Genomic DNA, 72,089 nt, shown 5'->3' with positions numbered 1-72,089 from the left:
TTTGTAGCAGTCTACATCACAACAAACGTTACAACTATATGCACATCTATGGTTCCGCATATCCTTAAACCCCGAGTGACAGAAATGACAGACATAACCACATCCCAAAAATCCTGTGATGTTTTTAATACCGTAATAATGATGGTTATGCAAAAACAAGTACAACGTTTTTTCATGCGGTATCTTGCTGGTTTGAAAGAAAGAGAATGCGGCTTTATCGCTAGTTTTGTACACAATTACAATTTTACACTGTAAATGTGCCTCAAATTTACTCACATCGGCAAAGGTGACGGGTGTGTTTTCAGTTAAACCTACAGCGTATTGGAGCTGTTTAGCAATTTTTTCATTTTGAAAATCGCTTTTATCACGATTTAAAAGCTGTGTAACGCATAATGCAAAACACATGTTGTCTTTATTGTAAAAAATATACAAGTGTCGCATCTTCTTCTGTACAACTTCTGAATTGAATATTGTAGCAACTTTCCGTCTACAACCTATACCACCGCGAGGTGGTCGAACTATCTGTACTACCAGTTCAAGCGAATTATCCGTAAATATGTCACGATTACTTTGAATGGTATTTTCGAGCATGGTCAAAAAAGACTGTAAATCGATGGCTCCATTGACTAGTTGAATGTGAGATGACACATTGAGTGTAACGCCTCTAATTTCAACGGTGACATAATCCTTAGGTGAAATCATTTCATTCGCAACTTCTATCACGCTGTTTAAAATCTCTAAAACATAATTATAAAATTCAGCAAAACTGTTGACGTTAGCGATAGAAGAAAAATTCACTCTTCTTATGATCTCTGTGTTATTGAAGTTGTCACGATTAATTATCCTAATATTACTATCTACACCATGACCTATTTGATTGTTTTCAACAGAAGGTGGCGGCGATGCGTTGTCTACGTGATCTAAGGGTACATTTTCACCCGTAGGCGGCGACGCATTGTCTACGTGATCTGAGGGTACATTTTCACCCGTAGGCGGCGACGCATTGTCTACGTGATCTGAGGGTACATTTTGAACTGAAGGTGGCGCACTGTCTACGTGATCTGAGGGTACATTTTCACCAGTGGGCGGCGACGCATTGTCTACATGATCTGAGGGTACATTTTCACCCGTAGGCGGCGACGCATTGTCTACGTGATCTGAGGGTACATTTTGAACTGAAGGTGGCGCACTGTCTACGTGATCTGAGGGTACATTTTCACCAGTGGGCGGCGACGCATTGTCTACTGATGTATCATTTACCATTTCAGGAATGTACTCATGATCAGTTTCGGGATTTTGCAGAACATTAACAGGTTGGTTGATTAAGTTAATGATATTGTCATTTAACAAAATAAGACTTTGATTAAGACCATGAAGCAAATCTTGTTGAGATGCAGGTTCTTGATAGGTTACTGGAGTTGTTGCATTAACGACATTTAGTTCGTTAGATAAGTTAAGACTTTCGTTCAATTGGTTTACAGCTTCTATCAAAAAGGGATTTAACGGCACAGGTTGATCTTGATCATTTAGACTATTCTGCAACGTTAACAGACTCTGATTCAATTCTAAGAACACGTCATGATGAGGCAGCTGTGTTTGTGTCGCTGTTAAATTATCGGTCAACCCCGGATTGGGGCTCTGAATATCGTGTCTAAGTGTCGATCTTAAACCATCATTCAACTCATTGATTGCATCGATTAAAAATGGATTTAACGGCACAGGTAGATCTTGATCATTTAGACTATTCTGCAACGTTAACAGACTCTGATTCAATTCTAAGAACACGTCATGATGAGGCAGCTGTGTTTGTGTCGCTGTTAAACTATCGGTCAAACCCGGATTGGGGCTCTGAATATCGTGTCTAAGTGTCGATCGTAAACTATCATTCAACTCATTGATTGCATCGGTTAAAAAAGTATTCAGGGCTGTGTACGGATCACGTTGTAACAGACTACTTGAAAAAGTCGAAGTTTCACCAAAGCAGAGATCATGTGATGATGTAGGGTCATTTTCAATTCTAATTTTTTTAGCTTCTGAAGAGGGAGAATTACTCGAACGCTTCTGAGCCATTTCTAAAATAATATTGTCTTAACATTTCTTTTATTCACCATAACACAGCAATTTAAGGATTCCAGAGTATTATGCAAGGATTGAACATACTCACTGTAGACATGCTCAAAGTTTTCAGTTATTCTATCCCTTAGCTGAAAAAATCCTGAAGAGAGTGTCTCCAATGTTGGAATTTTCTTCAAGGGGGGTTGATTGTAGTTTCTTACTCCTTCAATGACGGTATCTAAATAGAATACAGATTACAGAAAAATGTGTGGAGGATTGTTTTACACTCTTAAGGGTTGATTGAAAAGAGAATGCTAACGACCTTACCCAAAAAAATCTGAACTATCGGAGTCAGACGTTGTTCCGGTGTCTTCTGAACATGTCACACATACAAAATAATGGATAATTAAATACTTAAAATATCATATAAGGTTAATGAAAGATTTACAACATACATATTTTCATGGTGTAACTTACCCGTAGTTTGTAAAACTGGTCTGAGCTGTGGGGGTTACTACAGCTATCGACTTTTGGATAGACCCCGGATGTTCCCCGTTCTTAGGCCTAGCACGTGCGTTGTAGAAGGCTCGTCGCGGGAAATAATCTCAATACAACTGTCTAAAAATGAATAAACGATGAATTAAATAAATAAATATAACATTTAGAATATAATGTAATATATGATAAAACAATCGACTGAAGAAAAAAAAAAATACAGATCTAAGAGTCAGAATGAAATTACCCTGGAAGGGCCGCGATTGTTTGACCCCGGATGTTCCCCCGTTCTTAGGCCTAGCACGTGCGTTGTAGAAGACTCGTCGCCGGCAAATAATCTCAATACAACTGTCTAAAAATAAATAAAGATAACATTTAGATTATAATGTAATATATGATAAAACAATCGACTGAAGAAAAAACACAGATCAAAGAGTCAGAATGAAATTACCCTGGAAGGGTCGCGTTTGTTTGATATGTTTTCACAGACAATTGCGTCAGATAGGCTGGCCTTGTTCTGTAATTAAAACAGACTTTACGTATAAACCCAACTACAACTAGTTATAATATCAAACGATAAGCATTCTAATACTTATAAATTTACAATAAAGTTAATAATAAACTCTTACCTATTGAAAAGGCCGTGCTCTCAATGCTTAGAAGATCGTAGATGTTCTGTTCCGTTGTGAAAAATCCAAAGACGCGAAGTCATAGCCAAATTTTCGGAAAATTCTCACTTTTTACCTACACGTGTGGGCGTGTCCGCTCAGGCGTTTGCTCCTTTTTTCTCACGCGTGTTTCCGCTCAGGTGCACGTTTCCGCTCAGGATGCGCGTGTGTGACGTTATAGATAGCACCCCCATTGACTAACGATCAGACTGAGAGATGCTCCTAACACAAAGGAGGGTGTCATAATCTTGATTTGAAAACCATCCGGCCTTAGAGGAGGGGTAAGCTATCGCAAAACACCCCCCCGGATCAACTTTTCTTCTCACGCGCGTTTGGTCAGGATGCGCGTGTGTGACATTATAGATAGCACCCCCATTGACTAACGATCAGACTGAGAGATGCTCCTAACACAAAGGAGGGTGTCATAATCTTGATTTGAAAACCATCCGGCCTTAGGGGAGGGGTGACCTATCGCAAAACACCCCCCGGATCAAACACGAGTTTTAAGTACCTATCTCTATCTATTCAATCAAACATATTTACTTGTTTACAATACTGCTTCCTCTGATGGGGTTAAAACAAACCCTTTAAAAAAAAAAAAATAAATAAGTCCTTGTTTACAACACTGCTTCCTCTGAGGGTCATAAAACACCATTTAAAAAAAAAGAACATAGGTCCTTGTCACCTGTCTACGGGAACAAGCCAAAAACATAGGTCCTTGTTTTTACAACACTGCTTCCTCTGAGGGGTCATAAAACCCCATTTTTTAAAAAACAAAATATAAGAACATAGCTCCTTGTTTTAATTACTTGTCACCTGTCTATGGGAACAAGCCAAAAACATAGGTCCTTGTTTTTACAACACTGCTTCCTCTGAGGGGTCATAAAACCCCATTTTTTTTAAAAAAAAGAACATAGCTCCTTATTTTAATTACTTGTCACCTGTCTATGGGAACCAAGCACTGAAATGAGAGGGGGTGGTGGTGGGAGGTCTTGACTTGACTTGGAGTCAAGACATGTCTACCACACCAAAAGGTATAACCTTTAACCTTTAATAATTTCATATCACTAATAACAGATGTCATAACAGCTGACATTGCAGCTGCCAGGGGTAATAAAACTGTCACCTTGATGGAATATGACCTTTAAATCTCTCTCTGCCAACCCATCGCAGGGCACACACACACTCTCATTCACTCACACACTCACACACTACGGACAATTTTCCAGAGATGCCAATCAACCTACCATGCATGTCTTTGGACCGGGGGAGGAAACCGGAGTACCCGGAGGAAACCCCCAAGGCACAGGGAGAACATGCAAATTCCACACACACAAGGCGGAGGCGGGAATCGAACCCCCAACCCGGGAGGTGTGAGGCAAACGTGATAACCACTAAGCCACCGTAAACCTCCAGCCCCCAAATTATAACTGGTTGCCTAATAGTAAAAACAAACATTTACTGTTTCGCTACAAATAAGTGCTAAGAAGAATTATTTATGCTTTATGACATTTGATGATTTTACAACAAAAAGAGAAAATGGGTGTAGTCTGGGAACATATAACTAACATTTCTCCATCTCTCCGCATGTCCATTAATCCATCCATCCATCCATCCGTCCATCCATCCAGCTGCATGTTCTTCATCACCCTGTCATTTCTTTGTTCTTTTCTCTTCTGTTCAAAATATATCTGTTTGATTGTTTCTGTCTATTTACTTCTGACCCACTATTTCCATCCATCAGTCTGTTCATTCATCCATCCATCAATCCAAATTTCTAATCATCCAATCACCCATCCATAATTCCATCTATTCATTCATCCAAAGGTCCATCCTCATATCATATCAGGGAGTTTTTCCTTGCCACCGTCACCTCTGGCTTGCTCATTAGCGATAGGGATAGATGTTAGAGATATATAGTAAACTTCATTTTAAACTTTAAAATGTTTTTTCTTCTGTTGCTATGCTTCTGTAAAGCTGCTTTGAGACAATGTGAATTGTTAAAACCGCTATACAAATAAATGTAATTGAATTGAATAAACGTACAGAGTATTCTAACCAGGGATGGATCGCACACCACTCACCCTTATATATCCTCTATCGCTCACCTTGAAGTGTCTTTGAGAAATGCTTTAGTTAAGGTCACACAGGAGCTTCACCCCTGGACTAACTTCCTGATCAGCAACTCCAACACCAAGCTGCCATGTGGATAGATCAGCCAAATATTAATGCACTTCCAGGTCAAGGTCACTCTTTTTCTACCATGTATAACTTTCTGTTCTGCTGGAAAATTCTGTTTGATTTGTTTCTGTCTTCTTGCAGATTTGTATCATGTATTTTATTATTTCTCTCTTATAGTGATTTGAATTGTCACTAAATAAATTATAATTATAATTATAAATCAAAAGTAAATACATTTCTCAAATACAAAAAATAATCACCGAATTATGAGAAGTGTTTGTGGTTCATTCAGAATTTCACATCATCAACATTTCTCTGTATATATTTAGACTAATTGAGTCACTTCCGTGTCAAAGGACACTTCTGGGAGTTAGGGTTTTTAAACCACACGACCACAAGCTTCAGCACAAAGCATTGTTTGTTTTCATTGTGTTTCTGACTGATTTTCTGTGTTTTTGCTGATTTTGTCTTTAAATAAATCTGCTAATGGATCCCACTCCTAGAATATTAGTATCTGTGGTTGTATAGTGCTAGAATAGTGTACAGTACCATATTTAGATCCTGGAACACCAGCACACCATCCCAGGTGTTCTCCCCACACCCAAGGTTTGGTAATCAACAATCTAAGGGAAAGAGACAGGCATGGGTTTGGGGCACAGGCTTCAGGGAAGTTAGCCACTGTTTACATGGTATAGGGAAGAGGGAGGTCAGAAAGGAAGAAAGAAAGCACAAAAGCTTTACAGAAAAGAGGAAGAGAGGCTGATCTCGCTGTTCCAGGATGCGGTCACTCTGATGCAATAGCATCTACTTCAGATCCAGAATATTCCAGCCAGTTGGCAACCAGCAGCTACATTAGTTTCCATGGCAGTGCAGTGTAGAGTATTCTGTTGTTTACAGCTGTAGGGGAATGTAAGTCTGCATTTGTATAGTACTTCCTGTATATCTTGAGTGACAGATGTATCGTCCAATCAGCAGTAAGTCTTCCATTCACAAACTATACCTACCTTTTCCAGTTTGTCTGAAATGTCATTGTGTTTTGTTTTTGTCTTTATTTTGTTTTCTAATATGTTATTTGATTTTCTGAATGTTCAGTGTGTATTCTAATTTGTTATTGTGTTTTTTTTTTTTTTTTATAGTGTAGTATAGTTTTAGTTTATGGTATTTTCTACAATGGTGGTAGGATGTAATAATTGGAGTACCTATAGTGGTGTAGTGTAAGTAGTGGAGAACATTTACAATATTTAGCAGATTCCCTTATCCACACCAACTGACATTAATCTCATTTATACAGCTGAACAGAGGGTTAGAGTTACTGACCTCGCTCAAGGGTCCAGCAGTTGCAGCAAGGTGGTGCTGGGATTTGAACTCATAACATTCTGATCAGAAGTCCAATTACTTCACCAAGGACACTTTTGTTTCTGTTATTTATTTATAATTCCAGTGCATCTATCAGCTTCATATCTACCGACATTTGACTTTGTGCTTATACATATGAACAAAAACAATGCATTCATGAGTACAAAGATTTACACAATACTTTACAACAATATCCATTGTAGGTATGATGCTTTGACTACACAATAGTAATATTTTAATAAAGAGATGTTGATATGAGATAAACACACACACATACACTGCCTGTAAAAAAAAAAGAAGCACTTTTAGAAGGCTATAATTATTAGGTTGCATCAAACAAAGAAAACAAGAGATTTGAAATTAATAGAACTAGGGCAATGGATATGTGTCATGTGGTCTGATGAATCCAGCTTGACCCTATTACAGAGCGATGGGCATTGAATGAAATCTTAGTGTGCAACTTTTTGGCTGGGAAGGTTCTAGTAACATTTCTCACCTTTATTTTTTTTACATTTATAGTCAATTCTAGATGGAGACAGTCAACATACAAACAGCAGTGAACCCCAAGAAGTATCAGATGACATAACTTTATTTTTATATAGCGCCTTCAAAGTAGCTTCTCAAGGCGCTTTACATAAAAAGCAAATAAGAATACAACACACACAAAGTAAAACAAGTAATACATACATATAAATACACACACACACACACACACACACACACACACACACACACACACACACACACACAAATAAAGTAGTCAAGAAAATGCTACCAAAAAAAAGGAGTTTTTTAAAGAGATTTACTGTAAAAGTACTAAAGTTCGGTGTGTCTCTGATGTGAGGAGGGAGTGCATTCCAAAGTCTAGGAGCATACAACGAAAAAGCCCAATCCCCTACAGAACACAGCTGTGTCTGTGGGACCATCAATAGTCCTGCTTGGGAGGAGTGTCAGTAATGCTTGGGTGTGTATAAAGTTAAAAGTGCAGACAGATACAGTACCAGGGGTCAAGACCATGCAGTGCCTTGTATGTAAGCATGAGGACTTTAAAATCTACTCGGAAGCCAGTGCAAGGACTTGAGAATTGGTGTAATGTGCTCGTTTTCCTGACTTTAGTCAGGATCCTAGCAGCTGAATTTTGCACACATTGCAGTTTATTAAGTGTGGATTTAAGAATCCCAACCAGAAGTGCATTGGCGTGGGGTGAAGTCTAGTGATATTTCTGAGATGAAAAAATTTGTTTTTTACAGTGTGCCGAACGTGAGGTTCAAAAGACACTGAAAGACAAAAGACATTGAAACTGTTTTTTTCTAGGTTCTGCGATGACTTAAAGGCATTTGGTGTCTTAGATGCTCTCCAGAGATACTGTACCCTCTGCAAATGATGTGTCTTTTTGTGAAACATGAGAAGGCTTTAACAGCAGCTGATCTGGAGAGCAATCAATTTCAACACGAGAGCCACACTCTTGCTTTTTGGCAAGTTCCCTGAGAGATTTTGTGCTTTTATTGTTTGCTTTTTTGCAATTCTGAAGTAAAAAGATGGATTGCAGTTTCTGTTCAGACCATTTTGCATATTTATTTTTTCTGTAACATGATATATGAAAAATTCAACATCATAAGCAAATGTTCAGTTCAAATGTTGCTGGGTATTAACCTTTATTAAATTAGTTTCTTGGTAGTTTTATAGGAACAGTTTTGTTTAGTATTGTAACACCTTGATGTGTAAATGTTTCTTAGGCCTTTTGTAATGGCTGAATAAAGCCCTGCAAATAAATAGTTTGTTGTTTCTATTTTGAACATGTTCATTCATTGTCTTCAGAGACTTTGTCCGTAAATGATAAACATGAAGCCCAATATAGTCAGCGTTAAATGAGTGAAATGTCTGATCCTTGAAAATCAATGGATAACTTGCCACAAACCTGGGGAAGAGATGCATCTGTAAGAACTCTACATGCAATCATTTACGAACACCACTTTCACATTAAAGGAATTCAGCTGGTAGTTATTGCCATATCCTCTCCCCTGTACAGTCCTGACCTTATTCCAATTAATGCAATTAATATTTTGCAAATAAATAACATCTGACTTCAGCTGTGTGATGGGGGTGTACAATATTGAGAATAATCTTTTTTTAAGCTAAGGTTATGCCCTTATTTGAAGCAAGTTACAAGCTGTGACAAAAAGTTCTATTCCATGATTTCTGTCATCAGTCAAAGGATTTATCCTGTTGTTTTTGATATTGAGAGTGTGGCATTTGTACAAGATGTAGTTGTCTTTAGTTTTGAGGAAGACATTTAACATTCCAAATGTGCAGAGTTGCAGCGGAGACCTATTCTCCTTCGTCCTCAAGTTGGTGTGGTTCCACCCGGTTATGAATTCATCAACAGATGTGAAGTGGGTCTGTGCTATTTAAAAGTCCAACATTGTCCATAAAGAGGAAAAGGTCTTTAAAGTATGCTGACACAACCCTGTTCAATTCTCCCCACAGTCTTTCAATTTTCTGGTTGTGAACACAACCCCCAACCATGAAACTACCCCTGTTTCCACAATGATTCTCAATCATAAATTGTGCAATATTGATGTTCTCTCCACCAGAATCACCCCTGACATGATGCGGGAGTCCATCAATTGACCGCATCCTCGAAAAGTTGCAGAGCAGTTGCAGCTCTGTTGTACAACATGTCAGGTAGGTAATGCAGCGACTTTATCCATCCACTCCACCATGAAAACCAAATCACCATGGATTTAACTTGTGATTTGTGTCAGTATGCCTGGAATGAGAAGAATTTTTTTCTGTGAATTTAGGTCAACTTTTAAACCAACTTGCATAGACACTATGACAAACTTTATGCATTTAATTAATTGTTTTCTTTTTGGGGTTTTCTTTTCTTGTTTATTGTAAAACAAGTCTTTTTAATGACGTTAAAATTAAATGAATGTTATAAATCTCCAGAGATCTTTTTCTTTGGAGACCAGAATTTAACTAAGGAAATTGGTAAGAGCCTTCCATTGGATAAATACTGCAGTGGTTAATGTGGTTGAGGTAGCAAAAAGTTATATAACCATAACTGATGCATTGAGTAATTTCTCATTTCTTAAGACATATCCTGTGGTCAAGGCAAATATGTTACTCTGTTTCAGAAGGGTCAAACAATTGGCCTTAGAAGAACGAATACGGAGACTGCTGAAACTACTAAAATTTAGAACTATAATTTAGATTATAAGAACTGTAAAACACATTATTAAAACCTGAAACATCATCTCTGAGTAATTATTGTCAGAAAAACATCCTAAATGAGCATGATGGGTGATCACTTACACACTTAGTGAAATCAAATTGTTTACAAAAAAAAAAAAAAAAAACAACCACAGTAGAACTCATGGCTATGTTTAATTATGAAAGTAAGAGCATTTCCACACATAAGGTGAAGCGAGCTCAAGGGATTTAATTAAACAACATAACTGTGCAGCCTTAAGAACCAATTATTAGTGAAATTAATATGGGGAAAAGGCCTCAATTTGCTGGGGAGCATAAAGGATGGACTGTAGAGCAGTGGAGAAGGTCATGTGGTCTGATAAGCCCAGATTTCCCATGTTACGAGCGATTGGTGCATCAGGACAAAAAGAGAGGCAAATGAAGTGATGCATTCGTCATGCCTAACACTGTGTTATGATCTGGGGTTGCTTCAGATAGTCAGGTCTAGGTTCAGCAACCTTATATGCACAAAAATAAGGTCAACTGACTACCTGAATATAATGAATTACCAGGGTTTTAAAACAAGAGACTTTTTCTTCCCTGATGGCACAGGCATATTCCAAAATGATGATTCCAGGATTCATCTGGCTTAAATTGTGAAATTGTGGTTCAGGGAGCACGAGACATAATTGTCAAACATGAATTGGCCACCACAGAGCCCAAACCGTAACCATATTGAGAAACTTTTTTTCTCCATCAATACATGATCTTGGAGAGAAATTATTGCGCCTCTGAGTAGAAATAGAAGTTGTGAAATTGCATAAGCTTATCAAAATGATGCCATTGTGATTGCATGACATAATCAAAACAAAATGTGGTCAAATGAAACATTAAAGCGTATGATTTTTTTTTTTTGGCTAGACAGTGTATATTTAATTCACATTACCTGATCATTTTAATGCACACTTTTTCCCAAAATATTTTTCACAAGGTTTGGGGTTTTAACCCAGACAAACAGAACAGATGGGCAAATGGAGTTTGCTTTTTTAGGCACAAGCAAGGGGTATTTATTTTGCTTGCTTGTTCGTTTGTTGTTTTCTGTTTTAAATCAATTGTAAAAATGTAATGTTAATTTCCAATATTTACCAGACTTGGTTAGGAACAGAGACATTGGAGACCCACCGCTTAATTGCCCTTTGGCCTCTTAATGCTCTTCCCACCGCATCTATTATTCTTAAACGCTCTCGAACCCACCACCGCTGGACTCTGATTGCTCATGCTCTCAAGCTACCAGACATATAGATCTCTCCTGACCCAGGGGTTTGCTTAAGATCCTCAGCAATAAGACAATCAAGATCTGTGTTTGAAACTCCCATAGTCCACTTAACCCAGTTGTGTCCTGTGGTTTTAAAGTGTTTGAATGTTCACAGACAGTATTCGAGATATGGCCATCCAGCTAAAGCCCAAGACATGCATGTGAATCAGCTGACCTGCTGATATTTTGTACCTTAAATGAGAGAAAATAATCAACAGAATATGGATAAAGCATGCATTTTAAAAATAAAACCTGAAAAGAAATGCAGTGTTATTAGGTGTTTTAATAGACTACCTTTATGTCATCAATTCTTACATCAATTGATTTCCCTATAAAATTGTTTCCATAGAGTGTCCATAGAGTTGTTTCCAAAATCTCACTTGAACGTAAATTCCTTCAAGATTGACGTGCAAATTTCTTTCTGCATTGTTTGTTTGAATATGATTACTCATAGCCATAAGGAACATAGCAATAATAGAAATATGATCCAAGAAGGACTTTTCTTTCAATATATTCAGACTTTTCACCCAATTCTCTCGTAATAATGTCCTAAACGGCATGCCATTACATATATATATATATATATATATATATATATATATATATATATATATATATATATATATATATATATACACAAAATTCCGCTTCTTCCTGGATGACGTCACACACCTGGTTAAAAAAGTAACTGTCAAATCCAGAACAGTGTAAGTTTAATACAGAAGTATAAGAAGTATACAGAAGTATGGTTTTATATACAACTTAAAGTCTAAAAAAGTTTTTAAATTTGAATAAAATGAAGACTAAAATCACATGGGCCAATATTTTATTCAATATAGAACATAGATAACATAACAAATGTTTAAACTGAGAAATTTTAGACTTTTAAACACGAAATGAGATAATTTCAAATTTTAAGCATGCTAAAAGTCACAAAATAGTTGGTATGGTAAAAAGATTGAGCTTTATTGGATGTTCGTGATCTTCGGACCCTCAGACGACACTGAATCACTCATCGACATGTTGATTAACACTGAATCACTCATTGACAAAGCTCTAACATGCACAAAGGAAGCCGTATGTGAACATGGTCCAGAAGCGTGTCATGTCCTGTTGGTCGAAGCACATTGAAAATGGACTGTTTCAAAGTGGAAAAGTGAACAGACGTTATTTCGGTAAAAAGATTGTGGAATACTTTAAAAACAATGTTCCTCAGCATCAAATTGCAAAGGGTTTGTAAATCTTATCTACAAGGCAGAGCATGGGTCACCGTACTTAGCCGTATGTCACGTCACTATCATCAAAAGATTCAGAGAAACTGGAGAAATCTCTCTGTGTGCAGTCCATGGGTCTCATTTAAAATTTTGTGCAAAGGTTGTGATCTATAAAAAACAAACTTGATGGGAAAATGTGCGCACCTTTAAGCAAACTTTGAGACGTGCGTCCGCACATTCTGGAGACAAAGGGAATTGGCGACACAGATGGTGAGGTCAAGAACTGAAGTTAGATTGTAGAAAATTAATGTGAGAAGAACGATTATAAGAATTATTCATTCATTCATTCATTTTCTACCGCTTTATCCGAACTTCTCGGGTCACGGGGAGCCTGTGCCTATCTCAGGCGTCATCGGGCATCAAGGCAGGATACACCCTGGACGGAGTGCCAACCCATCGCAGGGCACACACACACTCTCATTCACTCACGCATTCACACACTACGGGCAATTTTCCAGAGATGCCAATTAACCTACCATGCATGTCTTTGGACTGGGGGAGGAAACCGGAGTACCCGGAGGAAACCCCCGAGGCACGAGGAGAACATGCAAACTCCGCACACACAAGGCGGAGGCGGGAATCGAACCTGGAGGTGTGAGGCGAACGTGCTACCCACTAAGCCACCGTGCCCATTATAAGAATTAATGACTTTTAATTTTCACTCCATTTCATACGTTATATCCACATTATCATAAAGATTAAATCCAAGTGTTGTTTGTGCCGATTGTTTTAGGCTATATACATCTAGTAAAATCCAAACATAATTCAAAATGTATTAAAAATAATAATTATAATAATCAGCGCTACTCCATCCAGGGAGTATCCTGCCTTGATGCCCAATGACACCTGAGGATAGGCACAGGCTCCCCGTGACCCGAGAAGTTCAGATAAGCGGTAGAAGATGAATGAATGAATAATCAGCGCTGCCTTACAGTCACATTGTCCACAACGGGAGCGCAGGAGGAGATGGCGTGTCTACATGTCATACAGAATAGCATGAAAAACCCTTTTATTAGAGAACTGCAGAGCACAGTGTAAAAACAAAACATTTTACTTAATGTACATATATTATAAAATGTCAAAGTCTGCAAATACAGTCATGAAGCACAATCACTACTCATCATCGGTCCTATTACGGTGTTCATTACAAAACCGTCATGAAGAAGCATGTGTTCACTATAACATTTTTGTCTTAAATTTTCTTAAATTAAATTAAAATGCAATTTGCAGCAAGGTCTGGTTTCCCAAATGTAATAGGCGCAATTGACTGCGCTCATGTTGCTATAAGGGCACCATCTGAAAATGAATTTGCTTATGTTAACAGAAAGCATGTGCATTCTATTAATGTGCAAATCATATGTGACTCCAACATGATCCTCACAAACATTGTGGCATGATGGCGTGGTTCAACACATGGTTCCTTTATCTTTATCTATGTTATATATGTTCTATTGTGAATACAATATTGGCTCAAGTGATTTAAAAATCTTTTATTTTTCATTTTATTCAAATTTGAAAAATGTCCGAACTGTTTCCGAATTCAGGTTGTGTATGACCTGTTAATTATGTTTTATATAAACATAGATATATGGTATATACAATGGTGTACTGTTAGCATTATTTGTTTGAGGGTTTGATGCAAAAACAATGACATAAAGCAACCTATCTGAGTCATGAACAGAAAATAGAAATGACATCAACACAACACAACTTTGTGACAATAATGAGATTAGTGTCATGCGATGTTATCAATTTCCAGGTTTACATCATGTTTCTGAGCTCGGTTTGTTTGATATAATAATAATAATAATAATAATAATAATAATAATAATAATAATAATAATAATAATAATAATAATAATAATGAAAGGAAAGTGTGTGAAAATGCATGTAGGACATATAAAAACATGACCTTAACCCTAACCTTCCTGTTTAACTCTCTCACACAGCTCTTCCTCTGTAGTTTCCATTCTTCATGAACAAAGCCAGGATTTTTCTACTTGGGAATTTTCCAGTTGTGTCTAATAATTTTAATGTGATGCCACTTGGCGAAGTATTATAAAACTGACATTTTTTTTTAAGATTATTGTAGACTGTTAAATAATGCTAATGGAGTGTGTATAGTGAAAGAGTGGAATGGTATTGTGCACACATAAAAAATTGAGTAGTGTGAGATGTGTTTGGTTACAAAGTGTTAAATATTATGTTCTTCTCTGGTTTAGGTGAAAACCACAAGCAGGTTTCCTGTATTAGATGCTTTTTTTAATCTCTCAGTGAAATTGGAATTTTTTTGTGACCTAACACCCCCCCCCCCTTACCAGCTATATAAACTGAAGAGGGAGGTGATATCTGCACTAATACCATGCTCCTGACCATCAATATCTTCATCATTCTCTTCAACATCATCATCAGCAGTCATGATCTCTCATTCTCTCCTGCTGGTTCTCACCTGCCTTCAGTCCTTCACAAGGGCCCAGAGTAAGATATTATTATTATTATTATTATTATTATTATTATTATTATTATTATTATTATTATTATTATTATTATTATTATTATTATCAGTAGTAGTATTAAACCCCTGGTTTATACTGATGCTGAATTTACTAAAAAGCTGATCAGGTTTCTGTAAATAAGCAGCATTAATAAACCACTGTGTGTTTGTCACAATGTTACAGTAAAATACTGAGTGATGTGGTGGTGTGATGAAGCAGAGTTACTGTTACACTGTAAAGATAAGGACTGTTCTGTAACAGAATGTCCACAAGTGTTTTGTTCTCTTATACACAACAATATTTCAATATTTCAAAAGTTATTTATTTATTTATTTGTTTGTTTATTTATTTATTTATTTATTTATTTATTTATTTATTTATTGTCTTAAAGAAATATGTTATGTAGGTTTAAAGTTACATTTAATGTCGGTGAAACATGTTAGTTCCTGTTGTTGATTCTACAATCATAAATAGTTCGTTTGGACTCATTTTCCTATTCCTATTTAATAAAATGACAAAAAATCAATTAATGTTACATTAATGTCTCCCTAGTGAAAATCTCACATTTTAATCAGTTTATGTGTCCCATCTGCTGTACACGTCCTTGTAAACAAGCTGTTACTATAGAAACAAATAAGTACATTAATATAAACCTGCACTACAGTCAGAGCTTCTGTTATAGAAAATTAATCAACACCTTCTGACCAATCAGAGTCCAGAACTCAACTGTGACATAATACAGTTTAATAACTACAATAATCTCCATCTGATACTAGATATAAAATAGTCTAATATTTTCTTATTGAACATTTAATCACAGAACTAAATGTAGAAATGTTTTCACACAGATGCAGATGGACCAGATCAGTGCTGTACCAAGTTTCTGACACAACCACTCCCTGTAAGTATCATTACAGCTTGTAAAGTGACAGAGCTTCAGTGTGCAAAACCTGGAGTCATGTAAGTTTTCAGTCCCTTGTTTATTTTTAATGAATGATACATTTTTGTATTTTCAATTCTATAAATTCTTTATGTTTATGTGTAATAGAACTGAACTTGGTACTGAATCTAACTTATAAATCTTATACTGTATATTAATCTAACTTTATAATATCTTGGACTTTTGGGGCGTGTCAGAGTGTCTGATTTTCTGATTTTATTACAGTTTCACACTGATGTAAATCTTCTCTGTCCTCTACAGCTTTACTCTACAGGACGGTCGTCATGTGTGTGCAGATCCCAGCTTCAAGTGGGTGAAGCATCACATGTACAGAATTGACCAGCGTTTAATAGTCTGAACAAACCTACAGAGAATTTAAATCCTCTTTTCATTAATAAATAATGAATAATTATTTTATGGACTTTTTCCATAATCAGACATTATGATTAAAGCTTTCTGTTATAAACTTAAATATAATCTGATTTTATTTTACAGACTGTTAACATGAATTCATTTACTTTTTATTTACATTTCTCTGTTTTAAAAGAAAATCATGTTGGATGCATTCAAATATTTAACAAGTTTATATAGTGACATTAATATACTGATATATGTAACATACACACACATGACTGATCAGCAGTGTTGTGCTTGTTACTAAAAAAATAGTAACTAGTTACAGTTAATAGTTACTTCATTCAAAAAGTAACTCAATTACGTTATTGATTACTTTCACCAAAAAGTAACAGTTGCTGTTAAAAGTAACTTTTTAGTTAATTTTTTAAAGAACGTTCTTTAATGTTCCTATTAATGCCCTTTTATGCATTATGGTCTATACAAACACAAAACCAGACATCCCAAGTATCCCGGATGTTCCGGGAGTCTCCCGCATATTGATAGCGGCTCCCTGATGCCCGCAAATTAGTTACAATCTCCCGGAATCTAGAGCGAGCGAGCAAGAGCGCGCATGCGCGACAGAGACAAGTATTAGATATCTATGGTATTCAAGTATGTGCTTCAAACCTTGTAGCGCATGGTAGAGAGGGAGGGGGCCAATCCTGATTGGCCTGTTTCGGTAAGTCAACCAATCAATTGTCAGTGTGGGCAGGCTATAGCCCATGTGTTTCGGAATTACTGCCGCACATACATGAATAAACGGAAACACGCCCACAGCGCATCTTCTTCGTGTTTACAGGTTGGCATCCACCAATCCTACAATGCGTCGCTGCTGTAAACACGTTAGTCTGTAGGCTACACTTCAGCCTAAATTAATTAATTAAAGAAAGTAACGAGTAAAACACCATATAGTAACGATAACGCAGTTTGTATAGACCATAAAAGTAACGCGTTACAATTAACGCGTTTCTGCCCAACACTGCTGATCAGTGTGTTTGTTTTTTCTCACATGTATAGCTTCCTGTTCTGCTGCAAAATCGATTTGTTTCTGTCTTCATGCAGTCTTACATCATATATTTCTCTTTCTCTGTTAAAATCATTTTTTTATGTAAAATAATCTGAATAATACTTACTTTTTACAATTCTTGATTTTTTCTTTCTTTCTCTCTTACTAGTGATTTGAATTGTTACAAAATAGTAGAAGAATGAAGGTCAATAAATAATCAGTGTATTGTGAGATGTTTGTTTGTGGTTAATGCACACAGTGGTCAGTATGCTATAGCTGCATTATAACAATCTTCAAAGTACAACCCCAAACAGCCCCATCTGCCCCGGCCCTCGCAAACATATTTAACATAAATTATAACTGGTTGCCTAGTAGTACAAACACACATTTTCTGTTCTTCCACAAATAAGTGCTAAGATGATGTATTTATGCTTTAGGACATTTGATGAGATCTGCATCACTGCCTGGTTTGGTAACAGCACCGCTGGCAACGTAAAGCTCTAAAAAGGGTCGTGCGGCCTGCCAGCCACATTGTTGGAGGTCAGCTTCTCTCCCTCCAGGATATCTACACAAGGCGGTGTATAAGAAAAGCCCGGAGGATCATCAGTGACTCCAGCCAGCCGTCCCACAGACTGCTCTCTCTGCTCCCCTCAGGAAGACGTCTCCGCAGCTTCCGATACTGCACCAGTCGACTGAGGGATAGCTTCTTCCCTCAGGCTATCAGACTAACACAGTCACAACTAATACACCCTACAGCATACTTTTACAATATGGTATGCCACACACTGCACCTTAACTTCGGACTATCCACTGGACTATACACTCACACTGCACTAGACACACTGGACTATACATACACACTGCATTTAATACTATAATCCATCTGTTACCAATACAGTAGATACCATCCGATGCACATCCATGCCACTTCTGTACCTGTACAATCTGTTTTGCACCTTATAGTATTTTATATAATATTTACACATACAATCTGTACCTGCACAATCTGTTTTGACTTAGCGAAACAGCCCAGCTTTTCATGATTTTCGCCTAAATGACATACCCAACTAAAAAGTGGTCATATACTGTACTTTGACACTCAGGGGTGAAGTCAAAGGTGGATTTTATATGAATTTTTTTCTACAGACATGTCTGTGCGTTTTTGTTTTGCTTGTTTATTTGTCTACTGTATAACTTTGTATAAAAAGACTGCATGCTGAATTTAAAAGGCCTATAACATAGGGAACCCCTCTGCCTAGAAACCTAATGTGACAAAAGGCCTGAAACCTGACACCCTGAGGCGTGAGAGTGAGAAAGTTCGAGAATTGCACAATAAAAGATTTGCTCACGCCTCTACTGCGCACCCCTCCCCTACCAGATGTGTCATGTTGCATCTCATTGGAATCGTCTCCTTATTGGCTAAAGAGGTAGGAGAGTCTGATTGGCTCATGAGAGGACTTGTTTGATTCGATAGACTCTGGGCTACAAACATGACACCCAAGTGTAGTTTTATAAGCCTCCAATGAGAAGTGAGACCTGAAAGAATGAACGGGAAGTGAACTATTGTTTACAGTTTTCGGTCAGAAACGTAATTATTGTGAGGCGAGCAAAGGCACTCGTTTTGGATTAAAAGGCTTGGATATTCCATTTTCTTGGACTCTTGGGGATTTATGAGAAATATTTGTTTTGGTAAATATTACCCCAGTGAAGAAAGGGAAGAGTTTAAATTTCATCAAAATTTCAATAAATTTCACATGCTGTTGTGCAAATGGAATAGTCAACAGGTGGAAATTATAAACCTTGCTGTGGCAAGGTTTGCTGTGTCTGTCAGCATAGTGTCCAGAGCATGGAGGCGCTACCAGGAGACAGGCCAGTACATCAGATGCGGAGGAGGCTGTAGGAGGGCAACAACCCAGCAGCATGACCACTACCTCCTCCTTTGTGCAAGGAGGAACAGGAGGAGCACTGCCACAGCCCTGCAAAATTACCTCCAGCAGGCAACTGTGCAAGTGTCTGCTCAAGCAGTCAGAAACAGACTCCACGAGGGTGGTATGAGGGCCCGACTTGCACATAGGGGGGGTTGTGCTTACAACCCAACACCGGGCAGGACGTTTGGCATTTGCCAGAGAACATCAAGATTGGCAAATTCGCCACTGGCGCCATGTGCTTTTTACAGATAAAAGCAGGTTCACACTGAGCACATGTGACAGACATGACAGAGTCTGGAGATGACGTGGAGAAAGTTCTGCTGCCTGCAACATCTTCCAGCATGACCAGTTTGGCAGTGGGTCAGTAATGGTGTGGGGTCGCATTTCTTTGGACCTCCGTGTGCTCACCAGAGGTAGCCTGACTGCCATTAGGTACCGAGATGAGATCCTCAGACCCCTTGTGAGACCATATGCCAGTGCGGTTGTCCTGGCTTCCTCCTAATGCAAGACAATGCTAGACCTCATGTGGCTAGAGTGTGTCAGTAGTTCCTGCAACATGAAGGCACTGTCAGTAGTTCCTGCAACTCGAAGGCACTGATCCCCAGACCTGACTCCAATTCAGCACATCTGAGACATCATGTCCCGCTCCACATTGCACCACAGACTGTCCAGGAGTTGGCAGATGCTTTAGTCCAGGTCTGGGAGGAGATCTTTCAGGAGACCATCTGCCACCTCCTCAGGAGCATGCCCAGGCGTTGTAGGGAGGTCATACAGGCACGTCGAGACCACACACACCACTGAGCCTCATTTTGACTTATTTTAAGGACATTACGTGAAAGTTTGATCAGCCTGTAGTGTGTTTTACCACTTAAATTTTGAGTGTGACTCCAAATCCAGACCTACATGGGTTAATAAATTTGATTTTCATTGATAATTTTTATGTGATTTTATTGTCAGCACATTCAACTATGTAAAGAACAAAGTATTTAATGAGACTATTTCATTCATTCAGATCTAGGATGTGCTGCTTAAGTGTTCCCTTTATTTTTTTGAGCAGTGTGTGTGTATATATACGACCAGGACGAAACCCGCATTGTTCCTCCTGAATCCGAGGTTCGACTATCGGCCGAATTCTCCTCTCCAGTACCCTGGCGTAGACTTTTCCGGGGAGGCTGAGGAGTGTGATCCCCCTGTAGTTGGAACACACCCTCCGGTCCCCCTTCTTAAACAGAGGGACCACCACCCCAGTCTGCCAGTCCAGAGGCACTGTCCCCAACCTCCACACGATGTTGCAGAGGCGTGTCAACCAAGACAGCCCCACAACATCCAGAGACTTGAGGTACTCAGGGCGGATCTCATCCACCCCTGGTGCCTTGCCACTGAGGAGCTTCTCAACTACCTCAGTGACCTCAGATTACGGAATCGAAGAGTCCACATCTGAGCCCCCACCCTCTGCTTCCTCAGTGGAAGACATGTCGGTGGGGTTGAGGAGAACCTCGTAGTATTCCTTGCACCATCCGAGGATGTCCCCAGGAGAAGTCAGCAGATTCCCACTCCCACTGTAAACAGTGTGGGCAGGGCACTGCTTCCCCCTCCTGAGGCGCCGGACGGTTTGCCAGAATTTCTTCGAGGCCAACCGATAGTCCTTCTCCATGGCCTCACCGAACTCCTCCCAGACCCGAGTTTTTGCCTCCGTGACCACCCGGCTGAAGCTCACTTGGCCCTTCGGTACCTATCAGCTGCTTCGGGAGTCCCCCGAGCCAACCAGGCTCGATAGGACTCCTTCTTCAGCTTGACGGCATCCCTTACTTCCAGGGTCCACCACTGGGTTCGGGGATTGCCACCACAACAGGCATCGGAGACCTTATGGCCACAGCTCCGAGTGGCCGCATCGACAATGGAGGTGGAGAACATGGTCCTCTCAGACTCAATGTCTCCATCCTCCCTCGGGATCTGGTTGAAGCTCTGCTGTGGGAGTTGAAGGTCTCTCTGATCAGAGACTCTGTCAAACGTACGTTTGGGTCACAGTACGTTTGGGTCTGCCAAGTCTGTCCAGCTTCTTCCCCCGCCATCGGATCCAACTCACCATCAGGTGGTGATTTATTTAGTTGACAGCTCCGCCCCTCTCTTTACCCGAGTGTCCAAGACATACAGCCGGAGGTCAGATGAAACAACCACAAAGTTGATCATCGACCTCCGACCTAGGGTGTCCTGGTGCCATGTGTACTGATGGACATCCTTATGCTTGAACATGGTGTTCGTTATGGACAAACTGTGAATAGCACAGAAGTCCAATAACAGAACACCACTCGGGTTCAGGTCGGGGGGGGGGGGGTGTTCCTCCCAATCACGCCCCTCCAGGTGTCACTGTCACTGCCCACATGAGCGTTGAAGTCCCCCGGTAGAAAGACTGAGTCCCCGGTCGGAGCACTTTCTAGCACGCCTTCCAGAGACACCAAGAAGGTCGGGTACTCTACACTGCCATTTGGCCCGTAAGCACAAATAACCGTGAGAGACCTATCCCCGACCCGAAGGCACAGGGACCCTCTCGCTCCAGAGTAGTAGAGAGTACATATATATATATATATATATATATATATATATATATATATATATATATATATATATATATATATATATATACTGATCTGCAAATCCCACGCCAACCTGCCAGACGGATCCCTCAGCCAAATATTAATGCACATCCAGGTCAAGGTCACTTTGGGGTCAAGGTCTGGAGTCTTTCTCCCATAAATTTTATTATTTCTCTCTTATAGTGATTTGAATTGTCACATAATAAATTCTAATTATAAATCAAATATAAATATATTAATTTATTTTTAAACAAATAAAAAAATCACTGAATTATGAGATGTGTTTGTGGTTTATGCAGAAGTTCACATTATCAAAATGTGTGTTTTTATTTAGACTAACTGGTACAGAAATATACATATAGATAGAAAAAAAATATTCTAGGAATTAAAGAGAACTAAAAACAGAATGTAGTTTAAATAGATGATAGAATGAGTTTCCTGTGGTGTTTTTCTGTGCAACATACAAATAGCCAAAGAAGAAAATTTACATTTTATTTCTAATTTATTTTAATGGCATGTGATTATTTTTTATGAAAGAGAAAGAGAGAAAAGGAACAAACAGAAGGGTGTAGAGTCTAATGATAATGTGTAAGATTTAATAAACAGTTTTGGCCACAGTTCACAGACAACAATCACCGATCATTATATCACAAACTGTCCGTTTTAGAGAAAATAAAAGAATCGACTTATTTGTGCGCTTCATGAAAAGAAATGAACTGATTTGATTAAAAGACACAGAATTCCCATCATGTGTGTACTCTCTATACTTCCTGAGCAGCAGCACCCTCAAGTGGTGGTTCCATGCAGTAAAAATGATCATGACCGCTGACGCTGTGGTTATGAAAAACTTTGTTGTCTCCTCCACCAGAGGGAGCCATTGCCCGAGTTTTACCCACTTCCATGTCAAAGGACACTTCCTGGATTTAGGGTTTTTAAACCACACGACCATTAACCATTAACCATTTGTTTCTGACTGATTTTCTGTGTTTTTGCTGATTTTGTCTAAATAAATCTGCTAATGGGTCCCACTCCTAGTATATTAGTGTCTGTGGTGGTATAGTGCTAGTATGCTTGTATCTAGAGCGATACAGTGGTAGTCTATTAGCATCTACGTTGCTATTGTGTTAGTATAATAGTATCTCTTGTGATATTGTGCTATTATAGTGTATAGTACCATATTTTATATAACTATAAATATTTATAGTACTTTTGTTTTAACTGGGGTTTTGATCTATGCCGAAGAACTTACTTCTGCTGTTCAAGTGCTGCAAATCATAAGCAGCATGTGGACAGAATGGCTGGAATGTCACTGGGGCCCAACCAACCCAAAAGGAAGCATCATGAATTGGTGTAACCCAAAGTTAAACTCCTCTCTGGAATTACTGTTTCCAAAGCACAGGTTCACAAATTCACCGACTGGCATTTGCAAAGTACCACACAACACATGCAAACATTACTGTGAATAAACTCTCCGTGATATTGTTTAGTGTTTTATCCTGTGCCATGCCATTTGATTATGGGTAGCTGACTAGAGTAACAATTCCAAATAGCTCATATGGGCCAACAATTGGGTAGTTTCTGACTGTGTTTAAACATCTTACATCCCTGGAAACCCTTTTGTCCCCAAAGATTAGTGGATAAGTGAGATGAGGACTAATTTCCACCTCCACTGTATGTTTTTGTCCCTGAAATTGAATACAGAAGGATATTTGTGGATATCCCTGTGTGCATACCTGACCTTCACAAAATGTATAGTGCCTCCCTTTGAAACACATGTTGGTCAATTGATGTTTGGTTACATCCTGAATTTATCAATGTATGCTATACACCACCCTGGAAACTTAATGGTATAAGTTATATCAGGACATACACCGCCCCTTGCGGTGTTGGGGATCAAGACCATGGCCCCCCAAAACCATCAGGTGGCTGTGATCCTGGAACACCAGCACATCAGCCCAGGTCTTATCCCCACTCCCAAGGCTTGGTAATCAGCAATCTAAGGGGGATAGACATGAATGGGAAAGGAAAGGGGGTGGGAATGGGTTTGGTGCACTGGCTTCAGAGAAATTGGCCACTGTTTACATGATATAGGGAAGGGGGAGGGCAGAAAGAAAGAAGGAAAGCACAAACATTTTACAGTAAAGAGGAAGAGTGGCTGAGCTTGCTGCGCCAGCGTGTGGTTACTCTTTTGCTTTATACTTTACTTCAGATCTAGAGTATTCTAGATTCACCAGATAGCACGGACAGCAGGCAGGCAACCCATTATGCGCCGGACCCACCTCACACTTCTGTGGCATGCTCAGAGAGGTCCACAAACACCCCCAGGACTTCCTGTGCTGCCATCTTCATCAGTGTGATGTGGGCCCACAGAGGCTGCTTCAGGAGTACTTGCCATCTTTCCAGGATCTGACACACCAGCCACCCCTCTGCCTGGGCTTGGAGCAGGGCTTGAAAGTGCTGTTCCTGCTGTGTATGCAGCTCAAGGAGGGTTAGTTGTTGTGTTTGGTGATGGATTTCACACACGACTTCTTGTTGTTCAGCTCTCTGTCCCATGGCTCTTGTCTTTACTCCTAATTTATCAAGTCTCCTGCTCTTTGCTTTGCAAAACCAAATTCACCATACAGGTGCAGACCTTTCCCAGGCATTTCTCCTGACTCCACTCACAAACTTACACCTAACCTGGCCTCCACATCCTCAATGGTATCTATGGTAATATATATGATAATATATATATATCACGGAACACACAACACTATTCTTACACATTATTTACTTAAAACACATACTTATTTATAGTTCAATTGCACATTTTTCCACTGTACATACAAACTGTCTATATTATGTATTCGTGTCTATGTCAATACAATTCTGTTACATTGGAGCTTCTGTCATTAAAACAAATTCCTTGTATGTGAAAACGTACATGTAAGTGTTTGCACCCTTCCTGATTTTTTTTATTTTTTACACATGTCACACTGTTAATGTTTCAGATCATCAAACAGATTTAAATATTAGTCAAAGATAACTTAAGTAAACACAACATATAGTTTTTTATGAATGTTTTTATTATTAAAACAAAATCCAAAGCTACATGTTTTCGCTATTTCTGGATAATGGCTCTCACTGTGGTTCACTGGAGTCTTAAAGCTTTAGAAATGGCTTTATAACCTTTTCCAGACTGATAGATCTTACTTACTTTCTCATTTTTTCCTGAATTTCTATAGATCTCGGCATGATGTTTAGCTTTTGAGGATATTTTGGTCTACTTCACTTTGTCAGTCAGGTCTAATTTAAGTGATTTCTTGATTGCAAACAGGTGTGGCATGGATGGGGAGACAAAGACACAAATAGAAACAAGGACGTTGTCATCACGAGATTAAGAATTGGACATACTGCACTAAACTATAATCTCTTTAGAAAAGGAAAGCATGAATCGGGTGAATGTGCGAAGTGTGTGGAATTGGAAACAGTGAGGCACATACTATTTAAGTGTCCTGCATATGAAAGGGACAGATTTCAGTTATATTAGGAATTAGGGTGGATAGGAGGGGACAATATTTCCACTTGTGAGTATGGGCAATCGAGAACTCAAGAATTGTTATTTAAATATCTAAAAGATACAGGAACGATAGATAGATTTTTTTTCTCTCTCTTTCACCTCCCCTCTTCTTTCCTTTCTGTGTTCACTCCACACTCCAGATCAGTAGGTGGCGGTAATGCACCTTTTCGTTGGCCTGCCAAACCACCATAAAACACCACAAGAAGAAGAAGAAGAAGAAGAAGAAGAAGAAGAAGAGACAAAGAAGAACAATCATTGGTTATAGACTGTCCGTTTTAGAGAAAATCATTTGGGAGCCGAAGGAATAAACTCTTACTTCATTCAACTTAGATTCAATTAAAGTAGACTGAATGCTTCCTGAGCAGCAGCGCCCCAAGTGGTGGTTCTATTCAGTAAAAAGGATCATGACAATGTGGATCTGAAAACTCAAGGAAGTTCTCAAAATGGGGACACATTTCAAATGGGCAGTCCCTGTGAATGAACAGTTACTATACAGTAGAAACAATAATGTTTCATGGTAATACATTTCTGTGTGATTTATGTGATAGCGTGCTAATTACTGTAATCTTTGCATTACCACATGACCCCAACACACATGCACACGCACACTCACGTTGACCATGAACCACCTTTTCTCTCTCAGTTGTTCATTCATATTCATTTCAGTACTTTTCTGTTTGCTATCTTGACATATCTGATTTTTTTTCTGACTTTTGAAAAGCTACTTTTTAAAAACTTCATGCTAATAATTAGTTATAATATGGAATAAAAAATCACTATGATTTGTCTTTAATCCAAAAAAACTAACATTCAGCTTTGATAATCATTTATCCAAACTTTTGTAAACAATATATTTTATGTACCTTTCTAACTTAAATAAACCTTTGTGTAACTTTGGAGGCTGTGTCTGTATTGTGTAATGTGGTGTGTTGTTTAACATAAGATCTGAGTTCGGACTTTTTATTGTTTCACTCCAGTAAAACTGCATTCATTTTTATCTATAAAATTTTGTGCATTGATGTAAGTTTAGCTGTGTTAAAGTGTTAAAGTCATTTTAAAGTCGTGTTAAAGTTGTGTTAAAGTCTGCACAGATCTGTCTCACTTTACCCGCAGCTGGATTTCCTGTGCAAGACGTGTGTGGTTTCTCAGTCAAGATAAAACATTTTCACCCTTTAAGCTAAACCACACTCTACAGATCATATCATATTCTGATCATAGGATCTGTGGTGATCTCTGCAAAAAGAGAATTGTGCTCATATCATCATCACCTTCATCATCATCATCATCATCATCATCATCATCATCACCATCACCAGTCAAGTTCTCTCCTGGTTCTTGCATGCCATCAAATCCTCACAATGGCAATGATAATGTTCACTGCCTTTATTCATAGTTTTCTGAACCTAATATTATATTGGTTGTAATGATGCTGAAGATACACACAGCAATATGGATATGTACCTGCCAATGGTCCAAGTTCAGACCCATACACTCTATTCCACTCGTCCAGCTGTACATCCTCAATGGTATCTATGGTAATATATATGATAATATATATATATATATCACGGAACACACAACACTATTCTTACACATTATTTACTTAAAACACATACTTATTTATAGTTCAATTGCACATTTTTCCACTGTACATACAAACTGTCTATATTATGTATTCGTGTCTATGTCAATACAATTCTGTTACATTGGAGCTTCTGTCATTAAAACAAATTCCTTGTATGTGAAAACGTACATGTAAGTGTTTGCACCCTTCCTGATTTTTTTTATTTTTTACACATGTCACACTGTTAATGTTTCAGATCATCAAACAGATTTAAATATTAGTCAAAGATAACTTAAGTAAACACAACATATAGTTTTTTATGAATGTTTTTATTATTAAAACAAAATCCAAAGCTACATGTTTTCGCTATTTCTGGATAATGGCTCTCACTGTGGTTCACTGGAGTCTTAAAGCTTTAGAAATGGCTTTATAACCTTTTCCAGACTGATAGATCTTACTTACTTTCTCATTTTTTCCTGAATTTCTATAGATCTCGGCATGATGTTTAGCTTTTGAGGATATTTTGGTCTACTTCACTTTGTCAGTCAGGTCTAATTTAAGTGATTTCTTGATTGCAAACAGGTGTGGCATGGATGGGGAGACAAAGACACAAATAGAAACAAGGACGTTGTCATCACGAGATTAAGAATTGGACATACTGCACTAAACTATAATCTCTTTAGAAAAGGAAAGCATGAATCGGGTGAATGTGCGAAGTGTGTGGAATTGGAAACAGTGAGGCACATACTATTTAAGTGTCCTGCATATGAAAGGGACAGATTTCAGTTATATTAGGAATTAGGGTGGATAGGAGGGGACAATATTTCCACTTGTGAGTATGGGCAATCGAGAACTCAAGAATTGTTATTTAAATATCTAAAAGATACAGGAACGATAGATAGATTTTTTTTCTCTCTCTTTCACCTCCCCTCTTCTTTCCTTTCTGTGTTCACTCCACACTCCAGATCAGTAGGTGGCGGTAATGCACCTTTTCGTTGGCCTGCCAAACCACCATAAAACACCACAAGAAGAAGAAGAAGAAGAAGAAGAAGAGACAAAGAAGAACAATCATTGGTTATAGACTGTCCGTTTTAGAGAAAATCATTTGGGAGCCGAAGGAATAAACTCTTACTTCATTCAACTTAGATTCAATTAAAGTAGACTGAATGCTTCCTGAGCAGCAGCGCCCCAAGTGGTGGTTCTATTCAGTAAAAAGGATCATGACAATGTGGATCTGAAAACTCAAGGAAGTTCTCAAAATGGGGACACATTTCAAATGGGCAGTCCCTGTGAATGAACAGTTACTATACAGTAGAAACAATAATGTTTCATGGTAATACATTTCTGTGTGATTTATGTGATAGCGTGCTAATTACTGTAATCTTTGCATTACCACATGACCCCAACACACATGCACACGCACACACACGTTGACCATGAACCACCTTTTCTCTCTCAGTTGTTCATTCATATTCATTTCAGTACTTTTCTGTTTGCTATCTTGACATATCTGATTTTTTTTCTGACTTTTGAAAAGCTACTTTTTAAAAACTTCATGCTAATAATTAGTTATAATATGGAATAAAAAATCACTATGATTTGTCTTTAATCCAAAAAAACTAACATTCAGCTTTGATAATCATCCAAACTTTTGTAAACAATATATTTTATGTACCTTTCTAACTTAAATAAACCTTTGTGTAACTTTGGAGGCTGTGTCTGTATTGTGTAATGTGGTGTGTTGTTTAACATAAGATCTGAGTTCGGACTTTTTATTGTTTCACTCCAGTAAAACTGCATTCATTTTTATCTATAAAATTTTGTGCATTGATGTAAGTTTAGCTGTGTTAAAGTGTTAAAGTCATTTTAAAGTCGTGTTAAAGTTGTGTTAAAGTCTGCACAGATCTGTCTCACTTTACCCGCAGCTGGATTTCCTGTGCAAGACGTGTGTGGTTTCTCAGTCAAGATAAAACATTTTCACCCTTTAAGCTAAACCACACTCTACAGATCATATCATATTCTGATCATAGGATCTGTGGTGATCTCTGCAAAAAGAGAATTGTGCTCATATCATCATCACCTTCATCATCATCATCATCATCATCATCATCATCATCATCATCATCATCACCAGTCAAGTTCTCTCCTGGTTCTTGCATGCCATCAAATCCTCACAATGGCAATGATAATGTTCACTGCCTTTATTCATAGTTTTCTGAACCTAATATTATATTGGTTGTAATGATGCTGAAGATACACACAGCAATATGGATATGTACCTGCCAATGGTCCAAGTTCAGACCCATACACTCTATTCCACTCGTGAAGCTGTACATTTCTTTCGGTGAGTCCTGCTGGTTTCAGCAATCTTAGAAAATGACTCAGATGCTGCAAGAGCTGCACATCATAAGTGGCATGTGAACGGACAATCGTGCTCATAAGTGGCTAGTTAGTTCTTTTTGGTTGGTTGGAGCCCCAGTGATTTACTAGCCACTTATTAGCATAATCTGTTCTCATGGAGATGTGGTAGCATGGTGGTTAAGATGTTGGACTGCTGACCAGAAGATTATGAGTTCTAATCCCAGGTCCACCAAGCTATCACTCCTGGGCCCCTGAGCAAGGCCCTGAACCCTTGATTGCTCAGCTGTATAAATGAGATAAATGTCGGTTGCCAAATGTGGTCAACTTTCCTGTTAAGAGGTTTTTGAGTATGGACCATTGTTTTTGTGTGTAATTTACATGAATTACTAAAGTTATCAAGTATAGCCTTGGTTGTAAGAGGTGGATGTTTACCACCACCCCTGGGGGCATCTCTATGTGGTGCTCTGTGAAATTAGTGCAATTAAATAGAGGCAAGAACATGTCACAAAGGCACATATGGCACAAAGTATAGATCATCCGCATCAGATATTTCAGACTCTGAATCAGGACAACCATTTAACCGTTACTCTAGAATGACTGGAAACAGCCATGTTAACACTACAGAAAATCAAAAGCACAAAAATATTTTCAAATCAAAACCTTGATCAAGTACATGATTATCATAATATCTTCTATGAGATACAGAAACCTTTGATGTCCAAAACTGAACACTGACATATAAAATGACAGAAAATTGTCTAGGCTTTCATATAACATACATTGATTATGTTATACATTCATTATGTCGTTATCTTTCCCAATATGATATTTTCATGTTTAAAAAAAGAAAAAAATATGTACTCACATATATCAAATAGATGAATTCAACCATGTTTTTGATGAATTTCTGACAGATGAATAACAAGAAATATGTTCCTTCTTTAAAAATATTTTAAAAAATAGCAAATATCAAAGGTTGCTATGTGGGACATTTTTGACCTATACAGTATGTGTACAATTGGTGTATATATAAAAAAAAAAGAAAGTAAGAAAAGAAAAATAAATATAAGCCATTTAATAACAAGATTTATCTCTGTGTATTGAGATCTAAGAGCTGACATTATAGACAAATCTTATTGACATCTGATAAATTATTTTGTTTTTTATTTTATGACTTTAATGCAGTAGTGTAAGAGGAGTTTGGTTACAAAGTGTTAAACATTCAGTTCTTTCTCACTTAGCTGAAAACCGCAGACGTGTTCAGTAAGAGAGTTTTTTTCTTTTATCTCTTAGTCAAAGTGGAACTTTTCGTCACCATAACACCCAAACCACACTTATTCTCCTCTCACTACATAGACTGAAGAATTAGGTGAGCTCTGCACTAATAACTAAACCTGCTTATCTGACCATCAATATCTTCATATCTTCAGCAGCAGCAGCAGCAGCAGTCATGGTCTCTCGTTCTTTCCTGCTGGTTCTCACCTGCCTTACGGTCCAGAGTAAGATAAAGTTAATTATTATTATTATTATTATTATTATTATTATTATTATTATTATTATTATTATCAGTAGTAATATTAAACCCCTGGTTTATTCTGATGCTGAATTTCCTAAAAAGCTGATCAGGTTTCTGTAAATAAGCAGCATTAATAAACCACTGTGTGTTTGTCACACTGTTACAGTAAAATACTGTAATGTGGTGGTGTGATGAAGCAGAGTTACTGTTACACTGTAAAGATGAGGATTGTTCTGTAACAGAATGTCCACAAGTGTTTTATTATCTTAAACCACAGCAAATTTTCAACAATTACAATATATAGGTCTTAAAGACTGACCTTTCCTACGTTTTGAACATGTCAGTGAGACAAGCTAGTTCCTGTTCACACTCACATTAGACCAACTATAAACATTATTTCCTCACCAGCTGCTCTTTTATCCTCTCTTCAATTTAATAAAACAAAACAAAAATACATCTTGTCATATAACTACAAAGTGTAAACTCCTCTGTCCTGAAGATGTTGGAATGGTGGACAAAGGAAGCCCTGACACTGGAGTCAATAAATAATTGCTATTCTATTTATGTTAAATTTGTCAAATGTGTTAAACATTTTATTTTAAGCTATTTAAATGTCGCATCTGCTCTACACATGGTTGTGAATGGGTGGTTGTTATGGAAACAATAACCTAATTAGAATAAGTACATTAATATAAACCTGTGTTATAGTCATAGCTGCTGTTATATAGAGAATTAATAAACACCTTGTGACCAATCAGAATTAATCAGTCACCTTCTGAACATTCATAAAAAAATAATTAATATTTATTTTGTGCCTCATTTCTGTCAGCGAGCTGGTGGAATGGAACCAAAATTCAGAACATATACAACTCCGAATCACATAGGTTTTAATATAGAAAAAGACAAGGGAAATGTTTAGTAATAGTAGCAAAGGATAATCCAAGAAAGTAACAGTCACAGAGCTAAACAGAAATAACTTATTTATCAGAAAGTATCAGAAAGTAATCATGAGTAATGGATTATTTGTTATTTATTAAACACTTTTTTGGTCTTTTATACAGGAATTGATTATAAACTTTTTATATAAAACCTAGTTCCTGTTCTCACTTACATTAAGATAATGCAGTTTAATAGCTACAATAATCTGCATCTGATACTAGATATAAAATAGTCTAATATTTTCTTATTGAACATTTAATCACAGAACTAATTGTAGAAATGTTTTCACACAGAGGGAGCATCGCAGAGCGTTTCTGATATCTGTTCCAGATATCAGACACAACCAATCCCTGCAAAAGACATTACAGAGTATAAAGAAACAGGTAATCGGTGTCCAAAACCTGCAGTCATGTAAGTGTTCAGTCCCTTTAATTTTTCAATTAATTTTAATTAATAATAAAATGTAGTTTTTTCGTGTATATTTTTTCTTTATAGTTGTGAGTCATAGAATCTAATTGTAATAAAATCAGACACTCTATCATGATTCATGACCTCCAAGATAATATACAGTTTCACACTGATGTAAATCTTCTATCTCCTCTACAGCTTGACCCTGAAAGATGGTCGTCAGGTGTGTGCAGATCCCCAAGAAAAGTGGGTGAAGAACAACATGAACAATAATGACCAGCGTCTGTCTAACAGTCGGAACAAACCTGAAGGTGAGTGAATCTTTGTCCGTAAATAACAAAATTAATATTAATTTTACAGAATATTATTTTGTGCATCATTTACATTTACATTTACAGCATTTGGCAGATGCCCTTATCCAGAGCGACATACATAAGTGCTTAAATCTCTATCATTGGACACATCAATGCTGGTTCACTAGGTTACATACTTACATACCAAGAGTTTAAAACAATGTTCAAAGTTACAATGATATACAATGATTTACAAAGTTACAATGGAAAAGTTTTTTTTTTTTTTTGGTAATAGATGCAAAAGAGACGGAAAGAAGTGCTAGTTGAAGTGTTTCCTGAATAAGTAGGTCTTCAACCGCCGTTTGAAAATACCCAGTGACTCAGCTGTCCTAAGCCCAGGGAAAGTTCATTCCACCACCTTGCTGCTAGAAGAGAGGAGTCTAGTGTTGGAAAAAATTCTTAGTAGAAATAATTAAAATATTATTCCTTACAATACTATAACCAAAGTAAAGTATTAGGCCTTGCAAAATATTACAATTGCTGTCATAAGACATATGTAGGTGATGTTGTAGGCCAAAGATGTTTATTGCAACCAGATTCGGGGCTGTCAGGCCTAGTCAGTCTGAGCACATTTGTAATAACAACTTGTTATGTAGAAGGGAAAATACCATTGTTCCCAGACCTTAGCTCATAAATTGTTATGGAAAATGAAGAACACCATGGTTCTCAGACCTTGGTCCATAGCAATAACATGATATGTAGAATGAAAAAAACAGTGGCTCATAAACTTGTTGTGCAGACTGAAGAAGGCCCAGGTGTTTAGTCTGAGGTCATGAAAAATAAGGGCAGGAAAATCCATAAATGGGCATATGGGTGAAAGGTAATGGGAAATAAGGGGAAATTGGGTCAGTGTATTTAGAAAACATAGGAGATGATTCCGGTAAATAAGGTGATATGGCACCTGGGCTCCTAGGAGCACCAGGGTATATATTGAGAAGATATCTGAGGTTTTTTTGGTTCTTCGGGGGCGAAGGTGTGTGTGTGCGTGTGGGGGCGCGTGCCCGTGTCCGCAGGTCAAGGTGGGTGGTTTTTATTTTTGCAAGGACGTCGCGAGAGTTCTTGTTTTTCTTGATTGATTTTGCATGACATGCTCTTTTTGGGGGTTTTCATTTGTTACTTTGAATTTGGCAATTTGTTACTTTTAATTTGGCAATTTGTTACTTTTAATTTGGCAATTTGATACTTTTAATTTGGCAATTTGATACTTTTAATTTGGCAATTTGATACTTTGAATTTGGCAAATTATAATTTGTTGGCTGATTGACCACAATAAAGAAGTTTGCTCATTCTCATCCAGGTCTGAGGAGTTTTCTCAGTATTTTGTAGTAATTATAGAGTTAACAGTTAAGTTTAACTAAAACAGTCTTTAGTAACCAAAAAGTCTGTGTGGAGATCACCCTGTGATGTGTCGACTTGGAGACCGGCTCTGAGTTCCGACACTAGTAGTATACTTTCCTTTTACCCTGAGAGATGATGGAACCTGTCGAGCAATGCTGGTAGATGGGAGGGTGCGGGCGCAGTGTGAGGAGTGATGAGGGCTTTGAGGTAAGAGGGAGCTGGTCCGTTTTTGGCTTTGTAGGCCAACATCAGTGTTTTAATTCTGATGCATGCAGCTCCCGGAAGCCAGTGGAGGGTTCGCTGCAGTGTGGTGGTATGCGAGAACTTTGGCAGGTTGAACACAAGCCATGCAGCTGCATTTTGGATCATTTGCAGAGGACGAATTCCCTTCATAGGTAGACCTGCCAGCAGTGCATTGCAGTAATTAGTGATGGCCGGTTTGTGAACGAATCGTTTTTTTGAACCGGTTCTTTTTAGTGAACTGGATGAACCAGTTCACAAAATCGGACTGATTCGTTCGCGTTTTGAGTCAGCGCTGATCCAAAAGTTACTAAAGTTACTCACTTTTGGTCATGCCTGACAGTCCCTCCGACTCTAAATAAACTAATATCCCAGAGTATATGTAACTCCTGTTCACTGAACTGAGATATGTTGTGCTGCGAGAACTGTGAGCTCGAGCTGTTGATACTGCGCATGCGTGAAACACTGAACTGATACAGCGAATCATCAGTACAGAACTGAGAACTGTTTCTTTCGAACGTGTCCGAGAACTGATGAGCTGTTCATACAGCGAATCATCAGTACACTGAACTGAGAATTGTCTCTTTCGGACGTGTCTGAGAACCGATGAGCTGTTGATACAGCAAATCATCAGTACACTGAACTGAGAACTGTTTATTTTGGACGGGTTTCTTACAAAACTTTTGGACGGGTTTCTTACAATACTTAAATGTAAGAAACATATTCAACTAAAGTTATGATTACAAAGAACTTTTCAAATGTGTTAAATTGATTAGATTAATATCTGCCGGCAGTGGCGGGATGAAGGAATTTACGTCATGACGTCATTGTGAATTACGTCATTACGTCAGGACGTAAAACAACTGGTAAACTGGGTTATTGAACAGGTTCATTAAAACGAACTGTCCAAAAGAACCAGTTCGCGGAAAAGAACTGAACTTCACATCACTAGCAGTAATCCAGTCTTGAAATGACAAGAGACTGAACAAGTACCTGAGCAGCCTGTATGGACAAAAATGGCTGAATCCTACTAATGTTGTAGAGAAGAAAGTGACATGAGAGGAAAAGGACAGTTGATTGTCCATGGTTACCCCAAGGTTGTGAGCTGTGGCTGAAAAGATCAGATTGTTGTGCAGGGATATAGCAAGATCATGACCTGGGAATGAATCACCTGGGAGGAACAGTAGTTCAGTGTTGCTAGAATTGAGCTTTAACTGATGAGCAGTCATCCATGATGATAATTCTGCCAGACATGCTGAGATCTGATCAGAAGCTGTGGTATCTGAGGGCGGGAAAGAAAAGATAAGTTGTGTATCATCAGCATAGCAGTGGAAAGAGAACCCATGTGATGAAATAACTTTACCAAGAGAGTGAGTATATAGGGAGAAAAGATGAGGACCAAGTACTGAGCCCTGTGGGACACCAGTGGAGAGTCTGCTTGGAGCAGATGTCACTCCCCTCCATGATACAGTACCTGATATGAGCGTCCTTCCAGGTAGGAAGCGAACCATTCCCAAGCTGATCTGCAAATCCCGAGACTCCTGAGGGTGTACAAGAGAGTCTTCTGGTTGGCCACATCAAATCCTGCTAAAAGGTCAAGGAGGATAAGGACGGATGACAGTTTGGCTGATCTAGCAACATGTAGTTTCTCAGAGATGTCCAAAAGGGCTGTCTCTGTGGAATGAGCTGTTATAAACCAGACTGGTTGGGATCTTGGAGGTTGTTCTGTGAGAGATAAACAGAAAGTTGATTATAGACAATGCATTCAAAAAATTTTTAAAGAAACGAGAGACGTGATACCGATCTGTAGTTACTGATGTCTGATGTATCCAGAGCAGGTTTCTTTAGGATGGGAATAACCCTTGCTCTCTTAGTAGTAGTTGGTAGTTGGTACCTGACCAGATGCTATGGATCTATTGATGATAGTAGTAATGAAGGGCAGAAGGTCTTGTGAGATGGTCTGGAGCATAGTGGAAGGGAGTGGATCCAATGGGCAGGTGGTAGGATTGCAAGACTGGATGAGTTGTAAAATTTCTTCTGCTGCTACAGTTGAGAAATGAAACAACGAAGGAGTGGAATCCATACTGTGAGATGCAAGTGCAGTCGGGGCCGAAGTGAAGGTCCGGCAGATTTCCTCAATCTTCTCCTGGTAGAAAGAAGCAAAGTCTTCTGCAGTCAGGGAGGATGAAGAAGGAGGAGCCGGGGGGTTGAGCAGAGAAGAGATGATGTTGTGGAATTTCCGAGGGTCATGTGAGGAAGATTCAAGCTTTTCCTTGTAGAAGGAAGTCTTGGCAGAAGTCACATCTGAGGAGAACTTGGCCAGGAGTGTTCGGTAAGAATCAAGATCTGCATCAATTTGTGATTTCTTCCACGTTCTCTCTGATGATCTTTGCTCTCTCAGATTTCAGACACCTTTCACTGTATTTAATAATAAATAAAATAAATAATATACAAAAAAAATACTTAAAGCAGAATAGGTTACAGTCCATTTTGTGTACTGTTCAGCCTTCATTCTTGGGTTTAGTGGACATAGGGCAGAGAAAGTCCATAGTGGGGAAAGAGATGAGAGGAAAGGATCTGTGGCTGATTCCAAGTGTAGTGAGGAACAAGACTCAGGATCAGGAAGAGAAGAAAGAGTGCCAGAATCTACAGAACAAGGGGAGACAGAGTGAAGGTTGCAAGGTAAGAGTTAGGGGGTGAGAGAGTTTTACTGTAGGAAGGATAGAGAGAGTGATGGTGAAGGATACCATGTGATGATCAGAGATGTGTAGTGGGGTAGCAGTCATGTCTGTAGCTGGAGAAGGACAGGTGAAAACCAGGTCCAGGACATGCCACCTTTGTGTGTGGGGATGTAGATGTTGAGTGTCAGGGTGAATGAGTCAAGAAGAGTCAGGAGGGAAGAAGATTGAAGCTTGTCAGAGGGGAGGTTGAAATCACCAAGCACCATCAGAGGGGAGCTATCAGAAGGGAAAGCACTAAGCAGTGTTTCCACTTCTTCCAGGAAGTCTCTTAGGAGACAAGTAGGGCGTTAGACAACAATGACTCAAAGGTTGATAGGAGAGGTAACAGAAATTGCATTGAATTTAAAAGAGGAGATTGTTAAATGAGACAAGAGGAGAGGTGTAAAGCACCATCTCTTTGACAATAATAAACCTGTACCACCACCCCTGCCCATTTCTTGTGGTGAGTGAGAGAAAGCATAGGCAGAGGATAAAGCAGCTGGTGTAGCAGTGTTCTGTGGGGATATCCAGGTTTCTGTTAGCGCAAGAAAATCAAAGGAATAATGGGAAGTTAAAGCAGAGATAAAAATCTTTCTTTACAACAGACTGGCAATTCCAGAGCCCACCTACCACCACTGTTTTGAGTGGTTTGAGCCCACTTACCACCACTGTTTGAACCCATATGAGAATGGGTTCCCCTTGAGCCTGGTTCCTCTCAAGGTTTCTTCATTATAATCTAAGGGAGTTTTTCCTTGCCACTGCTGCCTGAGTCACCTCAGACTTGCTCAATGGGGATAAATACATACACATTGTGAACTAAATCTATCTAATATTAATCTTGAATTTTGTATTTTATTAATCTTTATATTTTTCTTATAATAACCCTTTGTTCTATGTTTATGTTCTGTAAAGCTGCTTTGAGACAATGTCAATTGTAAAAAGTGCTATACAAATAAACTTGAATTGAATTGAATTGAACTGAACTGTTTGAGACTTACACAACAGAGGAGGGTAGATGAGGTTACTGGGATTGTTTCCTCTGCTCTGTGGATGAGAGAGTCTGTGACTGTAGGAATTGAGTACAGAGATGGGTTTGAGGCACATATCAGCAGTCAACCAAGAGTAAGATTTAAGGTATGATAGAATATATCAAACCACACTAGACACTTATGTTACAATGTGAGATAGAGAGATCCTTACAAACCACCTCATACTTACAAACTTACTCATTATGTTGGGTTTGTAGAAGCCAACATTCTGTTTTCCTATTTAAACTTAGACAAAAATGTATCAAGAGTAACTCCTCCTAGGGCTTTCAAGCCATATGCACCAAATTCAGATATGTTGTAGACCCTGGTCAGACGTTTGTTGCTATTATTTTCTAAGCGATCCAATTACCAGTATTTCCGGTACTGAGTCTCAAAGTGGCCTTTTTTTACCCAGAGAATCCCATTATAAAATTTGGAGTTTTATAACTTGGCAAGTTTTCAAACTATCTATACCAAACTCGGCCAGCTCCTTTAGGGTGATACTCTGAACAAAGTTTTAAATTGGTGTACAGACTGGCCTTTCGGTTGTCTCACAGCCCCGCCCCCAAAATATGCAAAATCAAAACTTTTTACAACATGGACATGTGACATATCAAAACACTCAGCCCAATGTGGGGAACCTCTTCAAGAGTATTTGGATGACATCACATGCTTGTCTCCACTTACCTCCAAATGTTTTGGCACCCGAGCTTTCTGTGTACTTGCTTCTAAATGTAACACTGACCCTTATGTCCACTCGCCTCCAAAAAGCACCGGCTTTTGCGGCCTTTGCGAGTTTGTTGCAACGAACTTTACAAATCTAGTTTAAATTGAGAAACTTCAATTTAAATGAGTAAGCCCTGCCAACTATTCACACCTTAAGGGAGACTGAAACTTCTGATTAATCAGCCGAGAGAACAACAAAGACCAACACTAGACTTGTGAGGTCATGGATTTTCCCGTCTCTGACCATTCTCTCATACAGGTTGACATTTGTGCTGTTTCACCTGCTCCAACGTCTACTGCCCCTCATCGCCATCGCATTATTACCTCATCTACAGTCAATGATTTTGTTGCGGCCTTCTCTGTTTCTGATCTCGCATCTACTGCTGAATTGGCCTGTTTGTCCGGACCGTTTCCTCGCCTCCTTCCATACCATCTGCTCCCAGATAATGGACTCTGTTGTGCCCTATAAGGTAAAGTCAACCAATGGTACATTGGACCCCTGGCTCAATGATACAACTCGGGCCCTCAGATTCCGGTGAAGACAGGCTGAGCACAAATAGAAGAAGGATAGGTTACAGGTGTCATTGGAGATATTTAGAGACAGTCTTGCTACCTATCAGAGTGCACTGAAGGAAGCTAAAGGACAGTACCTTTCTGCTCTCATCAATAGCAATAGCCACCACCCTGAAATTTTATTCAGCACTATCAATTCTGTTAATCCGGTGTCTATCACCTTGAATGACATTTCTATAAACACATGCAATGCATTCAACATTTTTTGGACCAGGTTTTGTCTGTTAGGCAAACCATTACACAAGTCTCTGTTGTTGCCATGTCTACTCGTGCGGCACAGTGTGTGCTAGAGAACTTTGAAGCTGTCCACGAGTTGAAGCCCACCACCTGCCCTCTTGAAGGAAGCTGTTGACATCATAAGTCCTATCCTTGTCCCTTTCATAAACAGCTGTTTTAGGGTGGGTACTGTTCCCACTGCTCTCAAACACGCTATTGTTAGACTGCTGCTCAAGAAACCCAACCTTGACCCCTCCATACTCTCCAACTTCCACCCTAGATCTAACCTGTCATTCCTGTCTACATTGATGGAGAAGCTTGTTTTGTCTCATCTTCAACTGCACGGCATTGGTGATACATTTCAGTCCATTTTCAGGTCGAGACATAGCACAGAATCAGCGTTATTGAGGATCCCTAATGACATTCTTGGAGCCCTGGATGGTAAAAGCTCTGTGGTTTTGGTGTTACTGGACCTAACCGCTGCATTTGACACTGTGGATCATGCCATCATCATCTCTCGTCTTCAACATGTTGTTGGTCTGCAGGGTGCGGTGCTAAATTGGTTCTCATCATATCTCACTAACAGAACCTTTTCAGTAATGCTTAATGATTATTCTTCCTTGGTTGCTCCTCTGTCATCTGGTGTGCCTCAAGGATCTATTCTTGGTCCTATTCTGTTCTCACTCTATATGCTGCCACTTGGTCAACTCATCTCCAATCACAACGTTCCATTTAATTTCTATGCTGACGACCTCCAGATGTATCTTCCTGTGATTGAGTAATTGTTCTGCCTTGGACCCTCTCCATAATTGCCTTCGCGATATCAATGTCTTTCCCAGAACTCCCTTCATCTGAATGAAGAAAAGACACAGAGTACATCCTGTTTAGCCCAGATTCACCCAGCAGCTCTTTTAGCTTTGGTCCTCTAACACCTCAGTTTGCACCTATCATGCATAATCTGGGTGTTATTTTTGACAATAGTACGCACTTCAATAAACAGATCAGTGCAGTAGTGAAGGCGAGCTTTTACCAGCTAAGACTACTCAGCAAGGTCAAATCATTCCTGTCCCAAGTTGACCCTGAAAAAGCTATACATGCATTCATCAGCTCAAGGATTGACTACTGTAATGCTCTCTACAATGGACTAAATCAATCACTTCTCAATCGGCTCCAAATGGTACAAAACGCGGCAGCACGTCTTCTCTCCAACACCTCCAAACGCTCACACATCACCCCTGTCCTCCTCTCGCTTCACTGGCTTCCGGTGTGGTTTAGCGTGGAGTATAAGGTCCTGATGTTTGTGTTAACCCTAACCCAACCACAAGTCAATGTACTGTACAAACAACATAATCAAGATCAGAGAACAACAAACAGACTAAAACCAAAAAAAAAAAAAAAAAAAAAGGATAACAGAATAAACAAAAGCTTGGTCATAACTGGTACAGAGAGATTATTTCTGCAGTTTAAAAAAAATAGGGCTGATATTTGATGCACATTTAACATTTGCTCCCCATGTTCAGAACACTGTAAAGACATCATTCTTTTATTTAAAAAACTTTGCCAAATTGTGTCCTATGTGGTCACTCCCGTTGGATGAAAAGTTGATCAATATCTTTATGTTTTCTTCTGTAACTCCAAGACTCTGGAATTCCTTGCCTGTTCAGATTAGGCAAGCAGAATCCCTTAGTGTTTTTAAATCCTCCCTTAAAGCTCACTTCCTTAGGGTAGCTTTTACTTGAAATTGATCTTCTTAACTTACTTGTTTTGAGAGTATGTTCTTATTTGGTGTGTTTTTATATCTTTTTGTATTATTTGTATAATTTTAAAGGCGCTATAGAATATAGTTTCTTCTTCTTCTTCTTCTTCTTCTTCTTCTTCTTCTTCTTCTTCTTCTTCTTCTTCTTCTTATAGTTCTAAGAAGTGTAGTACCCATCATGATACGTCAAATATAGCAGATAATAATAATAGTCATACTACTACTACTACTACTACTACTACTACTACTACTACTACTGCTACTACTACTACTACTAATAATAATAATAATAATAATAATAATAATAATAAGAAGAAGAAGAAGAAGAAGAAGAAGAAGAAGAAGAAGAAGAATTCTAGTGGTCTAATGTTAGCATAGCAGTCTTCACTTTTTCTCTCATAAAACTGTATTGAAGAATCGTTTGGAAGAGTGGTAAAGGTAAGCAGGTCTAAATAATTATAGTATAAAACTAAAATTGCAGTAAATTAGCACAGTGTGTAGTATTACTACCTCACAGCTTATGATTCCACTTGTTGTCTCTTGGTACAGTTTTGCTGTTTTCTATTTTAGCTACAAGTCATCCAACTCAGCAAGACGACTCAGAGGAATTGGGTAATTTGTCATTTGTTATTTTTTTAGTATGTGTGTCTGCAGTATTTTCCCTCTAATGGCTTCCTGTAACGTTTGGGAGACACCAAGTGGGGATCGAACCCATATCTCTGCAGTTATCACAATCACCGGCAGATTGTGGGATAATGGTTACAAATATAAATCTAACAAAATGAATTTTTCTCTGGATTATTGCATCTACCTAATTCTGTAAATGTAAATATTAGTATAGAATAGTAATATCTATCTGGGTTTTGCTAATAAAGAACTATTTATAGTGTTAGAATTGTGGTATAGTCTTAGTGTTGTGGTATTTATAAAGTGATTGTGTAAGTTAAGTAGCATAAATAGTATTACAGTGTTATTGTAGTAGTATAGACCGTTGTGTGTGTTGTATATTTTAGTATGAAGGGAAAATGACCTATATGATCTTTTATTGTTTTAACCAGAGCCTGTCAAACCTGTTTTAACCACCTCAGATAATATAGAACGTAAGTAAATGAATCACACACACATGTAAATAAGTATTTATATTAGTATCCATTGTAGCATTATATTTTATTATCTATAGTTGTATTGTATAGTTCTATCTCGATTAGTACATTATCTACAGTTATCAGCAAACAGATGAGGGTGCTGGGAAGGAGAACCCAAACGCAGGCCAGGGTCCAAAAAAAGAGAATTTATTAAAATAAATGTCTATATATAAATGCATAAATGCACAGAGGATGTAGCCGGGCGAAGTCTTTGGCTAAACCTCCTACAGAACGCAGCGGCAGACTGACTAGTCTGACGCCACGGGCGTAACAGTCTCGAAACCGGAAGTTCGATTGACGAGAAATAAAGTAATCCACACAGGGGAAAAAAAAGGAAGTAATCCACACAGGAAAGGGGTAATCCTAATAATCAATAACCGAAGCGCAAAAAAAACAGAAAAAGAAAAAAAACTCACATAAGGAATCCCGGGGAAAAAAGGTAATTCAAGAAAACACAGAGGCACAGATAACACTCGGACCGGAGGCTGGCAGGAGTGACTCACAAAAGCGACGTAGTGACGAGAGATCATCTGGCGACAATCTAGCATGAACGGCGTGCTTAAATAGTCATGCGACAGGGAATGACGTCACAAGAGTGCGCCGCGAAGGTGAGCTTCGGAGGAGTGCGCTGACAACAGTTGTATACTGCAATTTTGGTAGTACATAAATTATTATACATAGTACAATATTATCTTTAACATTATACTATAAATAGTTGGATAATGTTAGCAGAGTTAATGGAGTAATGTATAGCTGACTATTCAGTGGTATTCAGTAGCAGCTGCGGACTATATATTTAAGTGAGGCAAATTCTGCTTTGTATTGTAGGCTACATGAAAAAACTATGACTGACTGCTAGTAGGCTCAGTTTTACATTCAATTGACTAAACACATGCAGAACACTTTTGACAGCGGTCTAGTTTGCTTCCATATTTCAGCCTGAGGGTAGTGCCATGAAATGTTATCTTAGAATGCACACATAGTATTTATTGTGTTTCAGTACAAGTTTTATGTTCCCTTTAGAGGGAATGAGACGCTGCGTCAGTGCTGACGCTATAGGAACGCTTCTGTGAGGAAGCTCTGTTTCCACACACACCAATTTAATGGCTCAGGAATGACACGTGACGGAGTGATTATGCATCAGTAAGTCCATATAAGGGCATCTACAAAGAGCAAGCGCTCTGTGTATGTGTGTCAATTGTTTGTCCTGTCAGTCTAGTGCAGGGAGAGAAAAGTATATATTTTAGGGAAAGCTAGGCGAGAAAATAATGATATGTTGCAATCTAATCATTTTAAGAGATGCGTGCATCTGTTCCCCCGCTTTATCACAGGGGACGACACGTACTCTCTTTGCGTTGTTTGTTTGGGAGAGGCGCATGCCCGGTCGGCTCTCGAGGGAGCTGGCTTTGTGCATTGTGAGGGATTCCCTCTGTGTACTCTTCAATCCCACCTGGCTGTATTTTCAGCTTCGGCTGTGCCTCATGGTTCGGATCCCACGTCCGCCGAGGCAGCGCGGTGGCTTTGATCATGGGGTTCGCAGGTTGAGTTAGTGGAAACAGAGCAAGAGGTGACTTTTTCCCTTTCTCTTTCCCTTTCTTGGAGAAATCCATTTTCAGTGCGTATTTTTTTTCTCCTGCCATGCCTGACTATTCAGCCATTATAGGGCTTGAAAGCCATGGTATGGGGCGATGCCTGGGATTGAAGAGACGCTTAAGGGCTATCGCTCACCTACATCACCTGCATGGAGGAAACCTGCCTTCCAGCCAAGCCTTGTAGGACTACTTTTGGGTAAGGCCTACACAGCAGCAGGCCAAGCAGGTGTGGCCTTGCACTCCATGGCAGGTTTGCAGGCCTACAAGGCTGACCTGCTGGCAGAGCTAAAAAAAAAAAGAAAACGATGGTGGCCAGGGGTTGGGACCTCAGGTGGTATCTGAGCTCCACCGAGCCACTGACAGTGTGCTCTGTGCCACAAAGCACCTCTAAGACTAGGGAGGCCGGTCGGCTTTCCCGGGCCCAGACCCAATGCCTTAGGTCTGTGGTTTCTAGGAGCATCCCATTCAGGAAGGCTCCCCTACTGCCTGCACCACTGCCTCCGGCATTTCAGGGAGCAGTAGGGTCTGTGCCTGCTCCTCTTCCTTGCACAGATCTCCCAGGGTTAGCACCTATCAGTGCTCAGGGTACCCGGGTGGTCTGCATGAGGTTGACACCACTATCAGACAACCAGGCAGTGTGGAAACATCTGCCAGGTGTGTCTCAGTGGGTCCTGGGTACTGTAGAAAAGGCTACAGGATCCAGTTCTCTTCCCGTCCTTCATGATTTCAGGGTTTCTTGCCTTTCGATCATTGACAGTCACCAGGCTGTGTTCCTCCAAGAGGAAATTCTCTTGCTCCTGAGGAAAGGGGCCATAGAGCATGTTCCCCTCCCAGAGTGGGAAACCAGCTTTGCAGCTGATATTTCATTGCTCGCAAGAAGGACGGGGGTCTGTGTCCGATTTTGGACCTGCGAGCTCTGAACTGTTCTTTGAAGACTTACCATTTCAAGATGCTCACACTCAAGGTTATCGTGTCCCAGATCAGGTCCAAAGATTGATTTGGGATGCTCGCCCTCGAGGCCTCTCTGTCACCGAGGCACAGATGGTGCTCGGCCTAATGTCGACAGCAACAAACATTATCTCTTTTGGTCTGCTTCACATGAGGCCATTAAAGCTCGATCTCAGGGGTGCAGGCTTTCATCCTGCAGATATCCCCTCAGGATTATAAGGGTTATGCGCTGTGGGCTTTGTACCCTTCTTATGTGGAAAAGGACTGGTTCCTGGCCTTGGGTCCCACTCTAGGGGCATCTCTGTAATCCTGGAGTGTCTGCTGGAAGCCCCATTTGAGCCCATGGAGTCAGCCTCTGAGACATTTCTGACCCTGAAGTTGGCTCTTCTCCTAGCCTTGGCCTCTCTCAAGAGGGTGGGGGATTTGCAGGCCTTGTCAATCGCCCCCGCCTGCCTAGAATATTTCTCCTGGCATGTCCAATGCTATTCTGCACTCCGGGGCAGGATATGTCCCTAAGGTGCCCAGGATGGCTCCACCATGAGTGGGTGGAACAGGAGAGGCTGCATTTGCTTTGCCCACTGAGAGCCTTAAGGACTTATGTCCACTGCTCTTTTTGTCTGTCTTGGGGGCCGGAATAAGGGTAATCCGGTTTCCAAGCAGAGCCTGGTGCACTGGGTAGTGGACGCCATTTGCTCTGGCCTATGAAGTGCACTGCACGGTCTTGCCTCGCCTCTCGGCATTAGAGCTCACTCCGCTAGGGGTATTGCCTCATCCAGTACCTTGGCCAGGGGTGTTCCCTTTCAGGATGTTGGTGCTGCGGCAGATTGGTCCTCTCCGAATACCATATCAGGTTCTATAACCTGGACTTGGATCCCACTCCAGGGTTTTAGGTTCTTCAGGGCCATTGATGGTCTGTTCCCAGTCTGCTTGTACTCTCTCATGGCCTCTGGCACAGTCAGGTATTGGCATTCCCATAACGTCGCAGCGACGAATTCCCTCAAACGGGAGCTACACCAGGTTACATATGTAACCCGGTTCCCTGCTCAGACAAATAGAAGCTGGAGTAATATGACATAGATGCCCTTATATGGACTTACTGGCACGTATTCACTCCGTCACGTGTCCTTCCTGAGCCATTAAATTGCCGTGTGTAAACACAGAGCTTCAGACACAGAAGCGTTCCCATAGCGTCAGCACTGATGCAGCATCTCATTCCCTTCTCAGGGACCTGGGTTACATACCTAACCTGGTGAAGTTTTCAAGTGGATGAATATTTTAGTTCTTAGTATATTGTTTACTATGATCTTTTATTGTTTATCCAGAGCATGATAATCCAGTCTCTACTGCCTCACCCAGTAGAAATGGTAAGTGATTTCATTATATATATATATAAATATATATAGTGGTATCTATAGTGGAACGTGTTAAGCAAAGGAGAATCCATAGTGGTATAGTATTTGTATGGTAGTATAGGCTGTTGCACTGTAACACCTGCCAATACAGACAGGATGCAGCTGGTGTTATCAATAGTATAGTAGTATTTTAGCATGTGCTTATGATTCAAATATGATCTTTTATTGTTTCCTCCAGAGCATGATAAACCAGGCTCTACTGCCTCACCCAGTAGAAATGGTAAGGGATTTCATAATATATATAAAGCAATTCTGTATGTATATTAGTATCCACACAGTAGAAATGCTGCAGGAAGAAATCATTTATACAGTATTTGTTTGTATTGTACTGTGATATCTAAAGCTTTATCTGCAATGCCATATTAGTATCTGCTGTTGTATAGGGTTATTAGGGTATACACGGAACAGTATTATAATTAACATTATATTCATATAAATAGGACGGTGTTCAGATATATAAATATTATAAAACATGATGTAAATTGATCTGGATAAGTGCATCTGAATAAATTGCAATGCATAGTGGTATCTATAGTGGAATGATGTTAATATAGTAATATATACACTGTCAAGTGTTAAGCATAGGAGAATCTATAGTGGTATAGTGTTAGTATAGACAGTTGCACTGTTTTACTGTATGTTGGTATAAAAGTAAAAATTTTTGTTTAACTATTGATTTAACCAGAGCCTGTTACAACTGAACAAGTTTCTACTTCATCAGCCAGTCAGGACTTGGGTATGGACACAAGTGCAGGTACCTAATGCTTTTACTGAACATATAATCTATAAACAACCACAAGTCAGCAATGTACTGTACAAACAACATAATCAAAATACAAATACAACTTAAAATCAAAATATAACAATGATATGGAAACCTGGAAAACACTGTATTGTGCAAACACAAAACAATGACTGACAAAGAGAGATAGAAAAGGACTGATATAGATAGAGCAAACAATAGGGTAAATAAGGAACATGTGACATGATTTGAAATGTGGATCAATAGAAAGGGTAAATAAAAAAAAACGTGGGGAATATCAAAAGCTATGAAGAAATGCCTGCCAGCAGTTTCTGTTTGTCTGGTAGGGAAATGTCCAAGTAGCTCCTAACATTTCATAACAAAGACACACTGCTGACATGAACTACAGCAAGTAAATTAAAATCTAAAACATCTTTTTGCATATTAGGAAGTAATCTGCATCATATAGTATAGTGGTCTCTATAGTGGTGTGTTGTTTGTCTAGTACAGGGGTCGGCAGCCCGCGGCTCCAGAGCCACAAGTGGCCCTTTCATCCCTTTGCTGCAGCTCCCTGTAGATTTGGAAAATAAATATTTAATTTAAACTTATTTTATTTTAGTTAGTTAGTTTTCTTTTTTTTTAATGTAATTCTAAATTCTAAGATTATGATGCTCTTGTAACATTAAAATAAACCCCAGGTAGGCAAACATGGATAAATGAAAGAAAAGAAAGGTTTCTGAAGAAAATAGAACATTTAATGAGATGTGGACCAGATTCCTTTGCTTTTATTGCTGATGAGAGTGGCTTCCCAGTATGCCTAATATGTGGTATTTTTATTTTATGGTATTTTTGTTTGCCTGCAGAAATAAAATTTTGTTTACTCAGTAGCAGTTCTAATTAATGTTAATTTCTAATCAGCTTTTTTTCTTCTTTTCAAACCAGAGTCTGGAAAGACAGATTCTCCTGTCACACTGATTATGGTATGTAAATGTATTAATCATGCAATTTGCATTTCAATATCTCTACTAGGGTCCTAATTAGTACTGTAGTACTGTATTATATATAGTTGTAGGGGGTATGACTGTAATTTTACTGTTTTAGTATAATATGGGAATTGTGACTACCACAGTATTATTATTAGAGTAAAATAGCAGTACATTTAGAGCATTTGAACCTATCCAGGGTAACTAGATCAAGGGCCAAGCCCTGCTGCAGCCCCAGTAAGCTTCAGCTACGGTCACTGTCCAGAGAAAAAGCCCCCTATCCAGTCTTGCAGTGCCAGTGATCCCCACGGTTGCTGAGACTTGCTTTTTATTTTATTTTTATTTGTTTCCAATGCCCAAACTGCCCTGAGCCAAGCAGACTGCTGCTCCTCATTCAGGAGGCTTTCAGCTTTCCATCTGACTTGGTCTCTGATCAAGGCCCTCAATTTGTTAGTCAGTTCTAGAAGGCATCTTGCTGTCAAAGTAGTGCTACAGTTGAACTCATCCTGGGGATTTAATCTGGGGTCAAATGGGACAGACAGGGTTAAATGGGCAGACAGACCAAGATTTGGTGCACTCCCTCTGTTGTCTGGCTTCCTCGAACCATCTAATATGGGTGGAGTCCCATAATACACTGCCCATAATACACTGTGGCACTTAGCTTTGGGTATGTCATCTTTTGAATGACATTTTGGCTACCTCATCCCATATTTGACGAGCAGGAGAAGAAGCAAGGGGTTATTAAATTAGCCGTGATGAGTGGGTCTCTGGCCCTTGTCTTCACACCATGTAATTGCAGCAGGCAACTAACGTCATGGTAGGTAGCTGCTTTGGGTCTCTTACTGTCTACCATGACCTCCTATTGAGGTCATCGCTTGGCTACTGACATTCTTCTTTGTCTGCATTGGACTACAGATTCTTGTCTCTTGATCCACTTATTTATAATTTTGCATGTTACTGTTCATGAACATAGTCATTTCTATTTTCAGAGAATGGTGGAAGTGACTGAAAAACGGATGTTCTGCTTGTGCATGGGGTCTGAAATTCAGTCATTATCCTTTCATATTATAGGTCAAAAAATCAGAATAAATCCTGAAATACAGAATTTTCATTACATAATTGCATCACAAGGACAAGGAAACACTTCTAGGAAATGTTCCCCTTGTTTATCTTCCATCTGTTACCATGGGGCAAAAAAATATTTAGTCAGCCACCAATTGTGCATGTTCTCCAACTTAAAAAGATGAGAGAGGCCTGTAATGTTCATCATAGGTACACTTCACCTATGAGAGACAGAATAGGGGAAAGAATCCAGGAAATCACATTCGATAATTAATAAATTGGTAATTTCCTCAGTAAAATAAGTATTTGGTCACCTACAAAAAATCAAGATTTCTGACTCTCACAATTGGACTTCTTCTTTAAGAGGCTCCTCTGTCCTCCACTTGTTACTTGTATTAATGGCACCTGTTTGAACTCGTTATCACTATAAAAGACACCTGTCCACAACCTCAAACAGTCAGACTCCAAACTCCACTATGGCCAAGACCAAAGAGCTGTCAAAGGACACCAGAAACAAAATTGTAGACCTGCACCAGACTGGGAAGACTGAATCTGCAATAGGTTTACTGCAATAGTAAGCAGCTCGGTGTGAAAAAATCAACTGTGGGAGTTATTATTAGACCAAAAGGGACCAAAGTAACAAAGGCTACAATCAGTAACACACTATGCTGCCTGGGACTCAAATCCTGCAGTGCTAGGTGTGTCCCCTTGCTTAAGCCAGTACATGTCTGGGCCCGTCTTTTCAGCATGACAATGAACCCAAACACACGGCCCTTGCAACGAAGGAGTGGCTTTGTGAGAAGCATTTCAAGGTCCTGGGGCCTGTTTCAGAAAAGAGGTTAAGTGAAAACTCTAAGTATGTTAACCCTGAAATGAGGGAAACTCTGGGATTTCCGTTTCAGAAAGGGAGGTATGTTAAACCCGAGAAAGCAGGTTCAGTTAAGCCCATTTCTGAAAGAGAGGTAACTTATACTCAGTCAGTTACCATAGTAATTTACTCTGTGAACCTAACCTGGTTGGGAGCAGGTTTTCTTCGGTAAAACCAGAGTTTCTGCCGGTCGTCTCCCCCTTTTTTAAAGATCAGACATCAGTTCTATAACTACAGACCGGTATCAGTTCTCTCGTTTCTTTAAAAAATTCTTGAATTCTTGAGCAATACCTCCAAGATCTCAACCATTCTGGCTTTAAATGCAGCTCATTCCACAGAGACAATCCTTTTGGATGTCTCTGAGAAACTACATGCTGCTAGATCGGCCAAACTGTCATCCGTCTTTACCCTCCTTGACCTTTCAGCAGCGTTTGATACGGTCAACCACAAGACTCTCTTATCCACCCTCAGGAATCTTGGGATTTGTGGATCAGCTTGGGAATGGGTCGCTTCCTACGCGGAAGGACGCTCATATCAGGTGACATGGAGGGGAGTGACATCTGCTCTCCACTGGTGTCCCACAGGGCTCAGTGCTTGGTCCTCTTCTTTTCTCCCTGTATACTCACTCTCTTGGTAAAGTTATTTCCTCACATGGGTTCTCTTACCACTGCTATGCTGATGATACACAACTTATCTTCTCTTTCCCACCCTTAGATACCACAGCTTCTGATCAGATCTCAGCATTTCTGGCAGAAATTTCATCATGGATGACATTTACATTTACAATATTTGGCAAATGCCTCATTCATTGCCCACATTTCAGTTATGCAAAGAGCAGGGAATGTGGGATGTGGTAGCTCATTGGTTAAGGTGTTTCCCATCTCAGGGCTTGTCAACTCAGAGTTCAAGTTTAAACTTTTCTGAAACAGGCCCCTGGAGTGGCCTTGCCAGTCTCCAGATCTCAACCCCATAGAAAATCTTTGGAGGGAGTTGAAAATCCGTGTTGCCCACCGACAGCCCCAAAACATCACTGCTCTAGAGGAGATCTGCATGGAGGAATGGGCCAAACTACCAGCAACAGTGTGTAAAAACCTTGTGGAGACTTACAGAAAACGTTTGACCTCTGTCATTGCCAACAGATGGTATATAACACAATATTGAGATTAACTTTTGTTATTGACCAAACACTTATTTTTCACCATAATTTGCAAATAAATTCTTTAAAAATCAGACAGTGATTTTGTGGGTTTTTTCTCATTTTGTAGTAGTTAAAATGTGTACCTATGATGAAAATTACAGGCCTCTCTCATCTTTTTAATTGGGAGAACTTTCACAATTGGTTGCTGACTAAGTACTTTTTTGCTTCACTGTATACTCACTTTTACTTATAAATTAGTATTCTGAATAGTTGCATATAAATAATAATTACATAAATAATTAAACAAATGGATTAAATAAACATTTTCTGGATTTTTATTGGTTTCACAACAAGGTACTAATGTTGGTACTTTTCCTCTATAAATGTTTGTTTAAAACATAAGAATATTGTTGTTCATGATAAATTAATGCAGAGATGTTTTCACACAGGTTAAAATGGAGAAGTTTTGTATTGCTTCACATACTGATGGAATGTGAACAACCAAAAGCTGGAGCCATGTAAGTTTTCAACCAGTTGTTATTCTTCCCTTTGGAGGGTACTTAATAGGATTTAAAATTTATGAAAATATATGATACCTAATTACTGTTTGTTATTTACTGCAAGTATTTTTATTTATTTATTTATTTATTTATTTATTTTGCAGGTTTGTGTCTGGTCCAATTTCATGTTAGTTACATTAAAAAGATGTTACTGTGTCTAACACAAATTCATATACTTTTATACATAACAAAAAAATATTTAGGTACACAATTACACTCACATTTATGCATATGTATTGAGTCTGTGTTTTGTTAAAAATAAAGATTTCCCACACAATGATGAAGCTGCAAAGCATGATTTATTTCTTTACCTCTGGTAACACCCACGGCAGTGAGAAGAATATAGTGCTCTTTAATTTCTATTAATGTGAAAGTGTGAAGGCAATGGTGAAAATCTTTGCAGCATTTGAACAGCACTGGAGAGTGCAGGGAAGCTGGAGGCAGCAAGGCAATCCCAGGATAATGGCTCGAATTAGCAGAGTGAGAAGATTTGTCTGGAATTGCACACCATTAATTCATTTCAAGTCAAGTCAAGAAGCTTTTTTCAACCATATACTGTATAGCTGTTGCAGTACACAGGGAAATGAGACAACATTTCTCCAGGACCATGGTGCTACATAAAACAAAGACAGGGCTAAGAACTTATTATTATTTAGATTTTGTGTTTATTAAATAATAACATTTCATATATATTCTCCAATTTTAGTTCCATTTAATGCGGGTAAAAATATCTTTTACAGAACAGTCGTTCCTCATCAGCCTCTATTCTCTCTTCATGTGTAAACTTCACTATATCAATGATCACACAGGTTTTTACATCTGTTTATGTGTTGTGTCTGCCATACAAGTACCTGTGAATGAGCTGTTACTATAGAAACGATAAAGTATCAGAGCAAGTACATTAATATAAACCTGCACTATAGTCAGAGATGCTGTTATAGAGAATTAATCAACACCTTCTCACCAATCAGAGTCCATAACACAACTGTGACATAATACAGTTTAATAGCTACAATAGTCTACATCTGATGCTAGATATAAAATTGTCTAATATTTTCTTATTGAACATTTAATCACAGAACTAAATGTAGAAATGTTTTCACACAGAGGGAAATGTAGCAGAAGAGTACCAGTGCTGTTTCAGCTTTCAGACATGACCAATCCCTGTAAGAGTCATTACAGTGTATGAAGAAACAGATCCGGAGTGTCTAAAACCTGGAGTCATGTAAGTGTTCAGTCCCTTCTTTATTTTTAATTAATAATAAAAGTTAATATTTTCATGTCTATTAATTTTTTATGTTTATGTGTAATAGAATTGAACTTGGTACTGAATCTAACTTATAAATCTTATATATGAATCTAACTTTATATTATCTTGGAGGTTTGGGGCGTGTCAAAGTGTCTGATTTTCTGATTTTATGACAGTTTCACACTGATGTAAACAGAGGTGGGAAGTAACGGAGTAAAAATACTTCGTTACTGTACTTAAGTACATTTTTCTGGTTTCAGTAATTTACTCCACTATTTATTTTTCGGACAACTTTTTACTTTTACTCATTACATTTTTACACAAATATCTGTAGTTTTTACTTCTTACATTTTCAAAACGGACTCGTTACTTTTAGTATTATTTCTTCTCATTGAGCGCTGTTTCCAGCCTATCATCCTATCATTGTGCGACTTTTTCACCATGTGACTGGCGTACTGTATTATTTACTGGCTATCAGACACAGTGTTGCCAGATTGGGCGGGTTCCCGCCCAATCTGGCCCCCTTTTGGTCACATCCGACCGGAAAAAAATGCATTAGGCGGGTCTTTAAAATTTGGGCTGGTTTTTGATGCAACAGGCGGGTTTTTATTTTTGACTATAAACAGTATTCTTTATTATTTTGTAATGAAAACTAACTATAAAATAAATTATATAATGTAGGATGACGTTTAAATTAGGCATGGTTCACGTTAGCCAATATAACATGATAATAATATCATGATAATATAATAATATAACATGAACAGGTAGTAGTATCGCTTTTTACTTAAGTACATGTCAGAGCCCATACTTCTTTACTTTAACTTGAGTAAGAGTGTAGTCACTGCTTTTACTTTTACTGGAGTCTTTTAAAAAATGAGTATCTGTACTTCTACTTGAGTAAAGGATGTGTGTACTTCAGCCACCTCTGGATGTAAATCTCTCTCCTCTACAGCTTTAATCTACTGGACGGTCATCATGTGTGTGCAGATCCCAAAGTCATGTGGGTGAAGTACAACATGAACAGAATTGACCAGCGTTTAACAGTCTGAACAAACCTACAGAGAATTTAAATCCTCTCTATTAATAAGTAATGAATAATTATTTTATAAAATGGAATTTTTACATAATCAGATATTATGATTAAAGCTTTTAGTTATAAACTTAAATATAATCTGACTTATTCTACAGATTGTTAACATGAATTCATTTACTTTTTATTTACATTTCTCAATCTGTGTTGCATTCAAACATTTAACAAGTTTATGTACAACACTAATATATTAATATATGTAACATACACATATGTCTGATCAGTGTGTTTGTGTTTTCTCCCATGTATGACTTCCTGTTCTGCTGCAAGATTAATTTATTTGTTTTCATGCAGTATTGCATCATATATTTCTCTTTCTCTGTTAAAATCATTTTTTTTTTCATGTAAAATAATCTGAATAATACTTACTTTTTACAGGTCAATAAATAATCTATTGTATTGTAAATGTATTATGAGACATGTTTGTAGTTAATGTACACAGTGGTCAGTATGTTATAGCTGCATTATTACAATCCTCAAAGTACAACTACAAACAGACCCATCTGCTCCGTCCTTTTTTATGTTTATATTCAGTACATTTGAATTATTTGGGAGCCGAAAGGTTCGAGATGAGCTTCCTGATTCAAATGTGCTGACTCAATGAAAAGAGATGGAATTCCCATCGTGTGTGTGTGTGTGTGTGTGTGTGTGTGTGTGTGTGTGTGTGTGTGTGTGTGTGTGTGTGTGTGTGTGTGCATTGTTATGTTTACTGTTAAGAGGAAGGACACGGACATCCATTTCACTGCAGGGTCTTTACTGACGAGTGCTTCAGATCTCGCTCTCCATTACACTGTTCCCTGCTCCAATCAGCACTCTCTCCACACACGGAGAAACTACCGTAATACATGGAAAAGATTTGCATGAACAATACATTTTGTGTGTGTGTGTGTGTGTGTGTGTGTGTGTGTGTGTGTGTGTGTGTGTGTGTGTGTGTATGTGTGTGTGTATACTCTATACTCTCTACACTTTCTGGGCAGCAGCTCCCTCAAGTGTTGGTTCTATACATTAATAATGAACATGACCCCTGATGCTGTGGTTCTGAATCACTTTGTGGACTCATAAAAGCAACAAATTAAAAAAGTTTGACCGGGATGTGCATCAAAATAGTGATGGCGTTAGATTATTTACATGTATTTTTCATTTTTCTGTTACTAAAACAATATTCAAAGCAGGATATTGTGAGTTTATACAGCCGTTTTATATACAATCAAAATTGTTGGCACCGCTGAAATTTTTCCAGAAATTGAAGTATTGCAATTACACATGTTTTGCTATATACATTTTTATTTCCTTTATGTGTATTGAAACAATACAAAAAAAAATGTTCATAGTTTCACACAAAACTCCAATAATGGGCCGGACAAAATTATCAGTACCCTTTTAAAATTGTGGTTAAATAAGTTTGTTTCAAGCATGTGATGCTCCTTTAAACTCCCCTGCGGAAAGTAACAGGTGTGGGCAATATAAAAATCACAACTGTAAGCAGTCTTTGCATTGTGTGTCTGTGTGTGTCTGTGTGTGTGCCACACTAAGCTTGTAGAACAGAAAGAGAAGAGAACTGTCTGAGGAATTGAGAACCAAAATTGTGGAAAAATATCAACTCAATATCATCTCAAGGTTACAAGTCCATCTCCAGAGATCTACATGTTCCTTTGTCCACATGAATTCAAGCTGTCCTGCAGGCTCAGGGTGCATCAGTGTCAGAGCGACTATCTGTCGACATTTGAATGAAATGAAACGCTATGGCAGGACCCCACTGCTGACACAGAGACATAAAAAAGCAAGACTTCACTGTGCCAAAAAGTATGTGACTAAGCCAAAATCCTTCTGGAAAAACATCTTGTGGACAGATGAGACCAAGATAGAGCTTTTTGGTAAAGCACATCATTCTACTGTTTATCAGAAATGGAATGAAAAGAACACAGTACCTACAGTCAAATATGTTTGAGGTTCAAAGATGTTTTGGGGTTGTTTTGGTGCAATTGATTGATATAGGAAGCAATTGATTTCAGTTATTTTGTACAAAGGGTGTGCAACCAAATATTAAGTTAAGGGTGCCAGCAATTTTGTCCGGCACATTTTTGGAGTTTTGTGGGAAATTATGTCAAATTTGCTTTGTCCTCTGTTTTTTTTTTTTTTGTTTGTTTTTTTTCTTTTTTCTTTTTTTTTGTATTGTTTCAATACACACAAAGGAAATAAACATGTGTATAGCAAAACAAATTTCAGGGGTGCCAACAATTTTGGTCATGACTGTATGTATATATGTCACTATACAGCTATAATATTAATATAGATTTCTGTTATATGTAACAGATAAAAGACAGAAACATGTACAAAAAATATCCATTTGTATGTTTGTCTTTTTTCTTGTGACCCACTAACTCCATTCGTTAATCCATCCATCCATCCATCCATCCATCCATCCATCCATCCATCCATCCAAATATCTAACCATCCAATCATCCATCCATCATTCCATCTATTCATTAATCCAGGTGTCATCCTCATATCATATCAGGGAGTTAGGGATAGATTTTAGAGATATACAGTAACTTCATTTTAAACTTTTTTTTTAACTTTTTGAATTTCTAAGCTTCTGTAAAGCTGCTTTGAGACAATGTGAATTGTTAAAAGCTCTATACATATAAATGTAATTGATTTGAATAAACGTATAGAGTATTCTAACCAGGGATGGATCGCATACCACTCACCCTTAAAGATCCTCTATCACTCACTTTGAAGTGTCTTTGAGAAATGCTTTAGTTAAGGTTGCACAGGAGCTTCACCCCTGGACTTTCTGTTCTGCGGGAAAATTCTGATTCTGTCTTCATGCAGATTTGTATCATATATTTTATTGTTTCTCTCTTATAGTGATTTGATTTGTAACAGAATTAAAAAAAAATTATAAAAAATATGAAAAAAATAATCACTGAATTGTTGTGTATGTTGTTAACACTGTTTATTTAACTACAAAAGTGGCCAGCAGGAGGAGCTCGTTATCCTGTGTGTGTTTTAAATATGCAGAAATGAACACTGAAAAACGAGAATTTCTACTGTAAGTTCACGTCTTGCCGATAAGCGGGGAGGAAAGACAACAATTGATTGTTAAACGACAGAGAATGGATAAAATGGCATCAGTTTTTGGAAATTTGGGTCCTTTTGAGGAAGGCAGTGAGCAGTGGTGCTCTTACACAGAAAGATTTGAGTACTTTGTAGCAGTTAATGCTATTACTGAAAAGAAAGTTGTTCCCACAACTTTAAGTGTAATGGGTCCAAAGACATATACACTAGCCAGCTAGCATAACTAGCCTGTTAGCTCGGCTACCGCTAGTACAAGCTCTCGCATCTTCCACATTTTCATTTCACAGACTGGAGTGAGAGGCAGGGAGTTGACCTGCTCAGTCCAGTGGCTTGCTCCCACTCTGCTCTCCTCCATGTCCATTCTCATCTTTTAGAAGCAAATAATAGACAATAAATAAATATATAGGTTAAATAGTCCGCTTCTAGCCGGCTAGCACAACTAGCCTGTTAGCTCGGCTAAAGCTAGTACAATCTGTTGTACTTGCTCTGTAACATCATGTCGGTTAAGTCTCTGCCTTTGAGTGCAGGTGAGGATGCATTGGAGCTGCACTCGGTGGAACTGGAGCTGGAGGATGTGGAGACATTTCTACTGTCTCAGGTAAACTCCCGGGATGTAATTACCACTCCCTCCACCTCTACCCAGTGTGTTTCTCTGTCCAGGCCCAACACATTCCTGAAGTGGCCTGCCCAGGCGCTGTTCACTCCCTCGCCAGGGCACCGCGGGCCCTGAGTGCAGCAGCGGAGGACGCGTGCCGGTCCCCAGTCGAGGACCCCTGCCCCACCACCACCACCGCCAGTCTTCGAGATCCCCACCCAGAATCGCTTTGCCCCCCTTCGCGAGAAGGACTGAGACAATGTGATCATCGGAGACTCCATTGTCCGCCACGTCCGTGCTACTGTGGCTAAAGGTAAGGCTCACACTCACTACTTGCCTGGTGCTCCTGTTCTTGATGTCTCCACACAGGTACCTAGAGTCATGAACAGAAACACCAGAGCTGTATTTCTTCATGTTGGCTCGAATGACACCAGCCTGAGGCAGTCGGAGATCCTGAAGAGGGACTTCAACACCCTGGTGGAGACGGTTCGCAGCACATACCGACAGCGAGGATCACAGTGTCTAGACCGCTTCCAACGTACCAGCGAGGAATTGAAAGGTTCAGTAGACTTTTCACTTTAAATGAAGGGTTACAGTCATGGTGTCAGGCTCAGAAACTACTCTTTATTGATAATTGGAATGTTTTCTGGGAGCGTCCTAGGCTATTCTGTGCTGACGGTCTGCACCCCAGCAGAGTTGGAGCGGATATTCTCTCTGACCACATCTCCAGGGCGCTGAACACCTTCTGACTGGTAAACTACTCTTTAAATTTAAATTTCAATAGCCATCCTTCACCACAGCACATTGACACAAAAAATTCACACATAGCTCACCCTATAGAAACTGTGTCTGTTCCCCGGGCAGTGAGATCAAAAAGTAAATACGTGAGAAGTTCTCGAAATAATCTTACTGTAATTAGACCAGAAAAATCCCAAAGAAACAAACAAAAAAAGTTCTTAAGGTTTGGGCTTCTGAACATTAGATCGCTTGCACCCAAAGCACTTATTGTGAATGAAATCATCTCAGAAAATAGCCTTACTGGACTCTGCCTTACCGAAACTTGGATTAAACCAAATGAATACATCAGTCTAAACGAGTCTACACCATCAGGATACAGTATATCTATAAGCACAAGCCTCATCAGACTGGTCGTGGAGGTGGTGTCACCGCTATCTTTAGTGATTTCCTTACAGTTAGCCAGAGAACACAGCATAGATTCAATTCTTTTGAAGTGCTCGTCCTTAATGTTACACTATCGCACATGCACTCGAAAAAATCCCTGATGTCTCTTGCTCTAGCGACCGTGTACAGACCCCCAGGGCCCTACACAGTTTTTCTTAGAGAATTCACAGATTTTCTCTCAGACCTATTGGTTAACTTTGACAAAGCATTAATTGTAGGAGATTTTAACATTCATGTTGACGACACAAACGACACTTTAGGACATTTATGGACTTACTAAACTCACTTGGGCTTAAACAAAACATCACTAGAGCAACTCACTGATGTAATCACACACTAGATTTAATAATATCACACAGAATAGATGTCACTGATATAGATATCATACCTCAAAGTGATGACATCACAGACCATTACCTCATAATGTTTTCTATGTAATTAGTTGATGGCAGCAAGCACTGTTCCCTGGTGTGGCAGTTTGGTGTATGGACTTCCTGGGGAGGAGACACCAGCAGTAAGAGTACTGTCAGCATTCATTTTTGCAGACAAACTCTTATTTATTTGTTATTTTATTATTAATTAAACTGTGTATAGTTAATACACTTTTATTATTATTACTGTGACCTGACTGCTTCATTGGATTCTGTGTTCTTTAACTTGAACACTGATACATGAAATGTTTTCATATTTCACACATATTTAATTGGAAGTAAATTTTCCTGACTGAAGACAGTGATGCATTTACTGTGATATTTGATACATTTTCATGTAATGTGAGCGTTTTACATGCAGTTATGACGAAATCAGCTCCGTATATTAAACATTTAGGTTTGCTATTTTAGCCTAGACATCCTTTCCAAAAATAAAATGTGTATTAATAAAACAAAGGATGACATTCTATTCAGATCACCTAAATTGCTTCCACATACTTCCGTGTTTCCCGTCCGTGGGGTTGGATTACTGTATTAAGTATTATTTTAATCACTTAAATTTCTGACACATTTTGTGTTAAATTCAACCCAGCAGTGTCATTATTTTTAACTAATATTTGGGTTAAAATCACAACCCAGCATGCTGGGTTAAACATGACAAGCCAACTAGCTGGGTTAAAATAACCAAGCATTGGGTTTGTCAAATTTAGACCCAACCCTGGGTTGCCAAAATAACCCAAATTGGGTTGTTTTCAACCCAACAGTTTTTAGAGTGTACAAACATTTGCCAATTGGAATTACTTCAGCTCTGTCCATTTTTCAGCAAGCGATGGATCAGATTCTAGTGGGGCTTCCAGGAGTTCCAATATGTTATCTAGATGACATTCTAATGACTGACACAGATGAAGAGTCACACTTACAACACCTGGATGCTACCCTTGCGAGGCTGAAAGAATACGGATTAAGTTATGGCCATTGTGGATGCCATCCAAAGTTAAGGCCATTATGGATGCTCCAGTACCCAAAAATGTCAGCCAGTTACGGTCTTTCCTCAGGTTACTTATTATGGCTGTTTCATTCCAAATATTGCTATGCTGTTGAAACCTCTGCACAAATTGTTATGTCATGAAAATAATTGGAAGTGGACCTCTGAATGCCAGGTGTCATTCATTAAAGCAAAGGAGACACTTTTAAGGCCAAATGCACTCACTCATTTTGACCCTGCTCTTCCTATCCAGCTGGCCTGCGATGCTTCCCCATATGGTGTGCGAACTGTCTTGTCCCACATCATGCCCAATGGTCAAGAGAGGCCAATCGCATTTGCTTCCAGGCGTCTGAGCAAAGCAGAAGCAAACTATGCTCAGATTGAGCATGAAGCATTGAGCATTGTGTTCGGAGTGCATACGTTTTGTCAGTATATTTTTGGAAGGAAATTCACGCTGCTGACCGATCACCGCCCACTCACTGCAATATTTGGTCCACACCATGGCATTCCCACTCTTGCTGCCCATAGGATGCAAAGGTGGGCTTTGTTGTTATCAGCTCACACCTATGACATCAAGTACCGAAAGTTGGAATTGCATGGGAATGTGGATGGTCTGTCCAGGTTGCTTCTCGTTGACAAGGTAAAGGAAGCAAAGGTGGCTAAAATTTACTATTTCTGGAATGGGCCCCTATCATGGCCACGCAAGTATGCAGGGCACACAAAATGACCCTGTCCTGTCAAGAGTCATGGATATTGTCATGACAGGCAAAGGGGAGAGCGATGACCCTTACATCTCTCGACGTCATGAATTTTCAGTGCAGTCAGGATGCTTATTGTAGGGGAGGTGAGTGGTTATTCCCCTGGCTTTATGCACCGCTGCACCTGTGGGAATATCCTGAAATACCATGGCATTGCATTCATATTGATTTTGCAGGCCCAGTCGAGGAAAAAATGCTGTTGGTAGTCATGGATGCACAGAGTAGGTGGCCTGAGGTGGCCATTATGAAATCTACTTCCGCTGAAAAGACAATTGAGAAACTGGGAAAAATTTTCAGTAGATTTGGATCAACTTGCAACCAGTGCAACTTGTCTCAGATAACTGCCCTCAATTTACATCTCACGAGATGGCCACATTTCTACTGGCAAATGGTGTGCAACATATCACGTCATCACCCTACCATCCTGCAACTAATGGGTTAGGAGAAAGGTGTCAAACTCTGGCCTGCGGGAATTTTATTTAAAATTAATTTTAAATAAAAATTTAAAATTTAAAAATTTATATTAATTAAAATTAAATTATATTTGGCCCGCAAGATCATATCAAATGTGCTTTTTGTACTTTTTTTTTTTTACATTGAAACTTAAAAAAATATATACATATAGACCTACCTACCGACACTTTTTTTTTTACTGTTACTGCAAACCAAAATATTTTTAAGGATGGCCTTATGTGTCTTTTATTTAAAATTAATTTTCTTATGTGTTTGTAATATTAAGCTCTGGTTGTTCTAAATTCAGTGTTTAAACAAATCTATAGTTTGTTTCCATATGAAATAGGTTGAACATTACATATCAGTTGCAGTTCATTTTTCAAATAAATATTCAGTTTGGCCCGTGACTTCATCTCAGTTTTATATTTTGGCCCACTGTGAATTTGAGTTTGACACCCCTGGGTTAGGAGAAAGGTTTGTCAAATCCATGAAACATGCCTTGAAATCGTCACTCAGACAGGGCACATTCCATCAGCATCTGCACAGCTTTTTGCTCTTCTATTGTAGTACTCCACATGCAACCACCAAAGTGTTGCCAGCGTATTTGTTGTTCAACAGAGTGCTCAAAACAAGCTTTGAGCTGATTAAACCAGCTTCACTCAAATAAACTGTCCAACGGCAACAAGAGCATCATGTACGGCGACGGAATCTGTGAGCCAAGGACAGAATCTTTGCAACAGGCTCATCAGTGCTGGCTCGGAACTATGGTATTGGTCCGAAATGGGTTCCGGCTACTGTGGAGGCCCAGACGAGTCCAGTGTCATATAAGGTCAAGACTGCTGAAAATCTTTCCTGGAGGAGACATACTGATCAGTTGCTTGGTGGAACCAGCACCATTAAAGATGTTCCTGAGGTCACTGATGCCACTGATCAAATAGATGAAAATTCTCCAACTTCATTAGTCTCCACAAATGAGCCTACAATGACTTCAAATGGTCCTTTTGAAACCATTATCTTCACCGTCAGGAAAGGGAAACCAAATAGGCCGCCGGTATCTAGTAAGGAAGCTGCGTCCACCTCAGCATTTATTGGATTACAATTAGTTATGGGCTACCCTTATTGTTTCGGGGCAGAATAATCCCCTATGGGTAAGCTAGGGTCTGAGGTAGTCTACCCTCATTCCCAGATTATAGTATTGTTATTCTATAACAGGATTCAACATAAAAGACTCAATTTTCAAGTTAAAAGGAAAATAAAAGGTCTATGTTCATAGATATGTTGATAATAGGAAGTACATTTTATAATTTAAGTGGAACAGTTTAATCTGTAATCTTTGTGTTATACCTCAAAGAGTAAGAGGGGAGAAAATGTTGTGTATGTTGTTAACGCTGTTTATTTAACTACATTTCCTATAATGCACTTCTTACATGTGTTTCCGGTTACACATGTTCCTGTTATCTCTCTGCACGTGTGAGTAAGTCACGTTAAGTCTGTGTGTCATCCTTGACTGAATTGCTCATTATATTCTCCCAAAGACCAAACAGAATTATGAGACGTGTTTGTGGTTCATGCAGAAGTTCACATCCTCAACATTTCTCTGAATTTACTTAGACTAACTGATACACATTTGTTTCATTCCAATAAAACTACACTCATTTTATCTATTTTATTTTGTGCATTGATGTAAGTTTAGCTGTTTTAAAGTGTTAAAGTCGTGTTAAAGTCGTGTTAAAGTCTGCACAGATCTGTCTCACTTTACCCGCAGCTGGATTTCCTGTGCAAGACGTGTGTGGTTTTTTTTCTCAGAGTCAAGCTAAAACATTTTCCCCTTTAACCTAAACCACACTCTACAGATCATATCATATTCCAATCATAGGATTAGAGGTGATCTCTGCAAAAAGAGAATTGTGCACATATCATCATGGAGCTTTATCCAACAAACCAAATGGTGTATCCCAAATGGAGAGAAAATGGCAGTTTTCTCAAGAGGTCAAGGGGATCTGCCAATAAGCCCTGGTTAAATTCAGCCTTAGATAAAACAGAACTGTGTTAGGGTTACACCATTTTGTGACCCATTCTTTTTGGATGGCTGGAGCCCCAGTGATTTACTAGACACTTATTACCATAATCTGTCCACATGGGTATGTCATAGCTTGGTGGTTAATGTGTTGGTCTGCTGATCAGAAGATTGTGAGTTCTAATCACAGGTCCACCAAGCTATCACTCCTGGGTCCCTGAGCAAGGCCCTGAACCCTCGATTGCTCAGCTGTATAAATGAGATAAATGTAAGTCGCTAAATGTGGTCAACTTTCCCGTCAAGCAGTTTCTGAATGTGGAGCATTGTTTTTGTGTGTATTTTAGATGAATTACTAAAGAAATTAAATATCAAGTATAGCTTTGGTTGTTAGAGGTGGGCAAATAAATAGAGGCAAAAACATATCAAATAAAATGTCAATCAGCAAAATGTAAACCTGTCAATTTTCTCTGCCTGGAAATTGGCTTGGAATTAACTGCCATTTGTAGTCTGGTACCAGCTTTTCCCTCTCCAGAAATACTGTTGCCAAATCCACAAGAATCACCTCTCCACACAGTTTGAGGAGATTGAAGTGATAAACCTGCCTCTATCCATTCCAATTACCAGTTGACATCCTTGATTTCCCATTATAATTCAAGTTATAACATGTATGTCATGTATTAAAGCTTAATTACAATGGGAATACGAAATGTATAATAAATCTGTCTGGGATATGCTCAAACATGTAAAAGAAAAGAATAGCTGGAGCATTTTGATTGGTGAAATAGGCTGAGGTCATCAAGTGTGATAAAACACATGAACATTAGTACTGAGCTTTGAAACTGAAGGTCATTGGGTTGTCGGGATGTTTTTTGTGAGCAGATGATAACTTGTATTTAGTGCTGATTACAGTAAACCTCATCTCTGTAATTATCCAGTCTGAAGAATTGTCTTTCTTTATTTTAGTTTAGTTTGACTGGGCTGATGGAGGGTCTGATGTTTGAACTTGTGAAGGACTTCACAATCTTTGCAAGTGGTGTGATTCCATCATGGTGTATTGTCTTCAATGTTTCCCAAGATTCAGGGAGGAATGAGGAAATGTGAGGCGCAGGCTTGGGCCAATTCAAAGGAATCTTTATTTTAACTGGGTTTCACCTTTTAGCTACTTCAAGTATCTGTACACACAAACACACAATATTTAAAATATCTTTTTTCAATGACCACAAATTAATATTTTATTTTGTTCCTAGGTTTTGTGTCTCTACATCAAGTTTAATTAGATGGGTCAAGGATAACTTATTTACATATCATGTGCCTGATTAAGTTATGTTCTTTCTTGCGATAATCCTTTGCAACTTCACTCCACTTCTCATTCTTCTCCAATTGCCTTCGACAACCTATATGTGTAAAATTGATGTATAAATAAATGTTTGTTTATAAAGTAAGAAAAGAGAAATAAATACAAGCCATTTAATAATGATAATGTGTATTGAGATCTAAGAGCTGAAATTATAGGCAAATCTGATTGACACCTGACAAATTATTTTATTTTTTATTTTATGACTTTAATGCAGTAGTGTAAGATGAGTTTGGTTACAAAGTGTTAAACATTCAGTTCTTTCACACTTAGCTGAAAACTGCAGACGTGTTTCCTATGAGAGTTTTTTCCTCTTATCTCTTAGACAAAGTGGAATTTTTGTCACCATAACATCCAAACCACAGTCTCCCTCTCCTCTCACCAGCTATACAGAATGAAGAGTGAGGTGACATCTGCACTAATAACTAAGCCTGCTCATCTGACCATCAATATATTCATCATCTTCTTCATCATCAGCAGCAGCAGTCATGATCTCTCGTTCTCTCCTGCTGGTTCTGCTGGTTCTCACCTGCATTCAGTCCTTCACAAGGGCCCAGAGTAAGATAAATGAAATCTTTATTATTATTATTATTATTATTATTATTATTATTATTAGTAGTAGTAGTAGTAGTAGTAGTAGTAATCTAAATAATATTTTTTGAATTTTCTAGAAAGCTGATCAGGTTTCTGTAAATAAGCAGCATCAATAAACCACTGTGTGTTTGTCACACTGTTACAATAAAATACTGAGTGATGTGGTGGTGTGATGAAGCAGAGTTACTGTTACACTGTAAAGATGAGGATTGTTCTGTAACAGAACCTCCACTACTGTTTTATTCTCTTAAACCACAGCAAATGTTCAACAGTTACAATATTTAGGTTTTAGAGAGTGACCTTTCCCATGTTTTGAACATGTCAGTGAGACAAGCTAGTTCCTGTTCTCACTCACTTTAGACCAATTATAAACATTAGTTCCTCACCAGCTGCTCATTTATCCTCTCTTCAATTTAATAAAACAAAACAAAAATACATCTTGTCATATTACTAAGAAACTACAAAGTGTAAACTCCTCTGTCCTGAAGATGTTGGAATGGTGGACAAAGGAAGCCCTAACACTGGAGTCAATAAATAAATGCTATTCTATTTATGTTAAACAAATGTGTCAAATGTCATTTTATTTTAAGCTGTTTAAATGTCGCATCTTCTCTACACATGGTTGTGAATGGGTGGTTGTTATGGAAACAATAACCTATTAGATTAAGTACATTAATATAAAGCTGCGTTACAGTCAGAGCTGTCAGCAAGCAGGGGAATAGACCTAAAAATGCAGAATGTATACAACTCCCAATCACATAGGTTTTAATATAGAAAAAGACAAAGGAAGTGTTTAGTGATAGTAGCAAAGGATAATCCAACAAAGAAAGTTACAGTCACAGGACTAAACAGAAATAACTTGTAATAATCAGAAAGTATCAGGAGTAATGAATTATTCATTATTTATTAAACACTTTGTTGGTCTTTCATACAGGAATTGATTACAAACATTTTATATACAAGCTAATTCCTGTTCTCACTTACATTAAGATAATACAGTTTAATATCTACAATAGTCTGCATCTGATACTAGATATAAAAGTGTCTAATATTTTCTTATTGAACATTTGATCACAGAACTAAATGTAGAAATGTTTTCACGCAGATGGAGATGGACCAGATCAGTGCTGTACCGATTTTGTCACACAGCCAATCCCTGTAAGTGTCATTACAGAGTATAAAGTAACAGATCCTGAGTGTCTAAAACCTGGAGTCATGTGAGTGTTCAGTCACCTTTTTATACATTTTTTAATAATTAATTTTAATAAATAATAAAAGTTAATATGTTCGTGTCTATTAATTCTTTATGTTTATGTGTAATAGAATTTAACTTGGTACTGAATCTAACTTACAAATGTTATATATGAATCTAACTTTATATTATCTTGGAGGTTTGGGGCGTGTAGAGTGTCTGATTTTCTGATTTTATTACAGTTTCACACTGATGTAAATCTTCTCTCTCGTCTTCAGCTTTACTCTACAGGACGGTCTTCATGTGTGTGTAGATCCTCAAGACAAGTGGGTGAAGAGTCACGACTTGAACAACACTGAAGGTGACTGAATCTCTATTCGTTAATAAAAAAAATCAATATTTATTTTGGGCATTATTTCTGTCAGCGAGCAGGGGAATGGACCCAAAATACAGAATGCTTACAACTACCAATCACATAGGTTTTATTATTGAAAAGACAAGGGAAGTGTTTGGTAATAGTAGCAAAGGATAATCCAACAAAAAAGTAACAGTCACAGGACCACAGTAATAATAATGATTGTAATGATCAGAAAGTATCAGGAGTAATGAATTATTTATTATTTGTTAAACACTTTGTTGGTCTTTTATACAGGAATTGATTACAACCTTTTTATATACAAGCAGGGGCGATTCTAGGGTCAGAGCTTTAGGGGTGCTGAGCACCCGATGAGCCCCACTGCCACGACCCACCCTCTTTTCACACAAAAATAAAATGTCTATTGAAACAAAATAATATGTCTATTGAAAAATAACTTTATCATTTTAAAATCCAGATTAAAATCCAGATTTTTTTATTTTTTAAATTTTTTTTTTTTGAGACCTTTTCAGAACACCAGCTTAATTGTGAGAGTTCACACAGACACACGGCCCCCCGTAACAAACACAAAACCTTCTTCACTCAGCTGGTTTTCCTGACCGCAACTCCATGTGCCTCCTTTTGTATCAACAGTCATCAGATTGGTTAGATTATATTCAACTTTATTGTCATGGTCAGTGGACATGGACAACAAAATGTAATTCATCTTCTGTAAATTATTTACAAATTCAGGTTTTTCAATTCAATTCAGGTTTATTTGTATAGCGCTTTTTACAATGGGATTCGTCTCAAAGCAGCTGTACAGAACATAAACGTAGAACAGAAGTTAAACATAAGGAGAAAAAAGAATTAATATAGTAAAAAATTAAGATATATATATAGTTCACAGTGTGTATGTATGTATGTATGTATGTATGTATGTATGTATGTATGTATGTATGTATGTGTAATGTGTCTGTCTGTGTTTTCCCCTTGTTTCTGTCTGCCGTCTCTCCCTGATGTTAATTGTTGACCCCGCCCACCTATCTGTTACCATGGACACTAATTACATTCAATCTCTTCCCCAGGTGTTTTGTCTTAGTCCTTGTCTGTCTCTGTTTTGTGATTGGCTCTCGTTCACCATATATACTCTGTCTGTTCACTTCAATGTTGTTGGTCGTTTTTGGCCTATGAACAGGGACAGGAGGTAGAAGGGCTGGCAAGTCCAGCGAAGCAAAACACAGGAAAACAGAAACATGCATAGGTTCAGGCCAGGCAGAGAGTTCAGGTAGTTTGGGTGTCATGATGTCGACCGCGTTCTCTGACTCAGTCATTTCGGTCGACCCGGCCGATTCGGCTGGTTCCGTCAGCTCAGCCGGTTCCGTCGACCCGGTCGGTTCAGCAGGTTCCGTCGACCCGGTCGGTTCCGTCGACCCGGTCGGCTCGGCAGGTTCCACCGACCGGGTCGACGGAACCGACCGGGTCGATGGAACCTGCCGTACCGACCGGGTCGACGGAACCTGCCGAACCGACTGGGTCGACGGAACCGACCGGGTCGACGGAACCTGCCGAGCCGACCAGGTCGACGGAACCTGCAGGGTCGACAGAACCTGCCGAACCGACCGGGTCGACGGAACCTGCCGAACCGACCGAAATGACTGAGTCAGAGAACGGACTTGCCAGCCCTTCTACCTCCTGTCCCTGTTCATAGGCCAAAAACGACCAACAACATTGAAGTGAACAGACAGAGTATATATGGTGAACGAGAGCCAATCACAAAACAGAGACAGACAAGGACTAAGACAAAACACCTGGGGAAGAGATTGAATGTAATTAGTGTCCATGGTAACAGATAGGTGGGCGGGGTCAACAATTAACATCAGGGAGAGACGGCAGACAGAAACAAGGGGAAAACACAGACAGACACATTACAGTATGTATGTATGTATGTATGTATGTATTTATTTGTCCCCAATGAGCAAGTCTGAGGGGACTCAGGCAGCAGTGGCAAGGAAAAACTCCCTTAAATTGGTAGAAACAAAGAAACCTTGAGAGGAACCAGACTTAAAGGGGATTAGAAATGAGATTACAAATATTCAGTCAAACAAGTGTTGAATTGGTGTAAAGATCACATGGAGTTCAGATCTCCTCTTGGTATCATAGAGTCCAACTGGAGCTGGTAGATCTGTAGATGTCTCAGGATTTTCATAGAGTCAGCCTAATCTCAGTGGAGGTCCAAAATCTTCATTGCACGGAAGACGATCGGAGCTGGTACAATGTCTGGATGCCTCGGGATGGGTAGAAAGAGAGACGCAGTGTAGAGGGATTAACATATTTGCTGTTCATAAAAAATGTGCAAGTCTAAAGTATTGGTGCATAATTTTATGGGATGTATTATGTGTGTGTACGCCTGACTAAAGAGTTGAGTTTTTAATCTGCAAATGGCCATCTATCAAATTAACGATAAACTTTAACAACAGTGTTCATTTGTCACGCTGCAGTTTTTGTTTCATGCTCTAGCAGTTAATAAACAGAACTGCATGCATCTTGCAGAAGAATATTGTAACGGCGCTACTTCTCTCCGTTTATGACTATGGACGAGTCACCCAGGTCCTGTACTACTCCACAGCGGCGGCGACCCGCTGGACTAAAGTAGACAAATTACGGAGTATGTTTTCGACATTATTTAACCTTGTAAAAGACGAACATATATTTTAGAATAAAACATTTCTTACTCCAAGTTTTAGGGGTGCTGAGCTCCTTTTTAGTGGTGCTGAAGCCCATGTATACAAGCCTTTCCCATGTATACAATCTAGTTCCTGTTCTCATTTACATTAAGATGATACATTTACATTACATTTAAGTGTGCCACGTTGCCGATGGCAGCGCGGAATCTACTGTTGTCTTGTCCTGTCTTCAGTCCGTGTCCTGTTTAGTGTTTCTTTCGTTATTAAACCCTGTTGTGTTTTGCTATCCTGCGTCTGGGTCCGCTTCCTGCCCCACGTCATGACAGTTACAGTGAAAAAGTGTCAAAGGTTGCATTTTAAAAAAAGAAAAATACAAAAGATAAGGAAATGAGTGCTAGTTGAAGTGTTTCCTGAATAAGTAGGTCTTCAACTGCTGCTTGAAAATAGCCAGTGACTCAGCTGTCCGGACCTCTACGGGAAGTTCATTCCACCACCTTGGTGCCAGAACAGAGGAGTCTTGTAGTAAACTTGCCTCTTACCCTGAGATACAGTTTAATAGATACAATAGTCTGCATTAGACAAGAGTCTAATATTTTCTTATTGAATATTTAATCACAGAACTAAATGTAGAAATGTTTTCACACAGTTGTAGATGGACCAGATCAGTGCTGTTTCAGATTTCAGACACTACCAATGCGTATGAGACTCACTACAGTGTATGAAGTAACAGATATTCTGTGTACAAAACCTGGAGTCATGTAAGTGTTCGGTCCCTTGTTTATTTTTAATGAAGAGATAAAGTTAATATTTAGATTTCTATTAATTCTTTATGTTTATGTGTAATAGAATAGAACTTGCTACTGAATCTAACTTATAAATCTTATATATGAATCTAACTTTATATTATCTTGGAGGTTTGGGGCATGTCAGAGTGTCTGATTTTCTGATTTTATTACAGTTTCACACTGATTTAAATCTTCTCTCTCCTCTACAGCTTTACTCTACAGAACGGTCGTCATGTGTGTGCAGATCCCCAAGTCATGTGGGTGAAGTTCAACATGAACAGAATTGACCAGTTTCAGTTTATCAGACTGAACAATACTGAAGGTGAGTGAATCTCTATCCATTAATAAGAATTTATTATTTATTTTGTACAAAATCTCGTGTAATAGAATGTAAAGAAGTGTCATAAGGCTGAGGATCCATTTGAAGCTTTATTAACCTTCCTCTTGTGTTAGGGTCAGAACTGACCCGTTTTTAGGTTTTAAATGCTTAAAAGTACCACATAAATTTGTTAATTGTATCAAGGCTTTTTGACTTTGTCAGGAACCTCAATTTAAACAAAATTAAAAAAACATTTTTTTTTTACTAAATTTTAAAATGCTCTGGTGAAAATTATGACCTTTGTGTAGTTAGGGTCAGTTTTGACCCAGTTATAATATAATATTATAATACTATAAATATTGTCAAATCTGAAATCATAAACACGCTGTCAGCTCACTAACAATGTCAGCCAACAGCCCACTGACAGCCAGCTTCTTTTCCAAACCTGTGAGCTTTAGTTAGGGGCTTCTCTCTTTGCCCGTTTGTCCCCTTCCCTGAACAAACAAAAGAAACAAACAAAGACGTATACGTCCAGACACCTAAGGCATGCATAAGACCAATTCAGTTTGGAGTTACTGACTTGCAGAGTACACATCGCCATCTTGGAGCATGCGAAAATGAAAAGACAATTTACGACAAGCCAAGCTCTGGATCATATCTTTGCTGAAAATGAGGCAGAGGACAGAGAACAGCATAGTGATATGGACAAGCATGTTTCTGATGATGAAGATGATGTAAAGTATCAACGGAAGACAGACACATTTAATGAGTCTGATGAGGTGGTTGCCAGTGCTGAAGTAACATATATTGAAGCTCAGTACCTCCTGATTTTCATGGCAGCAAACGTCTTAAAAATCTACAGATTTACACTGTGAGTGGCATCCCTGAGAAAAAACAACGAAAATGTGTAGTCCTTGAAATGACTACTGGACTGCGGAATCACAATATCACGTGTGACAATTTTTTACCAGCTATGACCTTGGACAAGAACTTCTTAGAAGGAAACTTACCATGGTGGGCACAATAAAAAAAATAAAAAAAACCTGAGTTGGGGCATGGTGGCTTAGTGGTTAGCACGTTCGCCTCACACCTGTGGAGTTTGCATGTTCTCCCCATGCCTCCAGGGTTTCCTCCGGGTACTCCGGTTTCCTCCCCCGGTCCAAAGACATGCATGGTAGGTTGATTGGCAGCTCTTGAAAATTGTCCGTAGTGTGTGTGTGTGTGCCCTGTGATGGGTTGGCACTCCATCCAGGGTGTATCCTGCCTTGATGCTCGATGACGCCTGGAATAGGCACAGGCTCCCCGTGACCCATG

General features: G+C 38.9%; 3 protein-coding genes and 1 long non-coding RNA gene across 7 annotated transcripts in view; 3 read left to right on the top strand and 1 right to left on the bottom strand.

Moving 5' to 3' along the window:
- Positions 1-2,253: 2,253 nt before the first annotated feature.
- Positions 2,254-3,796, bottom strand: LOC113649485. The gene is made up of 4 exons (XR_003442149.2): positions 2,798-3,796; positions 2,533-2,673; positions 2,383-2,428; positions 2,254-2,293 (listed from the first exon to the last, which is right to left on the bottom strand). It is a non-coding gene; the product is annotated as an uncharacterized LOC113649485 (long non-coding RNA).
- An 11,117-nt stretch (positions 3,797-14,913) lies between these two features.
- Positions 14,914-17,396, top strand: LOC125140716 (C-C motif chemokine 3-like). Its single transcript, XM_047810005.1, has 3 exons — positions 14,914-15,017; positions 15,883-15,994; positions 16,236-17,396. Exons 1-3 carry the CDS (start codon positions 14,957-14,959, stop codon positions 16,330-16,332), a joined length of 270 nt encoding a protein of 89 aa, XP_047665961.1. The 5' UTR covers positions 14,914-14,956; the 3' UTR covers positions 16,333-17,396.
- Positions 17,397-30,812: 13,416 nt separating this feature from the next.
- Positions 30,813-51,925, top strand: LOC113663542 (C-C motif chemokine 2-like). 4 transcript variants are annotated; one of them, XM_027178880.2, is made up of 11 exons: positions 30,813-30,881; positions 32,131-32,248; positions 32,444-32,556; positions 41,766-41,807; positions 42,254-42,295; positions 46,203-46,244; positions 46,471-46,512; positions 46,978-47,046; positions 47,977-48,014; positions 51,535-51,603; positions 51,750-51,925. In XM_027178880.2, exons 1-10 carry the CDS (start codon positions 30,833-30,835, stop codon positions 51,580-51,582), a joined length of 603 nt encoding a protein of 200 aa, XP_027034681.1. In that variant the 5' UTR covers positions 30,813-30,832; the 3' UTR covers positions 51,583-51,603; positions 51,750-51,925. The 4 variants fall into 4 exon arrangements, with proteins under 4 accessions (XP_027034681.1, XP_047665874.1, XP_027034679.1 ...); XM_047809918.1 differs by lacking the exon at positions 46,471-46,512; XM_027178878.2 differs by lacking the exons at positions 51,535-51,603; positions 51,750-51,925 and adding an exon at positions 49,007-50,325.
- Positions 51,926-70,323: 18,398 nt separating this feature from the next.
- The window catches only part of LOC125141300 (C-C motif chemokine 3-like), a 4,105-nt gene continuing 2,339 nt past the window's right edge, over positions 70,324-72,089 (top strand). The window contains exons 1-2 of the mRNA XM_047814340.1: positions 70,324-70,429; positions 70,666-70,778. Coding sequence (XP_047670296.1) covers positions 70,365-70,429; positions 70,666-70,778 — 178 coding nt within the window. The 5' untranslated portion in view covers positions 70,324-70,364. The remainder of the gene's footprint in view (positions 70,430-70,665; positions 70,779-72,089) is intronic.

This window comes from Tachysurus fulvidraco, chromosome 1 (assembly GCF_022655615.1).
Source record: "Tachysurus fulvidraco isolate hzauxx_2018 chromosome 1, HZAU_PFXX_2.0, whole genome shotgun sequence".
Taxonomy (NCBI): Eukaryota; Metazoa; Chordata; class Actinopteri; order Siluriformes; family Bagridae; genus Tachysurus; species Tachysurus fulvidraco.
Note: the sequence above shows the minus strand (reverse complement) of the source record. Positions and strands in the feature narration are given on the sequence as shown.

Bases quoted from the DNA above. Each gene is read 5' to 3' on its own strand.
- LOC113663542 (XM_027178878.2), top strand. From the start codon at position 30,833: ATGGTCTCTCGTTCTTTCCTGCTGGTTCTCACCTGCCTTACGGTCCAG. The intron at 32,557-41,765 runs GTGAGTGAATCT...TTTCTATTTTAG, and splicing joins CAGTCGGAACAAACCTGAAG to CTACAAGTCATCCAACTCAG. The intron at 41,808-42,253 runs GTAATTTGTCAT...TGTTTTAACCAG, and splicing joins AGACGACTCAGAGGAATTGG to AGCCTGTCAAACCTGTTTTA.
- LOC125140716 (XM_047810005.1), top strand. From the start codon at position 14,957: ATGATCTCTCATTCTCTCCTGCTGGTTCTCACCTGCCTTCAGTCCTTC. The intron at 15,018-15,882 runs GTAAGATATTAT...GTTTTCACACAG, and splicing joins GTCCTTCACAAGGGCCCAGA to ATGCAGATGGACCAGATCAG. The intron at 15,995-16,235 runs GTAAGTTTTCAG...TGTCCTCTACAG, and splicing joins TGTGCAAAACCTGGAGTCAT to CTTTACTCTACAGGACGGTC.